This window comes from Trichosurus vulpecula, chromosome 3, assembly GCF_011100635.1.
Source record: "Trichosurus vulpecula isolate mTriVul1 chromosome 3, mTriVul1.pri, whole genome shotgun sequence".
Classification (NCBI taxonomy): domain Eukaryota; kingdom Metazoa; phylum Chordata; class Mammalia; order Diprotodontia; family Phalangeridae; genus Trichosurus; species Trichosurus vulpecula.
The window spans coordinates 414,583,398-414,655,486 of NC_050575.1; the positions used below are offsets into that span (position 1 = coordinate 414,583,398).

At 44.5% G+C, this 72,089-nt stretch overlaps 1 pseudogene; it reads left to right on the forward strand.

Annotated features, from left to right (window-relative positions):
• Window positions 1-42,885: 42,885 nt before the first annotated feature.
• Window positions 42,886-47,698, forward strand: LOC118842789 (annotated as a pseudogene).
• The last annotated feature ends 24,391 nt before the right edge of the window (window positions 47,699-72,089 follow it).

The following is a 72,089-nucleotide window of genomic DNA, read 5'->3' on the forward strand; positions in this document are numbered from 1 at the left end:
AAGGTCTAGACTGATTTGGGCAGCTAGGTGGTACAGTGGATAGAGCAGATAGAATGCCAGGCCTGGAGTCAGGAAGACGTATCTCCCTGAGTTCAAATCTAGCCTCAGACATATACCAGCTATGCAACCCTGGGCAAGTCACTTCACCCTGCTTGTCTCAGTTTCCAAATCTGTAAAAGGAACTGGAGGAGAAAATGGCAAATCACTCTAGTATCTTTGCCAAGAAAGCCCCAAATGAAGTCGTGAAGAGTCAGACATGACTGAAAATGATGGTTCCTCCCAGGTTCCTCCCAGAGACTGGTGACTGAGCACCATTTCATCAATGTAAGGAAAGCAGAGAGAGGACTCTAAGTCTATACTGTTCTGCCATGAATCAGGTTACCAAGGGCCCCACTGCAGCTCAGTCCACAAGTCAGAAAGTTGCCGGTTTCCATCCCTATAGAAGAGAGTCCAGCAGAGGACACTGAACCTGAGAAACAATGCCCCTGGGGAGTAAATATTCTGAGGTGCCTGGAGTCTTCCCTCTGCAGTGGGCTAAGTTTTGGCCAATTCCTGTCCCAGCCTGGGAGAGAAATCTGGGCCTGCTCTGTTCACAGCTGGTGGTGCAGTGCAGAGAGTGCTGGGCTTGGAGTCAGCACCTACCTCACAGGCTTGGGTGAGGATCAAATGAGATAATATTTGCAAAGCATTTAGCACAGTGCCTTGCACACAGCAGGCCTTTAATAAGTGCTTATCCTCTTCCCCTTCCCCTTCTCCTTCTTCAGGAACCTTGGAGTGCTCTGCTGATTAGATGCCAATCCCCTAGCTGCCTGTGGACCTCCTTTTCTATTTTGGGTCATGGTTATTTATGTCCCCCTATGACATCCTCCTTTGATATCTTACCATGCTGTGAAGGGCACCCTGGGCCAATGGAGCAGGGCCCCTCACATATCCAACTAAGCTAGAAGGGTTTGAAGTATGGGCCTAGCAATGGACTTGAGGTCTACCACTCATCACAAATGTCTCAGCCCCAGAAGCCCTGATGAGCTCAGCACCAGGGGGAGCTACTCAGAACCACAGGGTACTGGAGGGATCATCAGGGAGGGGAGGGAGCAGAGTGGGGATGTGGGAGGTCAGTGCCAGAAGGCACAGTGAGCTCAGCACCAGAGGGCATGGAGAGCTCAGCACTAGGGGGAGCTGCTCAGAACCATTAGGCCCTAGAGGGATGGGGGGCAGTACCAGAAGACACGGTGCTAGGGGAAGGATTTTTTTTTTTTCAGGCACAGCAACTCGCAAAACTATCTACAGAAAATGAAAGAAGCTATAAACTGTAGGGGATGGGGGGAGAGACCCAAGCTGAAGGAACTTTTTAGCCTTAGATTTCACTCATAGGACTAGAGGCTGCAAGGGACCTTAGTGGTCATCTCAACCAACCCCTGATTTTTACAGTGGAGTTAACTGAGGCCCAGAGAGATGAAGAGATTTATATAGTGTGTCCCAAAAATCTTAGTGTGGCTTTAGGCTTTGATCACTTCGGAAGTATAAATGCTACAAACTTAGACCTTTTATTTATATTTCTTTTATACTTAGCTTTATATATTTTGAATAATTTATTTTAGAAGCTTTTGTTTGTTTGTTTCAGTCCTTCTGAATGAAGATGGCAAAAAATAATAAAGTCAACTGAAATCTCTGATTAGCTGAACTCAGATCTGCAGCAGGCTCTTAGGGCCTCAGTTTCCTCCTCTGCAATAATAATAACTTACATTTATGTAGCATTTTAAGATTTGCAAAGTACTTTACACATTATTTTAAGATGTATAAAAAGTTCCAGAGATATAATTTCAGGGTAATTAATCATTTTATTAATCATGCTAGCATGTAATTAATATGAGGGGTCAGTGACATTCAAATGAACCCTCATTGAACCCACTCCATGCTTATATCCCCTTGGAAGAGTGAGTGTTCCCAAGGGTGGTAACAGACTCTGATTGGTTAGCAAGTAATGAAAGAGAATGAATATTATAATGAGAGGTGGACCTATTCTAATGAGGGAGTAACGATATGACTATTATCACTCGGTTTTGGTCAAAGAGACGTATCTATACCCACATCGCCAGTCTGACGATAGGGAAATCCGCATGATCCCAGACCTGTCTGAGTAAAACACAATGGGCCAGAGTCCATCCATTCACCTAAACTAAGATTTCTTTACCTTGTGAACAATTCTGAGTTCTCCCTCTCAGTGTCAGCCCTGTACTTCAAAGGCTGCCTGAATAACCTACAGGGGCTAATTTCTGAGTAAGGAAATAGAAAAGGGGAAAAACCTTGGTCTTATTTCAATATTCAGTTATTAATACAAGCAAGAAATAATCATTTCTCTTAATCTCATCTGACCTTCCAAAAAAACCCAACCCTGTGAGGTAGGTATACTTTATTATTCCCATGTTTGAGATGGCTAAACTAAAAGTAAAAGGTTAAATTGCTGCCTTTATTTTTCATCTCCAGCCTCAGATCATTCTAAACTTCAGCACTCTTGATATTATACTTACAGTAATTATCCCACCTTCTTAAATCCATCCTTTGTTACTTGTTCAAGGTTCTGCCACATACAGGTATATATAGCTATTTATGCATGTATGTTTGTGTACATATATGTAATTAAGTATATATACACCTGCACATCTAGATGTGAATGTGTATATATATATGTATATATATATATATATATATATATATATATATATACACACATTTGCATATGTGTGTATGGAAATCTAAATTGTTTGGTGAATTTTCTAGGTATACAGATTAATGTCTTTAGATTCCTAAAGTTTTTCTCTTCACCAGAATTTTTCCTTTCAGACTTTGAATCATCTTGAGAGTTTTCCATCTTCCCTTAGCTGATATCCCCTACAAAATTTCAGCCCCTAGGATCCGATCTCTCTTTGAAATCTGCTCTCCCAAAGCACCATCACACACTGGTCTCCGCCTCAATTTCTCTCCTCTGACACAGTTTCTGAGATCATGTACTCCCTTCCCCACAAGGTTATCAATATTTCCACTGAAGTCCCCAGTTCCTTCCTGTTGATGAGAATTAAAACCAGAGAGGAATTTACCCTCCATTGGTTCCTCCATCTTTTGAAGGATGAAATTGTCATTAAGGAAGTCAAGCAGTTGTTGGCTGCTCTGCTTCTGGGAGACAGAGCTAAAGCCAAAGTCTGGAAAAGTGAATTACCTCATCACAGCAGTATTGGGCCTACATGCCAGGCTTGTGATCTATTTCCTGAGTTATTCACAAATTTTCTTTCTGTCCAGTAGGTCTATATGGATACCCGGGTGGCCAAATCTGTTTGGTTTTTTTCTGCCTCCATTGATCTTCCAAAAATAATAAAAGGTTCTTCCTTCTCTGGTTCTTCCTCATTTCTTTCCAGGCTCCACTCATTTAGATTTCTCCACCATGTCCCAGAAAGTTCCTGGAGAAGTATCCTCTACTGCTACAGCCCCTCCCTCTGATGGGAGAGCTGCTCCCAGAACCTCCATGTAAGGAGGGTGCTCAGGCCAGGGGTCCCTTCCTTTCTCATGAGGCTCCAGGCTACCTTCCTCCAGACTTTATCACACTGCCGCCTCTACCGCTTTTCAGTTCCTCTTTATGTGTTGGCTTCTTCCATTAGAATATAAGCTCCTTGAGGGCAAGGACTGTCTTTCTGCTTCTGTGAGTATTCCTAGCATTTAGCACAATGCCTGGCACATAGTAAGTGCTTAATAAATGTTTGTCATCTGGCTGCTGACTCACTTTGGTTCCAGAGTTTCCTTACATGAATATATCTTTTTAACATATAGTGCCCCACTGATACCTGTCATGTTTCTTTTTGATTAAGGGATGCCCATGTTTTAACCATTGATTTCATCCCACTATAGTTCAGTAATACCTTTTGGGTCAAATTTACCTCCTTTCATTATGATAGCCAATTTCTCTTTTTTCTTACCTCAACATTGGCCTTAAAAAACTATAACTCTGGGTTTTACTCTTTTAAATTAACAAACATGTATTTATTAAGCACCTACTGTGTGCCAGCAACTAAACCAGGTGTTAGAACTACAAAGACAAATGTGACAATAGCCCCATATCTTCCAGGAGCTCAGAGTACAGCCAGGGAGACAACATAATTGGTGATTGGCAAATATTGGTGATTAGTAGGGAGGAAAGGCCCCAGTTTTTCAGTGGATCAGGAAAGGCCTCAGGTAAAAGAGGCTTGAAGGAAATTTCTTGTTGTCCAGTCCTCTCTGACTCTCCATGACCCCATTTGGAGTTTTCTTGGCAGAGATACTGAAGTGGTTTGTCATTTCCTTTTCCAGTTCATTTTACAGATGAGGAAACTGAGGCAAACAGGGTTAAGTGACTTGCTCCCGGTCACACAGCTAGAAAATGTCTGAGGCTGGATTTGAACACAGGAAGATGAGTCTTGCTGACTTCTGGCCTGGAGTTCTATCACTATACCACCTAGTTGCCCCTTGAAGGGAATTGGAAACTCCGAAAGATGGATGTAAGGAGGGAGTGGATTGGGGGTAAGGGAAGAGAAGATAATCAATACAAAGGACATGAAATGGGGAATGGAGTATCTTATCTATAGAAAAGTAGGAAATGCAGTCAGTTTTGTGGAGGGGAATATTACATTAAAAAGCCTGGAAAAGAGAAGGGGCCAGGTTGTGATGAGCTTAAGATTTCACACAGAGGATTTTATATTTGATCCAAGAGGTAGTAGGGAACCATTGGAGTTTATTGAGCAGGAGAATGACGTGGTCAGATCTATGCTTAAAGAAACTGACTTTGCAAGCTGAGTGGAGCATGGATTTTATAAGGAGGGGTCAATAGCTAATTAAGAGGCTATTAATATGGTCAGGGGAGAGGTGGTGAAGTGCTGAGCTAAGGGATAAATGGAAAGAACAGGCTGGATACAAGAGGTGTTATGGAGGTGGAGATAAAAAGATTTGGTGTCTTATTGGATAAATAGGGTAAACGAGAGTGAAGAGTTGATAATGCCAAGAGTACAAACCGGGGAGATGAGAAGGATGGTAGTGTCTTCTACGACAATAGGGATTGCAGAAGAGGGCAAAGTTTGGGGTGTAGAAGAAGCAATAAGTTCCATTATGGAAATGCTGACTTTGAGATGCTTCCAGGACATCCAGTTGGAAATATCCATTAAGCAGTAGATGATAAGAAATTGGATCTGAGAAGAGAGACTAGAGATGGATAGATTGGTTGGTCATCTGCATAGATGTAATAAACTTGTGGGATCTGAGAAGATCACCAAGAGAGAGGAGAGAAGAGAAGACTCCGGGTAGAGCCTTGGAGAATACCCACCTTTGATAAATAACCAGTGGGTAGAAAGATGAAGAAAGGGATCCAGAAGGGGGAGGTGCCAGATGTCATGACAAGTCTCGGAAGGGTTTCTGTTATGTCTTGGATGCAAACCCTGTGAAAACCACTGACCTCTCTATTGTTATTATCTGATTGACAAACATCTCCTTCAGTCACAAAAGTCACATGTCACAGCTCTCTGCTTCTTCCTCTCCCCTTTCTAGATGAGCTCCCACTTACAAACACCCATGAATTCCTTGAAGACCAAGCCACTGCCTGCTCCCCAGAGTATTCATCTCCCCTCACTTCAGAAGGATCCTCAAAAGTACTCTAATATTCATGGTGACATGCTTCCTCCTTCCAACCACCTGGCACAGGTCAGTCATCCCCATCCTTCTTCTTTGGGGATTTCACATGGAAAGACTTCCCAGAGTACTTTATTATCTCCCTGATTACCTGGAGTGTGGAGAGTCACCTTGTGAGATTTCTCTTCTAGGAGCGGAATTGAGGTGTCCTTGGTGCTGCACATACCAATCAGTCGCTTGGCCATGGCAGACATCCCACATTCAAAGTAAATCACTGCGAAATCTTCCCTTCTTTCCATCCTGACAGGTAGAACATACCCTTTTCGTTTCTTTATCTGTCTACTCTCTCTCCCTCTTTGTTTCCTGGACAGGCTGTACAGTCAAAGCTCTATTAAACACATGGTGAAGGCCACTCCTTCTGGGCAGAACAACTCCCTCCTCAGGTGACCAAGGCAGATCACCCAAATATGCACAGACAAGGGCCAGAGTATTTGTGTAATACTGACACACTCATGAACCAGGGGAGGGGTTGGTGGGGATATTGAAAGTGTGTGTGACTGGGAATTCTGGGACTGTTTAAACATGTCATTTTCTTGAGTGTCCCCTCAGCCCAGAGCCTTTAGCAGCCAGCATCCTATGGCCATATGTTTTAACAATCTGGCTAGAAGCTTCTGTGGGGGCGTAAGATGCACCCAGGAGGCTGCCGGCATGCCGGGAAAGCACAGGTTCTTTTTATCTGCTTAAACAAGGAAAGCACGGTGAAGGGGTTGACCAGCTTTCTTTAATCCAGCATTCAGTTAGTTCAGGGAGCATACAGACAAGCATCAACAGACAGACCAAATACAGATTACAGTCAGCTAGTTCAGGGGAACAAACAACCAGCACCCTGAACTTTAGGACATTCATTTAGTTCGGGGGAAAAACAACCAGCACCCCGAACTTCAGAACACAATACAAACAAATTACAAATATCAACAGACAGACCCAATACAATTCATAGTTACCAATGTCTGGGCTCAGCCCAAGAGCAAGGGCTGGCCCAGAGTCATGCTTGCCACTGCTGCCATGCCAACCGGAAAAGGAAAAGGGATCTTCAAGCCGTCTTCTCCCCTCTTGTAGAGTTTTTGACATCATCAAGCGTTGCCTGAATGACCAGGGCCAATTGGTTCTTGAGTTGGCCCCTCCCCCTAGGACCCTGGGAGGTTCACCTAGGTTAACACCCAATAGGGCATGGCTCTGGAGTCAACACCTCCCTCAGCCAGCCCCATGAATCATCACACAGGAAGTTCTCTGCACCCAGGCATGGGTCTCTGGGCTTCTTGCCCCAGAAGAGGTGCAGCAGGCCCAGCACCCAGCAAGGCTCAATGAGATAAACTGAGTCACTCAAAGAAAACAAAGGCCACTCTGGTCACATTCCACCCTTCACAATGTTCTAGGATGCACAATCCAATCATAATTTAAATTAAATTATATATCCTAGAACATTGTGATCCAATTACGAAGGAAACTAAAATATATCATTCACAATAAAGCAAAACATATCATTCAGTGACATTCCCAAATATTGGTTTATGATTCAAATGTGATCCACCCCTAGGTCCCAGCAAGATAATCTCTTCAATCAATTTTCCCCAAAATAATTATTAATAATTCAAATGTCCACCCCTAGATCTTTGTATCCATTACATAGGATCAATAATATCATAACCATAAAACAATATAGCAAGGATAACACAAAATAAGTACACAGAACACTATCATCATTCCCCCCCCCGAATGATTGGGGCTCAAAATCTTGGGGTAAGGGGTGAAGGTCTCATTTTCCATAGCTTCTTCTTGCTGAAATTGGACATAGAGCTGTGCCTGCCCCAAAGAGTCCCATTCCAGAGGTCAGTTCTTTAGGAACTGGCAGGAATTCCAAGAATGCTATGTGCTTAGTCAGTCACCAGAAAGTGCAGGGTACTTAAGCCTAAAGGAAACAGAACTAGCAACAAAGTCAACCAAAACAAAGAACAAAAAGAGTAGGCAAGTATGGGCTATTATCCTTCAAATAAAATCATCTCCAGTTTGGTTGAGATTTCAGTTATGCAAAGATCCAATAAATATCAGAGCCAAACTCAGATGGGAAATATTTCTTTTCAAAAGGAACACAATGAGGAAGCCAAGAGGATCCCACCCTAGATGGAGACTAGGATTGTCCTCCCAGCCTTTCCCCAGATGTACAAGCTTTCATCTGTTAATCCCACGAGGTCACCCTCCCTCCCAGTATGACTTCATCTAGTTTTTGTTTTACCCATACCTTAGCTCCCAACTTTATTCTATCAATGGAGCAAGATCCTTTTGCTCCTGTTTCAAAACTCCATGTACAATATAATCTCAAGACATTGGCCCTTTCAGCACAGTCCTCCAGGACCACAGCTTAAGCCATGGGAGGAAGAAATTATCTTCTGCTCTGGGCCCCTGGGAAACCTCGCCCAGCACTTCCACCCGCCTGTTTTCCTTCAGGCCTTCCTTGCTTCTGAGGCTCCAAAGAACCATAGCCACCTCAAGTACAAAGAGCAGTCCAAAAACAGGGAAACATTCAACCAACCCAGCACCCCAAAATGCCATGCTCTCTTGTTAAAGCCAGATCCTGACCAAGACCATGTGAATAAGCCACCTAGTCTTTGATAGCTGAAGTTTTAATGTTAGAGGGAAACATTAATGGGAAGTCTAGAGAGACCCTTGGGTGAGGGTAGGAGGTGAGGAATAAGCATTTATGTGCCTAGCACTTTACAAATAATATCTCACTTGATCCTCACAACAACCCTGCGAAGTAGGTATTGTTAATATCCCCATTTTTTAAATTTATTTTTTATTTTTAGTTTACAACACTCAATCCCACAAGTTTTAGGGTTTCAAATTTTCTCCCCCTTCCTCTCCTCCCCCTTCCCCCTCAAAACAACATGTAATCAGATATAGATTCTACACATACCTTCGCATTAAACTTATTTGTACAATAGTCAAGTTGTAAAGAATTATAACCAATGGAGTGAAAAGAGAGCAAATAATTTGCCTCAATCTGCATTCAGACTCCATAGTTCTTTCATCATGAGTCCTTTGCAGTTGTATTTGAACCTTGTATTGCTGAGAAGAGCCAAGTCTATCAAGGTCAGTCATCACAGAATCAATATGTCTGTGGTACATTGTGTACCACATTGTGTACAATGTTCTCCTGGTTCTGCTCCACTCGCTCAGCATTATATCATGTAGGTCTTTCCAGAACTCAAGTCTTCTTGACTCCAGGCCCACGGCTCTGTTCACTCTGGAGCCCCCTAGCGGTCTAAAGTGAATAGAAGTCTCCAATGAATGGAAGTCTCTGGAAATTTGGATACTGAAGGAATCAAAGGATTGATAATGGTATAGGGGCAGCTAGGTGGCACCACAGTGCATAGAGCGCTAGACCTGGAGTCAGGAAGACCTGAGTTCAAATTTGGCCCCAGACTAGCTGTGTGACTCTGCACATGCAAGTCACTTAACTCTGTTTGCCTTAGTTTCCTCATCTGTAAAATGAGCTGGTGAACCGCTCCCATATCTTTGCCAAGAAAACCCAAATGGGCTCACAACAGCAACGTGCTAAAGGCTGGGCAGCTACATTTGGCATGCAATTCCTTTTTGGTTCCACATCTTGTGAGAAAACCATTGCCCCAAACAAAACACCTCTAAGGAAAAAGGTTTGAGCCATTTAGTATTGAAAGAACCAGACAGGTCTGCTATACAGGTCTAGTCCTATGGTCCCATTTATTCATTCTCCTCCCTCTAATCACCTCAGAACACCTTGACATTCACACTCAGCTTCCTTCCACTTTAGTGTGCCTTGTCTTATAGATTTCTCTTGCCTATCTTTCCTCACTCCCTCTGTGATAACCACTTTCTTCATTACTCCCAAACCTTCGACTCAGTTCTGTACTCATGGATTATTCATGTACTGCACATTTATAAGAAATAAATAAATGGTAAAGAATAGAATAGAATAGAATAGAATAGAATAGAATAGAATAGAATAGAATAGGACTACTGTATTGCCAAGGTAATATTCACAACAGTTGCTATTACTATGAATATGCTGACTTGATCCTGTATTGCAAAATATAACAGACGCCATATAGAAGACAGAAAAAGCAAAACATTTATTCAGGCACCAGAGAACCAAATCCCAAAACCAGGAAGTCCAATCCATCCAAGCAGCATAGAGGTTAATACACATTATCACAGCAGGGAGCCACTCCATTCCATAGCCTCCCCCCTGTTGGGTCCTTCCCACAAACACCCACAAAACCCAGCTGACTCCTTGCCCTCTCCCTCAGCTGTAACTGTTCTGAGCATTTCCTGCTCCACCCTTCCAGTTCCACTCATTCAGCAAGCTCCTCCCACCACATGTAACTTAGGCTTCCTATGACATAAGCAGGTCACACAGGCCTATTAATAGATGGGGAAGATCTTCAAATTTACATTACTATTATACCTACACATAGTGAGAATGCTGGAGTAACTGTTTGCTATTTTTAAAATGCCACCAACGCAATAGTGCCAAGCACAATTAATATAAAATGAGATATTTTTCCAGGAAATGTTTTAAGCTCATTATGGTTCTGCCTGGCACTAACTCCATGATCTTCTCTCCTCGAGGGAATTAAATATGGCTTCCAAGCAGGTGTATTGTGAGACTCAAACAAGACAATGGATGGAAAGCATTTTGCAAATCTTAGAGTACTGTATAAATGCCAGTCATCATCATAATTGTCACTATCTTTAGCCTCCTGTCTCACCAGGCCTCTGGTCTGTTCTAGCCTTCATTCCCTAAGCCCTCTACTGTGCTCCTGCTGAGCTCAAGCAGTGTTTATAGAGCTGTATAGGAGTGCACAGATAAATGTTTAACAACTGGGCTCTCTGGAGATAAAAAATTAAAAATGTAAACATGCATATTTAGGTTTAATCTTCATTGTTTACACTTTCTTAAGCCCAGGCAATTAATACCAAGTTAAATGACTCTACCAAAAAGCATAAAGCACAATAAAAAATTTTTTAAAAAACAATCTCCAATTATTTCAAACTATAATTTTGAATCAGTAAGTATAAAATTATTAATATATGTCAAGGAACTATAGAGAAGGAAAGATTTGAACTTTAGTCTGGGGGTCACATAGAACCAACAGATCAAAGTGATATGCCCAAATACCTTGGTCTTTTCTAGGCAAGATACATTTACCATAACGCTATCCAGAAGAAACTGGCTAAATATGTCAAGATTCCACACTGATGACATTCTGAGGCCAGAGCTGGGTGAGAAGTCTTTTTCAAGTGATGAACACCTTCACAATTTCAGTCTTAATGGGCACTTTTGAAATAGTAAAATGGACTGCAACAGTTCTAAAAGGAATCCAAGGATGTGTACAATATTAATGAAATATTTGACCCAAGATTAATACTTTGCATCAAAAAGTAGGAAGACTGACAAATAATCTCAGAACACATGATAAGCAGGTTAAAATGTTCAGAAATACTTCTGGCACAAAGATACCACTTTACAGAAGAGTAAAGGTTAAAAAAGTTACATCTCACTGGACTTATTGAATGTAACCAATATTCATTGATTTCCTGATGTAGCAATGAAATGGCTATGATCTTAGAATGCAATCAAAAAACTCTCATGGCTGACATCGACATGAATTCAATCAATATTATGTAAAGAAAGATGTGCTTAAAACTTTCCTGAGTCATGTGGATTTGTTTACAAAAATAGGATTTATGATAGCAATTCACAACCAAATAATGGACAGTAGAAATTATAGCAAGGTCATCCTTCAAGTCCCTAAACTGTTCAGTGAAGATTATTCAAGAAATATTAGTGTGCGTTATTTAAATTATGCAACATATAACAGCACATTCTGAAAATTCAGCACCTACTCAATCTCCAGGCATATGTAATCAAATGGTCAGAATTGTACATCAGAAGCTCACAGACTATAGATCATCATACTACAAATACAAACCTCACTATTTCCTTGAGGATATAATAAATAAATTGTACTAGCACCAGAACCTCATCATAGACAAAATTGTTATTCCTGATGTCCTGGGCATAAGACTGACCCATAGACCTTTGAGAATGATGTGGAGAGAAAGAATATGTCTATATATGTATATATGTATGTATGTGTATGTGTGCATTTAAGTTTCAATATTTAAGTTTATAATATGTTTCTTTTGTTATTGTGTAAGTTTCAATATTTACATTTATAATGTTTCTTTTTCTTTTCTTATTGTGCATTTAAGTTTCAGTAATAAAAAAAATCCAAGTTTAAAAAACATTTTAAAACACATGTGGTATGGTTGTCACCATACAGGAGTCTCCCCCCACCCCCTACTCACTTCCAAGGTACATGCAGTGGAAGGCTGCCAAATATAGACATCTAGTAAAAAAAAAATCCAAAACATGTAGGGAAAGAATGAGTGTACATCATCCCCACTGTCCTGTCTGGTCCTGGACCTCGTTGTCCTCAGAGTGCTTTCAATGACTCTATGGAAGATGAGAGTGCATCCCAACATTTTTATCCAATTACAAAGAAGCAGTCACGTTTGATCCACCCAAGCAACAGTCCAGCTAATATGAAGCATAGAAGAGTAATGATAGAATAATGATTTACCCCAGGGTCCTTTCTATTTAAATCTCATTGAATATAGCATGAAAAGAATGACAGTAACAAAAGCTGATAATTAAAAGCTTGGAAAGTGACCTATATATGTTGTGTCATTTGAGGAGACATTCCCCCAATGAAAACTAGCCAAAGTCAGAGTAGGCATGACCAGCCATTGGCATCTAGCTCCACACAGCCATTCACCTTTGAGATTCAACATGGCATATGAATAACATACTTGGCTTGGATCCATGTCAAGACCTGGGTTCAAATCCTACCTCTGATGATAACCTCGGTTAAATCATGTCTAAATCTATGACCCCCATTTTTAATAATCGCAATCTTTCTCAGTTTCTCCAAGTTTGCCTTGGGGACAGTGCGTTCATCTTCCCCATGACCACCCAAGGTGTCACTAAAGTCATACCAGAAATGTCCCTAGTAATGGCAGTGAAGGGGGGAAATAAAATACCCAAGGGCTCTGGGACTACATCTAAATAGACCTACTCCCCATATACCTACTATGTGGAAGTCACTTTGCTCAGCATTTAAGAGACAAGGTGGGTTCTTTGTTATTTTATTTTGTTTTTAAATGACAGTCTGCCCTCGAATTCATGATTTGCTGGGTGGAAAAGAGAAAAGATATGACCTGTGCATAGAAAAGTAAGATACAAGGTAGAGTGGGGCAAGACAAGAAAAGGATCTTTGATGTGAAAACTTCACAAAGGTGATAAGGAAGAGGATGGAGGAGGTTCGGGTGAATCTGCACCAAGGGAGAGAATGGCCACATTGAGGAAGTCATGGGGCTGTAGAAGTATCAAAGCCAGATCACCTGTAGAGTCACAAAAGAACTTTGGAAAAGTGGTATTCTTCCAAGTTGCTCTAAACCTCTGATAAACAGACTCACTAGGGAAAAAGGCTATATGGAGGGAAGGAAGAATCTGTAATCACCCAATGTAGACTGGAGGCTTTGGAAGTTACTGATTCTTTGAGGAATCAGGAAACATCCCCCATACTTAGAGAACCTGACTTTCACTTTTGAAACAATGTGTGCATTTAACTTAGGGGAAAGTGCTGATACTTGTAGGCTTTTCTACCAGAAAGATCATGGTCTTCAGCACTTTGTTTTGTTTTAAATTGGAGAACAGGCTGGGTGTCTTCAGGGGGAAATATATACTAGAACGCTGCGGGAAACATTCTTCACTGAGTCACTTTCTGGGCTGCCTCTGATGTTTTCTTGATGTCACTCTTTTGCTCCCACTCAAATGTGAAATGACTTCTCAGAATCCATCTCCTGTGCCACTCTGGGATTTCAGCCATTTGATCAACTACACCCCAGAAATGCTAAGGTTTTTTTCAAAGTAAATGTGCTGTGCCATTTAAAAAGGTTCGAGAGATGTAATTTCTGGGTAATTTAATCATTTTGTTAATAATGCCGGCGTGTTTATTAGTAAAAGGATGGTCATTTGGCTGTCTGTCTCTCAGACCAAAGTCAATCATGATGGCAGGCTCACAGCTTATGTGCCCATTGGAAAAGGGGGTGTTCCCCAAGGGTGGCAATCAACTCTGATTGGTTAACAATGAATGAGAATGAATATGGAACTGGACCTGAACCATGATTATGTCATTTTCTTCTTAAGCTACCCCTAGCTTTGGGCAATCTATTCAAAGAATTTATCCCCCACTCAGGCCCTGAGCAGAACACAATGGCTTCCCCACCTGAGTGAGGTCTTAGTCCAGTCTCATTTCTAGTAACATCCTTCAAGAGACTGAACTTATAAATTCAGGACTTTTGAAAAAGAGGGTAACTCTGGATCTCCCAAAATCATTGGTTGTTAGTAATCATTTTTCTCAGTGTAGAGAGAACTCAGAGCAGCAAAAGATTCCTAGGAGTTAGGTGCTATCCCCTGGATTCTATGTGACTATGTAGGCTATATACTCTGGGGGTCCTTATCCCAACTCTTATTTGTATTTATGAGAGGGTTCTCTAGTGTAAATTTTCTATTTGCATCTTCCCCCATCTGAAGGCTCTAGGGGTATACCTGAGACATTATGGAGTTTTTCTAATACTAATCACTTGAGGCCCCTGATATGGTGTATTCTCCTTTATATCAGTTGCCAGTGATTAGCTCCAAGTTTCATTTAACCAAATAACACCAATTAGCTTTCACAAAGGAATGTTTCCTGAGAATATATAGTAAGAATAGAAGTACAAACATTTCTATCGAACACCTGAGGATACAGTCATTTCTCTACAACTCTCTCCACTATACAACCTCAAACTTAAGGCATTTATTAGTCAATAGCCAATAAACATTTATTAAGAGCCTACTGTATGCTAGGCACTGTGCTAATCTGGGGAGGCCAAGAAGTTTACAATCTAGTAGGGGAAAGCAGCACACAAGAGGAAGCTAAAAAGTTCCCCAGGGGAAGCTGCCAGGGCATACCCAGCATTGGGGCATGATGTCCATGGAGTCAAACCCAAGTAGAGCAACTGATGGAAAATGAAAAGGAAAAAAAAGCATAAGCGTCCTTCTGTCCCCAAATAAGCTCACCCCTACAATGGAAGAGTCAATGGAAGAGTTGTTCCTTCTCGGTTGCCTTTGGTCCATTGTTTTTGGTCCATTGTCTCACGCACCCCTTGCCCATCTCCAATCTGTTGTCAAGTCATGTCAATTTCACCTTTGCACCATCTCTCCAATCTTCTCCCTTTTCTCCTCTGACACTGCCATCACCCTGGTACAGGCTGTCATCACCTCATGCCTGGACTATTGTAATAGCCTGCTGGAAGTCTCTCTCTACTCCAACTCATCTTCTGCAATTGTGATTGTGGTTGTGTGGTTTGTCCTTCATTCTCGAAGAGGACCATGACAACAGGGAGATAATGACATGACTTGCAATTGACTGTGATTTCAGTGAGGGAGGACTGTGCAAAGTCACCAGCCTCACTTTCTCCTCCAGAACTATCTGGGTCCAGTGGCCCAATATGATCAGGATATGGCCCAGGATGCAGGGGGAGACCTTGGCCTTTTTATGCAGGCATATACATTCTCCTTATTAAATCATAGATATAGATGGAGAGAAAGATACACAGTATAGATATAAATATAGACAGATCAATGGATAGAGATAGATAAATACAAACAGATAGAAACAGGTCAATCTCAGAGGTTATCTTTTATCGCCTCCACATTGGACAGATCAGTAAATGAAAGTCCTGAGGAGTGAAATGATCTGCCTGAGTTGACCCAGATATAAAGAAACAAGCCAGGACAGGAAGCCAGGATCTCCAGCTCCTTCCACTGGCCCACACTCCCTCTTCCTGATAGAAGCATCAGCTTTTGTGCTTTCTCTCCCACCAAGTCTCAGAGTAGCGAGGGAGAGCCTCCAAGGCTGCTGGTCCCCACTTCCACATCTGCCCTGACAAGGAGTCAAGCCCTCCAGCAGAGGAGAGCTCCCAAGGCAGCCCATTCTCACCCCTCTTTTGCCACTTCTGATAGCTTCCCTGACCCCCAACTAAAAATCTTCCTCTTTCTCAGATATCAGACTCTGTTGGTATGTTTGTCATTTTGCCAAACATCTTCTTTTTCTTTCTTTTTCTGTTCTGTGTTGCAAGGATTGCTCCCTGGGTAGGGTAGGGGAAGGGAGATATACAGATAGTGAGGTAATTTTCAAAGCAAAAGATCTCAATCAAATTAACCATCCAGAATTTTACCGGAATCAAAGCTAAGTTCGCCAGCCTCCAATTTACAGACTCCATTCCCTTCCTTCTTTAAAACTTGGGACAAAATACCACCTTTCTTATTTCCCAAGGTACAATGTTAAGACTTTATCGATGAGGAGATTGAGACATGGAACAGTTAAGTGACTCAATGTAGCTATTAAATGTCTGAAGTTGGAGAAGCAGCTGGGCAGTACAGTGGATAGAACACTGGGCCTGGAGTCAGGAACTCCAGCCTCAGACACTTAGCAGCTGTGACCCCGGGCAAGTCACTCAACTACCATCGGCCTCAGGTTCCTCATCTATAGCATGGGGACTAAAATATCACCTACCTCTCAGGGTTGTTAGGAGGACCAAATGAGATACCAATGGTAAAGTGCTTGGCACAGTGCCTGGCACATAGTAGGTGCTTTATAAATATTCACTATTTTTATTAAAACAGGTCTTCCTGATCCTTGGCCCCGCATTCCAGCTGCCACTGACCACTGTGGATGCTCAGCATTCCCATGTCCCGGCTCAGCTGCCTAGAATCAGGGGTGGCACATTCCTGCTCTTTCTAAAGCAGCCAGAAACAAACGGAGGCTGAAGCACAGACAGAAGCCAGTTGCTTCATTAGATGTCGCCTCTCTGCCTCTCCTCACAGCTCAGCTCCAGAGAGATGATAAATCCTAGTGCTCCCCTTGTAGTGTGGCTGTCTCTGGGGGAAATGAGGCCCTGCCACAAGGTGCTTCCTCCCGCCATGATTGCTCAGCTCTCCCCATGTCTGTAGCCCTCTGTGTACGCAAAAACCTCAGCCAGCCTTCAAGGCTCAGCTCCACATCCTATAGGAAGCCCTCTTGGACTGTCTCAGCCACCAGGGATCTCTTCCCCTTCCAAAGTGAAGCAGTGTTTACCACTGAGTGACCTCATTCTAGGACCTTCCCTACTTCACATGCTCCCCCATTGAGATGGCCAGACACCAGCAGGGACCCTTTGTGCTCTCAATTCATTTTGACACAATTAAATAAATGCACGCCGAGTGCTTCTTCAGTGAGCAAACTGTTCTCAAGGAGCTCTGATCTTCTTCAATATAACAATAATGATGATGATGATGACAACTGATATTTGTATAGTGCCTACTATGTGCAGGGCTCCAATCCTACACTAGGGACATAAAAATAGATCAGACACAGACTTTTCTCTCAAGGTGCTCTGATATCCTATAATGATGATGATGACAGCTAACATTTGTATAGTACCTACTATGTGCAGGGCTTCAATCCCTGTACTAAGGACATAAAAATAGATCAGACACAGACTCTTCTCTCAAGATGCTCTGATATTCTATAATAATAATAATAATAATAGCTAACATTTGCATAGTGCCTACTATGTTCCAGGCACTGTGCTAAGCACTTCACAAACATTATCCTACTTGATCATCATAGTGACTCTGGGAGGGGGTGCTGTTATGATCCCCATTTTACAGATAAGGAAACTGAGGTAGACAGCAGGTAAGGGTTTTACCCAGAGTCACATCAGTGAGTGTCTGGGGCCAAATTTTGACTCTCTTCCACAAAGTCAATGATCCAATCACACTGGCTGTCTTACTGTCCTCGCAGATGACACCCCATCTCCCATCTCTGTCTGTGTGCACCAGCTGTCTCCCATGCCTAACCTCAGCCTCTTAGAACCCCAGGTCTCCTATAGTACAAAGCTCAGGTACTTCTCTCTGTAAGCAGACTTTCCCAGTCCCTCCCAACTGCTAGCACCCTCTCTCTCTCAGGCTTCCATGTATGTATTACATCTATAGTCTGTATATATGTATATGTGTACATGCTGTTTCTCCTGTAAAAATGGAAGCTCCATGAGGGCAGGGATGAAGAGTAGGCTATTAAACATTTAACAGTTGGATCTCTGAAAAAAAATGTGAAGGACATACTTTTAAGTTCAATCTGCATCATCAATATTTTCTTCATCACTTTGTTCACCTAAACAATTAAGAAAACAACAAATCAAGCCTGTTTTGTAGCATTTGCTGCTCTCCGTGGTGTAAATACTCTTAAATGGTTGCAATAAGCTAATCTCAGGGCTGTCACCACCACTTCCCTAGAAGGGAGGGGATTATCTCACCATTGTCTGTGCATCCCCAGCTCTTACCTGCATAGAGTTGGGCATACAGTAAGCACTTAATAAATGCTTATTGATGAAGTGAATCTATTTGGGAGTTAAGATGTTCAAACATTACTCTCTACGAAGAAGAGTTTGTTCAGGACCAAGGAGAGACCCAGGCTCTGAGCACTGAGGAATCACACACCTAAGGGAGAGAGCACTTTCAGTTGATGGGCAGAGAGTAGAGTCTGGTGGGTGGAAAAGTGAGATGATGAATCAAGAAATAAAAATAGCAAACATTGATTGATCATTCTAAAGTTTTCAGTGAGCTTTACTCACAACAACCCCATGACATGGGCGATCCAGCTGTTTTAAGCTATTAAAGCTGCAGATGGACATTCCCATCTTACAGATGAGGAACCTACAGCTTGGACTGTCTGTGGCTGCACAGCTGGTGAGTCCCTGAGGTAGGATTTAAAATTCCCTTTGAAAGGGGGCTTCATGGAGGCTCCTGGGCTTGTAGTAAGTAGATCTGGCTAGGAATCTTGGTTCTGCAATTCACTAGTTGTGTGTCCTTGGGAAGATTCAAAATAGCAGAGTGTTCAAGGGAGTGATCAGGAAGGCTCTTTTCACCCTCTCAATCCCTTGATCCTCTAAGAAGGAAGGCTACTATGTCCTAGACTGGGGCCTGAGAAACACTCTGGGGATCATTCCCCCCTGCCCCAATTGCCCTAATTTTCCCAGCACTCTTTTGTTGTTGTTTGATCAGTCATGTCCAGCTCTTCATGACTCCATTTGAGTTTTCTTGGCAAATATGCTGGAGTGGTTTGCCATTTCCTTCTCTGGCTCATTTTACAGATGAGGAAACTGAGGAAAACATGGTTAACTGACTTGCCCAAGGTCACACACCTAATAAGCATCTGAAGCTGGATTTGAACTCATGTCCTCCTGACTACAAGCCTAGCACTCTATCCTTTGAGCCACCTAGCTGTCCTTCTATATTGATCTTTTTTCCTACCAGCCATAAATGGTATGCCAGCCTTCAGTGAAAGCTAAGAATAGGGTCCAGAGGCAGGAGGTTCATTCCTGGCCCAGGCCATCCCAGAGCCATTAGATAGAACACATAGCACCCACTAGCCCCCAGGGTGCTGATTCTGCCTGGCATTTTACCTAATGCCATCTACAGGGAGCCAAATCACGGGTTGTCATTGATCTGGACCCAGTCACGCCAGGCAGCTTTATTGATTGGTGTTTTCCTTTGTCTCTGCTCTTCATTCTCTCCTAGAAAAAGCAAACTGTCTGCATTTTTCTGAGCTCTCTCCCTCTTCCACCTGATACAGCAGGAGATTTGATCTTAGTGGACCATGTAGTTCAGAAGAGAGGAAAACCACAGCTTGCTCATGTTTTCAAATGGAGCTGCCTAAGCAAAGATCCTTGCCAGCCAGGCTTCAGTGCCAGACATTTCCTGCAGGAGAAAAGAGAAAGATAACAGAGGGAAGAGCCTGGCCAAGAAGGCTGAGGACTTCCCTCCCAGTGTGACCTGGAGCCATCCCTCCCCCTTTCTTTATGATGCTATCAATGAAGGTGGTTGGACCAAATGATGTTCTAGGCCCCTCTCAGCTAAAACATTCTAGGTTTTAGGTTCTAAGAGAATTTTCAACACTGCTGTTCAATTTTCTGAAATCCTTTCACTTTGGGAAGTGAGGTAGAAGAAGGAAAACCTTCAAACTTCACCAGCTCTTGGATAAGATAGTTTGAGATCGAGTTAGAGAACCCTAAGCCTAGAACTAAAACTTGTTGGAGTCCAGGACTCATTAAATACTTTAAACTCTGAGCAGAGACCCAGAAAATGAATGTGAAATTTAGCTCAGGAAAAAAAGAACTGCAACAGGGACTATCTACATGGGTACCAGGTAACATCTTTGACAGACTTCCTGACTGTTGCTGTTTAAATCTTTATAGATTGAGAGACATAGAGAAGGTCAGAGCTGGGTGGGACCATGAAACACAGAACCTTCTAGAATGAAGAAGGTTAGAGCTGGGAGTTTGGGCCCAGTGGTCCATGGCCCAGTTCAGTGGAGGCTGAGAAATCATCCATTGTGGTCTTTTTTATGGTAATAATTGACTGGTTTATTTATTTGTGATTATTGCTAATTACAGAGAAGTCATTTTTGATAGCTTGGAATGATCATGACTAAGAACTCCCCTGTCATTCAGGGCTTGGGGACGGGGACACCTGGGAGGGGCTCTAGGAGTCCTGAGCAGGCATGAATTCTTGAGACTGGTGCGACAAAAACAAGAGACCGCCAGGTCTGAGGGGGAGGGCAGGATGTGGGGAGAGAGGACAAAGGGGATCTGGCATTTCAGAAGACTCATGCCACCTTTTCCAGCATCCTCTGGGCTCCTCCTTGGGCATCCTCAGGGCATATAACTCAGGAGCACTGGAGTAACTAAGAATAGTTTTAGCTCCTTGGAAGGAAGAATTATTTTTCACCTTTGTCTGTGTATCCCCAGTGCCCAGAACAGTCACCAACAAGGAGTAGACAGCACTCGCCTCCATCTCGCCCCATCTGGGTTCTGCCCCCGGGGCCAAGCCCAGTGAGGATACTTTGTAGGGGGGTTTCTGTACCAGTTATTGTCATTTAATCCTCAGGACAATTCTCGGAGAAGAACCAGGCAGCATCAAGTTCATTCTTTAAATTGCAGAATCCCAGGACATCGGAACTGGCCTTAGAGATCTTCACTTCTGGTGGCATTGCTTTACAAATGGGAAAGCTGAGGCCCAGAGAAGTTGTTCTGCCCAAGGCTGCCCTGCTTGCTCATGACAAGCCCAGCTCTAGGTTGCAGCTGCTCAGAACCCTAACCTAACTTTTTTCAACCTCGAGGATTCTTAGCAGCACTTCGCAAAGTGAGGCATAGGCCCTTGTGGGTCCCTGAAATGCTTTCAGGGGGTCTATGAGGTAAAAATTATCTTCATAATAATACTAAGATGTTTCCATTTCCAATGTGATAAATATAGATAGTTCTATCCTACATAAATAATAGCTCTTAGAAGGAGTTCTCAATAAATTTAAAGAACATGAAGGGGTCTTGAGACCAAAAAGCTTGAGCATCATCAAGCTAGAGCAGCCTCCAGCATTTCCTTCCTCCCAGAGAATGTCTTCTTTGCTTTGTTATATAAATGGAAGCTCTGTAGCTCTCCCAAGGTCCCATGCTAGCGAATAGCAGTTTCTCACCTCCATGTGATGCCCAGGATGGCACAGGAGGTGGGGGAGGGAGAAAGGAAGGTGCATCAGAGGTCCTGCTCATACTCAGCACTCTAAAGCATTTACATCTTGGAGAAGTGGTTTGGTCTGGTCTGGCTCCACCACCACAGGACACGGCCATAGCTGCCTGGGCCATGACAAGGTGATTTCAGTCCTGTAGAGGCATCAGGAGGACTGGTCCAAGATTGCATGTCTGGGGCCCTTCATTCTCCCTCACTGCCCAATCCTGACCTGCTGAACTGGACTCCCCTCCTGGGGTTTAACTCTTGGCCTCTGGGAATTTGGACCCTGCCATTTTGGTCTTGAATCCCACCCTGTTCCCCAAGATGGCTCAGCCCACAGAGCTGGTCTGCTTGGCCCCAGGACCCTCCCTCAAGCAGCACTGCATACAACATCCTCCCAAGAGTTCACGAACAAGGATGGATCCATCCATGGGAAGGAAGGTTCATCAGATGTGCCATCCTTGAACTAGTAAATGTTTTATTCATTGTTTGAACCCAGAACCTTAGATTATCACCTTCATCTATTTTCATCCAAAAGTGATTAACCCAACCAACCAAACTGAAAAAAACAAAGTGGATGAGAGATATCTATTGTCTATTCAATGACCATCTCTTAGCATTGATTCTCCAGTGCTATTACAGGGGACAGCAATAAAAGACAAAATGACTACACTTCCTGCCTCAACAAGCTCACATTCTACGGAGGAGATACATGTTCTCATAATAGTACATACAAAATGCAGATAAAACAAATATGAAGCATGAGGGAGAGTGTGGCTTTATGGAGAGTTAGCTGGCCTTGGAACTAGGAAGACCCAGGTTCAAGAACTGTCTCACAAAAACTGCTGGGAAAATTGGAAAATGGTAGGGCAGAAACTCGGCATAGACCAATATCTTACACCATATACCAAAATAAAGCCAAAATGGGTTCATGATTTAGGAATAAAGGCTGATACTATAAGCAATTTGGGAGAGCAAGGAATAGTTTACCTATCAGATTTATGGAAAAGAAAAGAATTCATGACCCAACAAGAGACAGAGAGCATCACAAAATGCAAAATGGGTAATTTTGATTATGTTAAATTGAAATGTTTTTGAAAAAAAAGCCAATGCAACAAAGATTAAGAGGGAAGCAGAAAACTGGGAGAAAATCTTTACAACTAGTGTCGCTGATAAAGTCCTCGTTTCTAAAATATACAGGGAACTGAGCCAAATATATAGGAATACAAGTCATTCCCCAATTGAGAAATGATCAAAGGATATGAACAGGCAGTTTTCAGAGGAAGAAATTAAAGATATCTATGGGCATATGAAAAAATGCTCGAAATCACTACTGATTAGAGAAATGCAAATCAAAACAACTCTTAGATACCACATCTCTCCTCTCAGATTGTCTAAAATAACAAAACAGGAAAATGATAAATGCTGGAGAGGATGTGGGAAAATTGGAACATTGTTACATTGCTGGTGGAGTTGTGAACTGATCCAGCCATTCTGGAGAACAATTTGGAACTATGTCCAAAGGGCTATAAAACATTCATACCCTTTGACCCAGCAATATCACTTCTAGGGTTGTATCCCAAAGAGATCACACAAGTGGGAAAGGGACCCCTATGTACAAATATATATAGATAGATAGATAGATAGATAGATAGATAGATAGATATAGGGGCTCTTTTTGTAGTAGCAAAGAATTGGAAATCAAGGGGATGCCCATCAATTGGGGAATGGCTGAACAAGTTGTGGCTTATGAAGGTAATGGAATACTAGTGTGCTATAAGAAATGCGGATGATACGGACTTCATAAGAACCTGGAAAAACCTACACAACATAATGCTGAGTGAGCAGAGCAGAGCCAGGAGAACACTGTACACAACCACAGATATATGGATTCTGTGAAGACCAACCCTGACAGACTTCACTCTTCTCAGCAACACAAGGTGCAAGGACAACTCCAAAGGACTCACGATGGAGAATGCTATCTACATCCAAAGAAAGAACTATGAAGTTTGAATGCAGATTGAGGTACACTTCATGCTAGCCTTCCCCCCCCCCCGCCGTCCCCTTTTTTTCTCTCTTTTGTTTTTGTGTTTGGGTTTTTTTTTTTTGGTTCTGTTTCTTCTTTCTCATGATTCATTCCATTGGTCATGATTGTTCTCCACAACTTGACTAGTGTGTAAATTAATTCAATGTGGAGCTATACGTGGAAGTTACATGGAATTCCATGCCATCTTGGGGAGGGAGGCGGGGAGGGAGGGAAGAAAATCTGGAGCTCAAAATTATGTAGAACCAAGTGTTGTAAACTAAAAACAAAAAAATAAATAAGTAATTTGAAAAAAAGAAATTTTACTTTAAAATTAAAAAAAAAAAAACTGCCTCTGGCCCTTTCTGGCTGTGTCTTCCTGGGCAAATGATTTCACTTTTCAGTGATTTAATCAATGCTCTTAGACTATACGTTTCTGATAAAGTGCCAAACTATGCTAATAAAAGGAAATTCTTCACCTGGGAGTTCTTCATGCTCGTGATATCATAGCTACAATATCTACCCCTAAAGAGAAATAATTTGAGCAAGGGGAAAGAACTAACAACTTGGTGAGAGAGCAGGGAGGAAAAGTAGTCAGTTAAGCCCTGGGTGTACAAAGAAAGGCCAAAACTAAACCAATAGTTCAGTCTCTTCTCTCAAGGAGCTCAAATTTCTCAGGGCTTCACTTTCTCCATCTAAAAAATAAAGGGACTTGCTTAGCTGACTCCCCTTTGAGCTCTGCACACACTCCTGAGATGCTAAGAGTGGAGGACTTACCAGGGCAGCCTGGGGAACCAGGCGTCAGGACATATGGAAAGTGGGCACTGTGCCATGCCCCGTGGGAGATAGTTTGAAGAAAGAGGTGAATCCCTAGTATTATAAAAAAAGACCTCAGACTCAATTCTGAAGTTGGTGTTTCAAGTGTTTTATTCAAGAGGCTGAAAGATTTCTTTCGGTTCTCGAGAAGCGGGCACAACTCCTCAGAAAGGAAGAGTGCTCCAGTACAGAAGCAGAGATTAAGCTTTTATGGTATTAGCACCACCCCCTCTAGATCAGGTTAGAAGCAACTCCTCCCCTCTGGATCAGGATTGGTTCTGATCCTCCCTGGTTACATCATTCCCTATATGTCCATGTTAGCTATTAAACAGTTGCTAAATTGTCGCTGACCGAGGCTTCTGAGCCTCCCTTTCCATACATGGCTCAGTAGTCAAGTTCTTTTTTAAGGTCCTTTTCTTATCTCAGTAAGCCTTGGGCTGTCACAAGGTCTGGGGGCCTCTATATGGAAACTCGTTTCACAAGTGGGGCCCTATGGCTCCATCTGTGTGGAAACTTATTTCTCAAGATTGTCACAGACCCTATGGCAGCAACCTTAAGGTTGTCAAGTCCTCTGTGTGGAAAATTTTGCAAAAGGGGCCCTATGGCTTCATCTGTGTGGAAACTGAACTTTATATTTTATAACATATCTCACACCTAGTGGGCCGGGATGAGTCAAACCTCACCCATAGTCACACAAAGTTACAGGACCAGCTTTCATCAGGGAACCAGTCTTGTGGCCCAAGGGACTTGCTCCCTAGGCATAGGACCTTGCCCAAGTCACTTCCCCTCAGTTTACGCCTCTGTCTAAGGAGGTTGTTGGGAGTACATACATGGTCTCTGAGCTCCCCTCCCACTCTGCCATTTGAGGGTCTCCATCTCTAAACTATCTGCCATGGATCATGGAAGGTTTGCTACCCTGAGCTCCCTGCCAGCCCAGCATCAGCTTTCTGGGGCTCTCATGAATAAGTTGTACAGATTTCTGGCTTTGCCAAGATCAGTTCAGGTCAAAGGCAGGAGAGAAAACCCAGGCTGAGACTTGTTGGAGCCTAGTCTCAGGGTGGAATTTCAGAGGCCTGACAGCTTCCTACACAGTTAAGTTTCAAGTTCACTCTGCCTCCAACTACAAAAGGCTAGTCAGAGGACCCTAGGATTCCGACCTGGGAGGAACCTCAGGAGTTACAAGGTCCGAGCCAGGAGGGACCTGGTAATTCAGAACACCAAGCAGCAAAGCTGGAAGGGTCTTAGAACAGAGACTGGAGAACAACAAAGCTGGACCGTAGAATGTCTGATTTGAGAAGGAACTTAAAACATAGAATACCAGATGTCAGAGCTAGAGAGAGCCTAGAACAACGCAGCTGAGGTTTCCTATACAACAGGGACTATGGGCAGGCAGCTGGGCTCCCTGTATGCCTGAGAACTGCATTTGGGGGGATTGTCATGTTAAACTTCCCAAAAGCAGCTTGGAGCATATCACAAAGATAAGAAATTGGCCCTGAATGGTGGGAATCTGTATCTTTGCAAAGGAATTTAAACCCCAGGCCCTGGTGAGACTTGGGTCTGGCTGGAGGGTAACTGATTCCAAGGGATAGATAAGATGGTGCCTGCATGTGCTTAGAGACATCTGGCTTTAAAGTTCTGCAGACCCTGGAAGGAGGCATCATACTGAGATGGCCTGGGGGCCTGCTGAGCCTGCCCACTCCCTCAGAGTAATAAATGCTTACATCCTTAAGTATCCAAGGAACTATTTCCCACAAATCTAGGAGAAGATAAGAGATAACAGAAAAGACTGTGTCAGAGTTGGGTCTCAGTTTCCCTATCACTCAAAAGGGGATAGTAAATTCCACCCTGGGCAGCTGGGTGGTGCTGGGAATAGAGTGTGGACCCTGGAGTCAGGAAGACGCATCTCCCAGATTTCAAATGTGGCCTCAGATGCTTACTAGCTGTGTGACCTTGGGCAAGTCACTTCATCCTGTTTGCCTCAATTTCCTTATCTGTAAAATATATTATAATAAACTTTATAGGGGTGAAGCATTTCCTTCTGTGTTCCTACTCATTTAATCCTCGTGAAAACCTGGTGATACATGCAGGATAGATTTTGTTGTTCAGTTATTTCTGTTGTGTCTGACTCTCTGTGATCCCATTTGGGGTTTTCTTGGCAAAGATCCTGGAGTGGTTTGCCATTTCCAGCTCATTTTCTCCCTCACATCATCTTTCTTCATTCTTTCCTTCCTTCCTCCTCCCTTCTTTTTTCTATTTCTCTCTCTCTCCCTCCTTCCCTCCTTCCTTCCCTTATTTTCTCCTCTCTCCCTCTCTTTCTCCTTCTTTTCTCCCATCCTTCTCTCTTCTATCTCTCCATTCCTCCTTCTTTCCTCCCTCTTCTTTTCCTTCTCTCTTCTGTCTTTTCCTCTCTCTTTCCTCTGTTCCTCCCCTCATTCTCTCCCCTCTCCCTCCCTCCTTCCTTCCCCTTCATTATCTTTCTTCTCCCTCCTTCCTTTCTCCCTCCTTTCCTTCTCTTTTCTGTTTCTCTCTCCCTCCCTTCCTTCCTCTCTTCCATGAACATTAGGCACCTCCTGTGTTCAAAGCTGGTGCCGAGGGGAGATAGAACTTAGCCAGACAGGCAAATATCATCGGTGATATTATATGATAAGTATGTGAGAGAAGCCAAGCACTCCCCCGTGACACCTGCTCCTCTATGGGAGCCACTTTCATGAGCCCAGACCCAGGGCTGACCCAAGCTGCTGTAGACATGATCCTCCACAATTCATCTTGTTCTTGGCTGTGCTGCTCCCCATTTCTGAGTCTCAGTCTGCTCATCTGGGGTTATTGGATGAGATGACCTTAAAGGATGAGAGAAGCATAGAATTTGGAGCTGGAAGAGATCTTAGAGGTCATCAGCCTGGTGCCTTCATTTGTCAGCTGAGAAGACTAAAGCCCCAAGAGGAGTGACTTGTCCAAGGTCTCTCAGCCAGGTGGTCAGTGACTACCAGGACTTGATCCCCGGTCCTCTGACTCTCTTTCCACTGCACCAGTTCTAAATCTATCATCCCAGATCTCAAGGGCCATGAATCCCATGCACACCGCCATGATCTGGGCTCAGATGGCAACACTTTCACACTTTCCTCCGATCAAGCAAAGGTAAAATGAGTTGATCCTTCTGGGTCAGCTTCCCTCCCCAAGTAAGAGGAACCTGTTCACTTCCCAGAGCTCAGGCCAGTTTCCCCAGATTTACATTCATTTCCCCCTCCAATGAGAAGGGTGTGAAGTCTGATGCCAAGGCAGGTGCCATAGGGTGTTTCATAAACAGTCAATGAACCATGAAATCGTGAGGCCACCTGCTTCTTCTTTGGATTGCTCCCACCCAGAGGAGCAGCCAATTTGGGGAATACATTTCAGATATTAGGCCCGACTGCATGTCCCGATGGGGAATAGCTGCTGATACTCCCCAGGACCCAATAAGAGGCAGCTGCCATCCAACCTAAGGGGAAACAGAGGGGAGGCCAAGGTACCTGAGCTGAACAGTGATCAAGCCCTCTGGTGTGTCTTCAATGGTAAGGAATCCAAACAGGATCCCAAGATCAGGGGATTTATACAGAAAGGGACTTCAGGGCTTCTCCGGCCACAAAATCTAAGTCCAAAGGAACCTAGGGGACCATTGCATTCCACCCTTACTCAACAATAGGTCCCTCCACAGGGTACCCCACAATGAGTTGCCCAGCCTTCAATGAGGGGAAACACACTGGGGGAGGCACTTAGGCAGGTGGAGGCAGAGTGGCCAAGAGGGCCTGGCTTGGAGCCAGGAAGATCCGAGTTCTAATCCTACCCCAAACGCCAACTACCTGTGTGACCCTGGAAAGTTACCTAACCTCTATTTGTTTCAGTTTCCTCATCTGTAAAATGGAGATATTGATAGTCCGTACGTCCAGGGTTGTTGTGAGGATCAAATGAATGACTTACCTAAAGTGCTTTGCAAACCCTAAAGCACGGTATAAAAGCTAGTTCACGTTAGGGTGGTCTCCGAGGAAGTCTGGGTGACTCTTAGATGTACACCACAGGTAGGAAGTTTTCCTGAAGTTAAGCTCCCATTCGTCCCTTTGTAACCAGCACTCAGCTCTTGGCTCTGCCTCTTACTGCCTGTGTGATCTCTTCTCCTGACCTCAGTATCTTCACCTGTATTATGAAGGGCTCAATGTGGAAGCTGACCTCAGATGTCCAACTCTAGCTCTCAAATCCCAGGAGTCCGGAGGCCTTTGGGAACATGACCATGCATGAAGGCAGCTCTCAGTCCCCCTTCAGACTTCCCTCTTTAGGGCTAAATGACCCCCAGGGAACCTTGTCTGTTCTCATCCCACCTGCTCCCCTCCAGAACCTCTGCAGCTCAGCAGCGTCCTTTCCAAAGCCTCGAACTGGACACAAGATGTCATGCATACTTAGACGAGGGCAGAGGGCAGTGAGGTCATCGCTTCTCTGGATGTGAAGTCTCCTGAAGCAGGCTTAGGCCAGGAGTGTCACGCTGGTGACTGAGAAGCCTACCATTCTCTGAAACAGCTAGGTCACAGCCACATCCATCTTAATTAGTGTCTTTCTTTGAAGACCAAGCATAGGGCCCATTACATAGCTTTTTGGTGGTTTTTCAAATATACATTATTGATAGCTTTTGGTTTTGCATGACCCATATTGACCAATGTTTCTATCCCATCAACCATTAGCATTGTCCCATCTACCCTAAGGCAAGCTCCTCTCCCCCACCCCACCCCCAAAAATTGATTTCCAGAGTTCCTTTTGCTGTCCTTAGCATTTTTCCCCAGGCTCAACATTATCTGGGCTTTGGTAATCCTGTCACTGACCTCCTAAGACCAAGCAGGACTTTTGAATTCACCCTTCTTTATCCATCCTGGCTTCTGGTTTGTACAAATGTCTTTTTGAAAATTAGTCTTCAATAAATCTGTTAGGCATCTGCCCTAGTAGACACCTGCCTCCCTTTCCTCCTCCTCCTCCTCCTCCTCCTCCTCCTCCTCCTCCTCCTCTTCCTCCTCCTCCTCCTCCTTCTTCTCCTCCTTCTCCTCCTTCTCCTCCTCCAAATGGTTTCTCTTTCTCTTCAGAATTTCATTCTTGAGAACTTCCCACCCATCCTGGGTTGATTGACCCTCTAGAATCTTAGCCCATGGAAGATTACATATGATTGTCCTCAAATCTCTGAAATCTGCTTTCCGCCAGTGTGCCGGTTCATGTCTTTGGAGCCTGTGACCGTGGAGACTGAGGTCAGCAGATCTCTTGAGCTCAGGGGTTCTGAGCTGCACTGGGCCATGCCAATCAGCTGTCTGTTCTCAGGGACCACACAGGCTTACTTAAGGAACAGCAAGCTGGCCCAGGTCAGAATCAGAGTGAGTCAAAACCTATTAGTGGGCCATGGATGGCCCCTGCAATAAGAGCCCAGGTAAGAAGGGGAGACCTAGTCTATAAAAAAATGTTTTCCCCAAAAACTATCAGATTGTGTTTGTCTTTTTTTATCACGAATTCTAAGTTACTTCTCCCTAATTTGTTGTTGCTCGGTCTTTTTTTCAGTCATGTCCAACTCTCCACGAGCCCATTGGAGGTTAACTCGGCAAAGACACTGGAGTGGTTTGCCATTTCCTTCAGCTCATTTTACAGACAAGGAACTGAGGCAAATAGGGTCAAGTGACTTGCCCAAGGTCATACAACTAGCAAGTGTCTAAGGCTGGATTTGAACTCAGATCTTCCTGACTCCAGGCCCAGCACTCTATACACTGCGCCACCCAGCTGTCTCCCTTCTCCCCAAAGACTGCATTATTTCCGCCCTTATAGACCAACTTCTCCCAACTACAGAGAATCAGATCTGGAATCAAGTCCTCTTTGTTGATTTCTGCTTTTGAAGGATGAGATAATAATTATCATTATTATTACTAATATCTAACATTTGCATAACACTTACTCTATGCCAGGCCCTGTACTAAGTACTGTGCAATTATTTATCTCCTCTTGCATTCATAATAACCCTAAATAGTAGGTGCCATTGTTATACCCATTTTCACAAGCAAACTCAGGCAAACAGAGGTTAAATGACTTGCCCAGGGTAACACAGCTAGTAAGTGTCTGAGGCTGGATTTGAACTCAGGTCTTTATTAATTACATTATTATTAAGGGAACTGATCAGCTACTTCACTTTTGGCAGAGAAGTAGAAGGGAGGAAGAGATAGGGAAGGGAGAGAGAGAGAGGGAGAGGGAGACAGCGAAGGAGAACTAGAAAAAGAGAGACAGGTGAGACAGAGAGAGAAACGTGGCCCCCAAATCCAATCGTCAGCAAAAGGCATAGCTCTGAGCAGGAATTCCTTTATTAGGGAGCCTGGTGGTCCCTAGTAATAGGATCCAAGACCTTCCTCCTGGTCAAGGACCCCTTTGTTCACTTCTTAGGGGGCATTTATACATCTTGAGAAGTTACCGAAAATAGAACGAGGTGGTACAATGGCATGATTGGTCAGTTCCAGAAGGGAGAAAAGCACATGATTTTGGGGGGAAGAGTGGAACTCCTATATTTGGCCAAGGAATATGTCCCTCAAACATCAATATTTAGCGGGTGACTAAGCAACAGGACTCTGGGACTTTCTAGGAGTAGTTATGAGCATTAGCTGAGAAAGAACAGAAAAGCCTAGGGAATTTGGGGCGTTCTGAGCATTGCTCTCAGAGGAGTGGGGGGGGTGATTCAGCAAATTTCTGTCTCTAACATAATTTAATACAAGTTCTCACAGCAGGTCTAATTAATGCATAACGGCATAAATCCATCCTATAAGTAAAAAAGTCATAATACCATCAATACATAGTGAGTGAATGGATTACAATCTATATACCTCTGGTTCTACGGTATAAACTTATTTTAACCTGATCCTAGCCTACTAATACAATCGCTGATACCCATTAAATCTAAGTGAACTGAGTAAATACTGATTAAATTGAGTAACTGTATCAAAGCGATCATCACAGTCCCCCTCCTTCAAAGACCTGGGGCTTTTATGGATCCCTAAGGATGCCTGGAGGGCAGTCCTCTGGAGGAGAAGCAGAATACCAGGGAACAACGAGGAAGAAAAGGCACAACTTGAGCGTGCTGATGGGGTTTGGCTAAATCCTATGGGAGACATGTCGATCGAAAACGACGCTCTGCACCCTGTGCTGGATCCTGAACAGCAAGAGTCAGGCATCTTCTGAAGAAGCAGGCTGGATCGTCTGTACAGACAGGGCGAGCAGGATCACAGTTTACACCAGCACCACGCATGTTGTGCCTTGCACAAAAACGATTTGAGGTGTCGGTTTTTACATTAGATGCCTGAGACGGTCCTTGCAGACATTTAGTATCATTGCAGCGATGGGATGCGACCTTCCTGCAGACGGCGCAGAAGCGCTCGGGCTGGGAGTCCCGGTTATAAGACTTCCCAATGGGTGGATTCTTTGGATATTCCTTTGGGAAAAGGGGATTCCATCAGCTGGTAAAGGTAAAGGTGGAAGCAGATCGAGTGACAGGACAACGCCGGCCAGGCATTGCTTGAGGATATGAGGGGAAGGTGGGCACAGCAGTGCAAACGGGAGGGTGGCAGGTGGCTCTACAGTTACTTATGGAGGTGGAGATCCAGACAGCCGAGGGACAGGCTCCGAAGGAACAGCACTGGGATCACTTCTCTACAATTTGTTGTTCATTTTTCAGTGGCGTCCAACTCTTCGTTATCCCATTTGAAGTTTAATTGGCAAAGATACTGGAGAGGCTTGCCATTTCTTTCTCCAGCTCATTTTACAAATGAGGGAACCGAGAGAAACAGGGATAAGTGACTTGCCCAGGGTCACCCAGCTAGGAATTGTCTGAAGCAAGATTTGAACCTGGGAAAATGAGTCTTCATTGACTCCAGTCCCGGTGCTCTGTGCTCTATGGCGCCACCTAGCTGCCATCTAGAGATAATCAATTACTAGGACATAGCTATGGGAAGTTATAATTACAAGCAGAAAGGGTCTGTGAGGATAATTTTGATGACTACTCAATTTGATCAGCATTTACCCAGTTAATTCTGTTTTACTAAATATTAATGATTGCTTTAGTGAGGTGGGATACAATTAAGTTTGAGTTAGTTAATGCTGTCACCATGGGAGTCATGTAGGCTAGAATTAATTGACTCATTATTCGTTGATGATTATATTAATTATATTTGGTTTAGGGGATAGATTTATACTTTGTTAGGATTATATTAACTTGTGTTAGAGATAGAGGTAGAGATCTGTTGTATCAATACCATACCCACTCCCTATGAATGGATGATGAGAACCGTGCTCCAAAAACCAGTGTCCCTATGTTTCTCTGTTCTTTTTCACCTAATGTTCGTAACTTCCTGTGCAAAGCCCCAGAGTTCTGTTGACTAAACATTGGTGTTTGATGAACATCTCCTTTAATAAATCATGAGATTTTCCCTGCTTCTAGAACTGAGCAACCCTGAACTTATAACACCCATTAGTGACCTCTGAATAGCAATAAAACTCCACAGACTGTGAGCAAAGGGATCCTTGGGAGGAAGGTCTTTGAACCAATTGATTAGGGACCCCCAGTCCCCCTGATAAATTGGTATACGCTCAGATCTCTGCTTCAGTTGCCTTTTGTTGAAGATTGGGTTTATTTTTTGGCCACATTGTTGGTGATTCTTGTGGAATTCATGGGATGGAGCCCAGCCTTCTTTGGTCACCCTCCCCAAAGGACCCAAAAGGCAGCACTCCCCAGATCGGTCTTCTTATTTCTGGCTTCCACAAGAAAGACTGCCCTGGGAGGCTGGACCCCCTCAATCTCCACATCAGAATTCTGCAGGATACAGGTGAGCCTCTCCAAAACTGCAGTTGGTGAATCTGCCTTTATTTCTAAGCTAACTTCATTTTGAAACTTGGACAGACTTTGAGAGATAGTGGAGCATAGAAGGGCCTGGAGTGCTATGGTCAGTGAGGTCACAAAGACTTGGACAAGCCTGAACAGCAACAACAATAAACATATGCTTTTATGACAGGTTATACCAAAGTGCTAACCGCTTAATTGGGCTAGATCCCCACCCCTGCCTTAGCCCCTTAGATGCCAGCATTGTTAACGGGCGCTTTTGTCAATCAGTCCCTGTCTGAGATCAGTCAATACTCTTCTAAGCACTGACCTGGGTGGTGTGAAAGAAAAGCAGGTGAATTAAAAGCTGTTGCCCAACCTGATTATGCCAACATAGTCCCTGTTCAGGAACAGGCCCTTTTCACGCTCTACGATGTCAGCGAGAAATAAGGGAGTGCTTGTGTTGTTAATAAAGAGGTCATCTAACTCAGGACTACTTAAAGAAAAAGAGAGGCCATGAAGATCAAAGGTTCCATAGCAGCTTCATCGAACCACAATAATAGACTTTCAGGGCCACCGACATAGAACCTAGAGACGTAAACTGGTGAAAAAGATCTAATTTAAAGACTGAGATCAGACCTCTAACTTCTCAACTCTCAGTAAAATCCATCACCTTCATTTCTGATCAGTGCAATAAAGTGGTTTAAAGGGTATACATAAAAAAAACTTAAAGGGAATAACATTTATTGCAGGATGGAAATGTGAGTTTTTTAGACCACCTTCAGTCTCCAAAGGGATAGAAGTAAGGACAGTTGGGATTTGTTTACCTTTTGTTGCTTACTGCTTTTAAACAATCGACCTGAGAACACTGAGCAAACCCTGTTATTAATCCAACACTGGGGACTCCCAGAGTGAAGGGGTATCTCAAAGTGAACCCAGAGAGAGGAAAAACTTGTTTTAAAACCATGAAGCAACTGAAAGGCAATAAAAATGTAATGTTTCCTGTGAACACTATGATAAGTCAGGGTCCGAGAGGATGAGGACAGAATTGAGTAAGAACATAGATGGCAGGTTAAGTTAAAAAAAATAAATGGACTTAACCTAACCTTCGAGTCATTGCAAAAGAAATAGACAAAAGGTTACACCTGCAGTCTCCGTCAGAGAGATTTTCCAGTAGTACAATTCCTGTTAGTTCTAATTAATATTTCTGTTCATGTTTTTAATTAAAGCAGATACTTTAAATCAAGAAATTATTATGCTACAAATCAAAGGATCTTTGTAATGCAAGCCATTGCTGGCCATTGACAATGAGGCAAATTTTATTATTGATTGTAAAGAATAATAATACACTTTACTATTAAAGGGATGGTGAAATTGATCTAGCAGATCTAAGTCTGCTAGTAGATGTCAATTTAATTTACATGTAATTGGCCCAGTGTGATGTTCACAATTACATCCTAACAGCTGTAGCATCACTATCGCTTTTCAACATGAGTCAATTTTGAAAAGTTAAAGTAGAAGCTGATTGAGAATGTGGGCCCTGAGCCTTGAAATCCTGGCAGATGATGGCCCTTGGGATTGTTAAAATAATAGCAGCGATACACTTACATTTGATTTGGTTGGATCCAAAAATTATCTCGTCTTTTGATGAGAAACAAGTTTGTCTCTCCTGACTGATTAATTAGATTCAATAGTAACCTGCAGCATTGAAAAATAACACAAACTTTATAAAGGGAGGAGGTGATTTGAAACTAAGCTTTCTCATGGTCAAAGCAAAGATGATTATAAGCCTGTATCCCCACCCAAGTGAAAATTGCCTCCATGCAGCAGACTACACATTGAACTTTTATAAAAGCTACTTTCATTTTGGTGAAATCTGATACACTCTGCAATGAAAATCTAAGAGGGACCTTAGCCTTTGAGAACCCAATAACATACAGTATTGCAATGCATTGGTGTTGTATCATAAACAGTCGCAGTAAAGTGTGAATGAAAATTCCCTAGAATGAAGACTGTTAAGACTAGAGGAATTAAGCGAGGAGATGAAAGGAAGGTTTTGATTTCACTGCAATAAAAAGGATTTGGAAAATTTTTAGAGAAACATCTCTTTGCAAATACTGCCCATCTCCCTTCCCCAATCAATATAAGATCCCAAAGGGCATTTCTTATGACTTTGAAGCATTGGGTGGAAGTTTGGCAAATACATATGATCTGGTGGATTGATAGAGAAAGGACTATTTCTTTAGTTTGTTTTAAATAGTTATGCTGAAGGCCTTTAAGAATTAACAAGTTAGCAAAATAAAAGGAAATTATTTGACTTTTTGGTGATTTAAAGAAATAAACAGCTGTGGGGAGCTCAGGATGCCCCCATATTTTTTTAACATGAGTCAACTGAAAACTGTAGTTCCTTGGAAAAAATGAAATTTCAGTATTGCAATTAGTAATTATAAATCAAGAATTCATTTGGGTGAATTTTTTTTCTGAAACTAAAAGATAGTAATTATAAACTGGTCTCATTTACAGCAAGATGAAATCTTTATACCTATTGGGAGAAGCACGTGATGATAAAGTGTTTCACACAATGCATGGCTTATGCAGAAAAGAACCACTGGGATATTCAGACCTTATGGGGATTCAGTTGGACAAAATAGTTTGCCACTCTTTAAAAGGTGCTTGATAATTTGGGCATGGAAAGTTAACAAATTGGCTGATCCATTCCACAGATTACAGCTGAAAAATCAAGCACATTCTGAAGTACAACAGAACACTTGGTTTTGAGGCTCTTTAAATTAAGCTTCACAAACCAGCCCTGAAATGTAGTGAGCTCTGTATAAACCACTAGGATATGACCAACAGGAAAACAAGAGGCATGAGCAGAGAAATGATTTCTATGCACCTGACCAGTAACACAAGTCATACTAAAATCTTTTCTTATATTTTGAAATCTGAGAAACCATTGTATCAGAAATTCTGTTAAAAAGGAAACACTCCATTTACCTGGATGCCACTGTGGGAACTCTTAAAACCCGTATATGTGACCAAAATACTTGACAACTTCCTTTTTTTGAGGGGGGAAGGCAAGGCAATTGGGGTTAAGTGACTTGCCCAAGGTCACACAGCTAGTAAGTATGTCAAGTGTCTAAATATTTAATGGATTAATTGTGTCTTAAATTAGAAAATCCTAATAATGACTCATTGTGGGAAGAAAAGAGAAGAGAAATCTTCTTGCAAGATTCTTGGCTATGAGAGTCCTTAGCACTTCCTCAGGCTGAGTCATAAGATCTGAGCATCCCTTATTCTGATAGCAGATTGTAAATCTCTTCAGGGCTGCAGTTTATGGAAGTAGGACTTCTCCCAGCCAAAGAAGAGAGATTTAGCAGTGAAATTTTAAGTAATAAGTGAGTTTCATTGAAGATCATTTGGAAAATCACCTGTTCATAATTAATATGTAGTAACTGAGCCAACCATTCACTGTATGGGTGACCTGGTACAGAAGTGATTCTATTTTGGAGTCTCACTGTTAATTCCTAGGCACCCTATATTACCTGACCCCCCCTGCAATTGCTGGAAGTCATTGGCTCAGGGTTCCACAGGTAGGCAAGAAGAGAGGGGGGTGCTTAAACTCAGTTGACTTTCATTGACTCCTAGTACTTGACCAAACTAAACTCGGATTCAAGGCAGCATAATCCCGCTAAGTCAAGGGGTCCACAATTGCCCCTGGCAGCTCTGTGTGGATCTGACCTGCTTCTCAGGATGGTTGCTACTGGTCGGTGTGAGGCACTGGAGACGAGTTGCCAGGTTCTCATTAATATTACACCACGAGGGCAGCAACGGGAAGAGGTAAAAGCATATGGCTGGAGGGCTGGCAGCCACATGGACAAGTTCTTGGTCAGGTTTTGTAGAAATTCAATCCAATTTAAGTAACACTTATGTGATAGTACTTAAGTGGATGCTGGGGATCCAACAACAAATATGAAACAACTTATATTGTGCTGGGTTGGTGGGGGAGGAATACAATTCACATGAGTAAATACAAAGTAATTTGGTGGTATCATTGATCACTGGGGGAATCAGGTATTATGGAACTAACATAGGTGCTCTATACCCTGAGTGAGAGCAAACACCTCTTTGACGGAGTTATAGAATCCATCAATCAATCCAAAGTGTAATCTACTTGCGAACAATTCCTCGGTACTTCCATTGAATCAAGTATTCCAAAGTAAAAACTAAGAATGAAGAAGTCTTGAAGAATTGGAAATTGAGAGAATGCCTATCAATCTTAAAATGGCTGAACAAGTTTTTGAATATGATCCCAATGGAAACTATTAAGCTATAAAAATGATGAGCAGAATATTTTCAGAAAAACTTGGGAAAACTTACATGAACTGATGCAAAGTGAAGTGAGCAGAACCAGGGGAACATTGTACACAGCTACAGTAACAGCAATATTGTATGATAATAAACTGGGAATGACTTAGCTATTCTCAGCAATGCAATGATCTGAGACATTTCCAAGGGTATGAAGTGGTATCTCAGAGTTTTAATTTTCATTTCTTTAGTAAGAAGTGATTTAATGAATTAAAATTATCTGAGATATCACCTTATATCTATCAGATTGGCTAACATGACAGAAAAGGGAAATGACAAATGTTGGAGGGAATGTGGAAAAATTGGGACACTAATGCATTGTTGGTAGAGTGGTGAACTGATCAAACCATTCTGGAGAGCAATTTGGAACTATGGCCAAAGGACAATCAAATTGTGTAATACTACCACTAGGTCTGGATCCCAAAGAGATCAAAGAAAAGGGAAAAGGACCTGTTTATACAAAAATATATATATAGTAGCTCTTTTGTGGTGACAAAGAATTGGAAATCGAGGGGATGCTCATCAATTGGGGAATGGCTTAACAAGCTGCAGTATATGATTGTAATGGAGTATTATTATGCTAATAAGAAATGATGAGCAGGATAGTTTTAGAAAAATTTGAGAAGACTTATATGAACTGATGCAAGATGAAGTGATCAGAACCAGGAGAATATTGTACACAGTAACAGCAGTATTTTAAGAGTAATCAACTGTGAAAGATTTAGCTATTGTAACCAAGACAAAGATCCAAGACAATCCCAAAGGACCCTGATTTAAAATTAAAAAAAAAAATGCTATCTACCTTCAGAGAAAGAACTGATGAACTCTGCATACAAATGGACGCAGAATTTTTTAAACTTTATTTTTATAGCTTTGTTTGTGTTTTCTCTTGTAATATGGCTAATGTAGAAATATGTTTTGCATGACTTCATATGTATAATTGATGGCAAATTGCTTGCCTTCTCAATGAAAAGGGATGGGAAAGAGGGAGAGAATTTATAACTTGAATTTAAAAAAAAAAAGATTGTTAAAAAAATTTTACATGTAATTGAGAAATATTTAACAAAATAGTAATGATGATGATCGTGACAAATAATGAAGAGGAGGAAGTGCTTCTGGGACTAAAGTGCACTAATTCCCTTTCCTCCCTTTTTGAGTCGCTATAAGGAAAGTGCTCCCTAAACCCAAAAACTCTGGAGATGCATGACTCTCTTTTATTCCTATCACCATGTCTCAGACTCAGAAATGGACCCACATTTTACAGCAGAGAAGGAATGAGTTTGGAAGTCCCCTAAGATCCAATAACCGGGAAGCTCAGACAGATGTTTTACAGTCCTATAAAAGGAAAAAAAAGAAAAGGTGGTCCCTTCCCTCCCAGGAACATAATACCCATCAACATGTCCGCCTCTTACACGCCATAACTTGGGTAAATGTCACTGAATCAAACTCTGCAATAACACAGAGACGCTCCGGAAGCCAGACCTCACTGCCTGCCTTTGGTAGCAGAAAACAGACCTGCAAAGCTAACCGATTCTGAGATGAATGTTCCAGACCTGTCTCTGGAGCAAGCAAACATGCATTGCAGCTGGGTCCCAAGGACAGAGCTGTGCCCAGAGGAGCCATCATTCTGTGTGGGTTGGGGGTGGTCCTTTCTGATGGGGAGACCACTGAACTGACTTCAAAGACTATTCCCTTCCTTGGATTCTGGTTTCACTTCACAAAATTCAAAGTCATCAAATATTTATTGAGCCCTTCTGAATGCAGGAGGGGTCCTGCACAGAAGCCTCACTGAAGCCCAGAAATTTATCCATTGGAAGTACCTGCTCTGTGGCCTCTCTCTCCTCTAAGAGCCTGCCATGGTGGAAATTTAACCAATTAGGAATGAGGCCATTTCTCTGAGATCTCTTCTCTATTCCATTTACTTACTCTTCACTTTTCAGAATCTGGGGAGTTAATACTCTGTAAGTTCCAAACCATGAAAGTTGTACTTTTTCAATTCTTAACAACTTTTCTTAGGGCAGTGAGATGAGGCAATGGATAGAGCCCAGCCTAGAGTCAGGAAGAAGAGTTCAAATCAGGCTTCAGGCACTTTTTAGCTGTGTGACCCTGGGCAAGTCACTTACTGCTGCTTGCTTCGGTTTCCTCATCTGTAAAATGAACTGGAGAAGGAAATGGCAAACCACTCCAATATCTTTATCAAGAAAATCTCAAATGGGGTCACAAAGATGCAGGCATTGATGAAACTACTGAACAACAACAAACAAATTTATTTTTATGATGGTAACATATAATTCTAAACATTAATTGCTGACATTCCTTCTTACTTGGCCACAGTTAAAAGAAAGATCTTTTTTCAAGAAGTTTTCTCTTTACTCTTGGCCTTCAGGGGAAAAAACCAATAACTCTAGCTTGACCTGCAACATCTATATCTCCAAATACTCCATTCTAGGCACACAGGGATGAAAACACGGAACTCCCAAGAAAACATTATCCTATTTCCCAATTCCCCAACACAAGCTGGGGCCTTCCCCCCAAAAATGTTCAAGGCTTTGAATAAGGTTTACTGCTTCCCTCTAGGAAGAGTTAGGGTCTCCATGGGGAAAGCTCAAGTTGCACTCCTAATCGTTCTCCCCTCATGAGGAAGGTATATCACAAGCTATAGATCCCATATATATGTATATGTGTATACTATATATATATATATATATATATATATATATACACATATATACACACACATATATTTACCCAACAAGCATCAGTTCCACAATGAACACACATATTAAATAGAAAATGAGCCCATTTGTCCAAGTCAGTGGCAAAACAGAGCTCATCTGCATAGGAGAGTGAGTCCCAGATAACACACACCGAAGGACTTTTTCCATTGGGAGCAAGGGGACTCAGCTCAAGCAAGAGAGAGTATCCTGGATCTTACCCAAGAGAAGTTTCCTGAAGACTCCAGTGTAGCAGACTGGGAGACAGGGAAATCACTGAGGTGCTGGCTTCTTTACGTCAGCTCCTTCCTGAAATCTTTCTCTCCCTTCGGAGACCTAAAGAGAATCTGGAATTGTGTATCTTTTCTCTCAAAGCCAGAAGACCAGGATCTCTCTTCTCCCAAGCTCTCACCAGCTCTGTCTCTCACTCAGGCAGGGAACCTTGAGTAATTAATCTCTACAAATGCAGAGTTTTATACAAATAGCCTTAGACCCCTGGGACAGCAAGGTTGCACAGTGGATAGAGCGTCCCCGGCCTGGAATCAGGAAGACCTAAGTTCAAATCAGGCCTCACATCCTTCCTTGCTGTGTGACCCTGGGCAAGCCATTTAACCCTGTTTGCCTCAACTTCCTCATCTGTAAAATGAGCTGGAGAAGGATATGGCAAACCACTGTAGTATCTCTGCCAAGAAAACCTCAAATGGGGTCACGAAGAGTTGGACATCACCAAACCACAGCAAAATCACCCCTGGAATTCACCCATTGGAAATACTCCACTGCCTCTCTCTGATCGGATGGCTCCTCCAAATCCACATCCCCACATACCTCCATGCACCCCTATAAGATAGAGATCAGCTGCTGATATGTGAGTTTCCAACACTGATAGGGAAGTACAGGATATGGCTTCTCATTTAAACTAAATCCTTCCTTAATTAGGCCTCCTATATCCATATCCTTTTAAGGGTTAGAAAGCAGGCTTTTCACAACAACCCCTTTTCTCAGGAGAGAACAAAAGCTCACAGAGCTTAAGTGACTTCCCACAATGTTACACAGCTAATCTGTCTTTGAGTTGGAATTTGAACCCAAGGACCCTGACTCTTTCCATACCATCACTGGCCCTCAATTTAACTCTTCCTCCCTCCACCAGCTTAACCCCATTGCAAACCCTGACCCCGTCCAGCATAATTTTCATCAGGGGCCATCCCTATCCAAGAGCCTATGCGCATCCCACCCTCCTCCTGTTTCAACAATCCAGCTAGCAGCTTCTGTGGGGGTGTAAGATCCACCCACAGCCAGCACCCAAAAAGCTGCCAACAGCACAGGTTCTTTTGATCTGCTTAACTAAGGAAAGCAAGGTGAAAGGGTTGACAAGCTTACTTTAATTCAGCATACAAATATCATTCACTTAGTTCAGGGGAAAAATCCAGCACCCTGAACTTCAGAGCAAATTACAGACAAATTACAAACATCAACAGACAGACCAAATGCAGATTCATAGTTACCTACACCTAGGTTCAGCCCAGGAGCTCAGAACAAGGGCTGGCCCAGAGTCACACATGCCACCACGGCTATGGGTGAGAGCTCCAAAGAAGAGACAGCCAACCCCTGATTTTATATCTTTTTCAGGGTCAGGGGTGAGTCACACATGCGGCTCACCCACATGACCTAGAATCCTCACAAAGAAGCGACTTAAACCCACGTGGTCTAAAAACCTCTGCTGTCCCAGACATGTAAACTAGGCCCTCCGTGGAGTTAGCCCCACCTTGGGCCCCACCTTAGTTACCAATCCACACCCACATAGGTTTCACACTTAATAGGGGTTTGGGCCTGGGGCTTAGCACCTAGTAAGACTCAATGAAATACACTGAATTACTCAAAGCAAACAAAAGCCAAACTCTTCAAGGGCACTTGTTGAACTAAGTGCCAAGGAGACCATTTTGCTTACCAACACACCTCCCCACCACTTCTGCACCCATTGAGGATAAAATCAAATTCCTCAGGCTGTTTAAAATCAGGACTACATACCTCCTCCCACCACACACCCAAACTCTCCTATTTCTTTTCATGAGAGACGACATGGATAGAGTGCAAGATTTAGGGCGAGAAGACTCATCTGTGTTCAGTTCACACTTGAGATAGACACTTGCTGTGTGATTTTGGACAAATTACCTTTCGTTGCCTCAGTTTCCTCACCTGTAAAATGAGAATGATAATAGCACCTCCCACCCAGAGCTATTGTCAAGATAAAATGAGAGGATTCTCTTAAGAACTCGGAAGCCTTAACTCACTATATAAATTCAAGCTGTTATCATTAATATTATTTTTATTACTATTTCCCAAGAACATGTCAAAATTATACAAAATGTGTTCAAGACTATAATGGGATAGATGAGCACATTTTACAACCCTATGATCATTAACATCAAGCAAAGTACAAGACAAAAGGTTGTGGCTCACCAAAGATGTCTCCATTGCCACGGAGATCCAACAACCCAGAGTCCAAGGCAGAAATGGATCACCTGTAGATGGTAGGATTCCCCAGATGTTCCTCTACATCCATGGCATTGTGCTGGTTGTGGCTCACCAAAGATGTCTCCATTGCCACGGAGATCCAACAACCCAGAGTCCAAGGCAGAAATGGATCACCTGTAGATGGTAGGATTCCCCAGATGTTCCTCTACATCCATGGCATTGTGCTGGTTGTGGCTCACCAAAGATGTCTCCATTGCCACGGAGATCCAACAACCCAGAGTCCAAGGCAGAAATGGATGGATCGCCTGTAGATGGTAGGATTCCCCAGATGTTCCTCTACATCCATGGCATTGTGCTGGTTGTGGCTCACCAAAGATGTCTCCATTGCCACGGAGATCCAACAACCCAGAGTCCAAGGCAGAAATGGATCACCTGTAGATGGTAGGATTCCCCAGATGTTCCTCTATGTCTATGGCATTGTGCTGGTTGTGGCACACTAGAAAATATTTCTGAGCCTCTTAAACGAGATCTGTAAATGCCCTCAAAGTGTGCCCAAGCTGTCCAATCAGGAAAAATGAAACATGGGGCATGTGCGGTATCCATGGAGGACTAGCACATCTTGGGTGAGGACTGCTTTGGGGTCCATCTGATTCACCCAACTCTCACCTGTGGCTCCAAGAAGCTGTGGCATGCACAGTGGCCATACTCAAATAAACTGTTTTGGCAAACAGGCTAACCCAGGCTGAGCGTGTCTCAAACCCATCAGTGAATGAGGAGGAAGTCTACCTCACCACGTAAAGACTTCCCCCCTGGCAGAATGGGCTGATGAGAACAATTTGTACCAACAGCCGTGAAGGCAGCTGAAGCAGGCCTGTGGAGTGCTTAAGAGCTTGGTCAGACATCAAAGACGCCAAAGTCATCCACTTTATCCCATCCTGGGACATCACCAATCATCCTGATTTTTGTCCTGCCACTGGACTTCCATGGCTCAGGAAGAGAGTGAGGCTGATGACTTTGTGAAGCTCTGCCTCACTTAAAGCCAATTCACAGAGAAGTCAAGATATCGCCCCATGATGTCATTGGTCGTCTTTGAAAATGAAGGACAAACAACAACCAGCTTGGTGGATTACATGGAGAGTTACTATCCTGGAGGAAGAATATCTGGCTAGACATCCAGAAGTTCACAGGAGAAAAAATCCAAGAAAGGATCCAGTGATAAAGCCCATGGCCTCAAATGTCCACACACAAATGCCCAACATCTTTGCAATAAGGCCGAGGAGCTAAAGGTCCAAAGACAAAGACTTGGCATTATTTTATATTCAAAACACATGCCAGCTTGAGAAAATTTCAAAACCGGTGAGGAAATTATTGTGGGCAGCTTTCAGGGTAAAGATCAATGAATGGCGGGAAAACAGAAGTGATTTCATCCCTGGAGCACACTATAGACCGGCTGTGCTGAAGGCAGCTTCATGAGGCTCCCGTTAAATCCTGATTAAATAGACAGACGCTCCAAATCAGACTGGATTTGTTGTTTTGGTTGTCTAGACTTAAGAAAGTGGTGGAGACAGATAATACAGATTAAACCTAAAATTCTTTCTGAGCACATTTTTGGAAGAGTAGTTTGTTAACTGTTTACCAGCTTTTTACCTCTGACTGTTGTCCACCTGAAGAGAAAAGGTGAGTGGAGTTTAGAACTTCCCCACCCTCCCAGGCCCCCAGGCTCACAGCCTCGGTCAGGGTCATCCTGGATGCCTCACTATCTCTCACCCCCATATCGAACCAGCCATCAAGTCTTATCATTTCTACATTCACAGCATCTCTCAGATTTCCCGCCCCCCTCTCCTGTGCCCCTGCCCTCACGCTGGTGCAGACCCTCATCACCTCATACCTGGACCATGGCAGTAGCTGCTGGGGCTCTTCCTACCTCAGGTCTCTCCCCGCTCCAGTTCATCCTCCACTCAGCTACCAGAGGGACTTTCCTAAAGCTCGGGTCTGATCAAGGAACCCTGCTGTTTAATAAACTCCAGTGGCTCCCTATGAATTCCATTATCAAATAGACAATTCTGCCTGTCATTTAAAATCCTTTGTGTGCTGGCCCCTTCCTGCTCATCCAGTCTTCTCACCCTTGACTCCCTTCAGGTATGCAGCTCCTCTGACCTTTTTGCTGTTCCCAGTGGTACATGGCACTCATCTCTCCACTCCATGCCTTTGCATTGGCTGTCCCCTGCACCTGGAATGCCATCCTTTCTCATCTTCACTTCCTGGCTTCCCTGACAACCTCCTCAACTCAAATCTCCCTTTCTGTTGGAGGCCAATCCTGCCCCGACCCCAGCTACTGCAGCCTCCGATATTACCGTCCACTTCCACTGTATCTGCTTCTTACGGACATAGTCACATACTGGCTCCCCCATCCTCCTTAGAATGAGCACTCTCTGAAGAGAGGGACTCTGGTTATGTCTTACTTGGTGCTTAGCACGATGTCTGCTACATAATAAACACTTGCTGCCTCACCTCCTGACTAGTGGTGATAGACTTTAGTTAGCCAGACATCTGCTGGCGCTCTCTCTGTAGACCTCTCTCTTCTCTCTCCTTTCCTTCCTCTCTCTGTGTCTCCGTCTATCTGTCTGTCTCTCTCTCTGTCTCTCTGTCTCTGTGTCTGTCTCTCTCTCTCTGTCTCTGTGTCTGTCTCTCTCTCTCTGTCTCTGTATCTGTCTGTCTCTCTCTCCTTTCTCTTCCTCTCTCCACGTCTGTCTGTTTCTCTGTGTCTTTCTCTCTCTGTCTCTGTGTCTGTCTCTCTGTCTCTGTCTCTCTGTGTCTCTGTCTGTCTCTCTCTCTTCTCTCTTCCTCTTTCCACATCTGTGTGTCTGTTTCTCTGTGTCTGTCTCTGTGTCTGTCTCTCTGTCTCTGTGTCTGTCTCTCTCTCTCTCTGTCTCTGTATCTGTCTGTCTCTCTGTCTCTGTGTCTGTCTCTCTCTCTCTCTGTCTCTGTATCTGTCTGTCTCTCTGTCTCTGTATCTGTCTGTCTGTCTGCCTCTCCTCTCTCTTCCTCTTTCCATGTCTGTCTGTCTGTTTCTCTGTGTCTTTCTCTCTCTCTGTCTCTGTCAGTCTGTCTCCCTCCCTCTCCCTCCTCTCCTCTCTTCTCTTCTCTCTCTCTCTCTCTCTCTCTCTCTCTCTCTCTCTCTCTCTCTCTCTCTCTCTCTCTCTCTCCTTTCTCTTCTTCTCTCTGTGTCTTTCTGTCTGTCTGTTTCTTTGTGTCTCTGTGCCTGTCTGTCTCTCTCCCAAAGAGTAGAATGGTCAACAATTTCTTGTTTTGTCTGAATCATAATTTCATCCTTCAAAACACAGAAGCACGAATAAGGAGAATTCTCCTGCGTATCTGGGTCACACTGAAGGGGAGGAATGTTTCTGGAGTGGAAATGATGGGATCCTCAGGAACAAGTGGCCCCTTAGAGCATCTGATCCAGAAGGTGTGGAAAGGCAAGTCTAATCTGAACTGGATCCTGGATGGGGAGGAGTCTGTGGACTAAAGTTCGATGGGGAAAGTCAGGCCAGGGTGGTGGGGGGACACTTTCAAAAATGGAAAAATGGAATTCTGAAGACACAAAGGGAAGAATCAGGATGATTGGGAGAAATCTATCCCTTTATTTTCCCACTGGGTAGATAGGCCAGCTCCACTTTAGGGTCATCCTTAATATCATACAGAGATTTGGTGAAAGGCTGGCATGAAGCTGTCCAGGCTTTGGATAGGAAGGCCTTGGAACTATTCTCCAGAATTGAAGAGACTTCTTCCAATATCTGCTTCTAGGTGGGCTGTGTGTACCTGCTAACTGGGAATTCAGAGGCAGCCCTGCAGGCATTGAATCAAACAGTGACTAAGGACTCTTGTCTGTCTGTTGGATTCTTCCTGACAGGAGCAGTTCACTTTAAACTACAAAGGCTCCCAAAAGCTCTTTCTGATTATGCCTAGGCCTTGGTCAACCTGAGAAACAATACCTTCATTGACTATAAGCAACTGGGTCTTCGGTACAAATTACAAGCTTGGGAGATGTTATACAACACGGCAGCTGTGCAGTGCCAGCTAGGATTTTGGGAAGAAGCCACTAAAAGCTTAGACAAGGCCATCTCCAAGAGAGCAGAGGGGAGTTCAGCTGCTCTAGAGGCTGCCCTGGACCAGATGCGGAAATGAATCTTTCTGGACCTTCTACAATTTCCCAAGGGTAAGATCTTTCGTCCCCAGAAGAAGGATATAGAGCAGCTAAATTCCATGGATTCCCTGGGGAAGCCCAAGGTCATTTCATCTGTTACTTCTAATGACAAGTACATCGGTTTTGAGCTTCTCAGGCCACAGAGAATCCACCGGCCAGTCTCCCCAGTGGAGCCTATCAATCCCCTGAAAGTAGACAAACTGGAAGGTTGCAATGGAATCTCATGTTCACCCACAAAGGGACCTCCTAAAAGGCCCCATTTAAACCAAGCTAGGGGACCAGTTTCTCCACTACAAGGACTCCCTCCTCCTGAAGGGATCAGCCTGAGCTCCACAGTATATCCTGAAACATCAGTCCCATTAGCTCAGGTATCCAGCAGCCCAGACATACCTGTCAACCTCGGTGTGCATTGTACTTTCACCGTGACCCTGGAGGTTAAAAGGGGAGCATCTATGCCTGTCCTCAGAGCCCTGATGAGAGACAAGCTCCTGAAGCAATTAGAAGGTGCACAGCTCAGTTACAGCCACCAGGACAGTGGGAGGTCCATTACAATTTCTGGGGAAGAGGCATGTAAAAAGGTATGGCAGGAAGCAACAGAAGACAGAGACTCCAGTGCCAGGGTACAGAATGCTGTGGAGGCCAACCTGTGCTGTATAGTTATTCTGCAGAGGGACCTGAAGACCTAGAGTTCCAGAAAGGGGATACCCTGGACATTCTCTCCAAGGTGAATGATGAGTGGCCGGGGGGCCATTGCTCGGGTCACATTGGCATTTTCCCCAAGTGTTTTGCTCAGTTGGCCAGTGTGGCCAAAGAAGAAACTCCAGTGGAGCCACCCATGCTTTACAGCTTCTGAAATACTCCCCAGGAGAACCAGGACCAGAGAGTACATAAGGACCAGGCTCTCTGCCATCACTGGAGTTCTCATTCCCACAGCCAGAGCATTCCCCAGGAATCCCATCTACGTGAAGATCCCCCCACCAAAAGACTCCCACTTACTTTATTTTTTTAAATTTCTGCACTTTAAGTTTCAATAACTCAAAACTGCACCAAGACTCTTGGGACACTCTGCATACTCAACCACACCAACATTAACAACCTGTTATGTGACACAGTGAAAAGAATGTACAATGGCACAGTGAAAAGATTGGCAGGAGATTTCCTAGCACATATTTTAGGATCTTTTTGGTCATAAACAATCAGCCTGATTTTTCTCTAACATCCTATGAGAAGGAAAAGTAGTGATTGGACCTGTGGTTTCACTGGCATAGGGGACTCTTAGGTGAGAAAACTCCCTCTCCCCATGAAGATATTGTCTGTAATTTATGATCTTAGAAAGTTCCCTGGAACACTGAGGGTTTGAGTGACTTGGCTAGTTTGTCCCACCTACTTTGAAAGACCCAGGCCTCTAGCTCCTGGAGGGAATCACTTCCTACAACATCAACTTCCTGAGTAATAGGATCATAGGATTTGGAACTGGGAAAAGGGACCTCAGAAATCATTGACTCCAACCTCCTCATTTTAGAGGCAGAAAACAAGGCTCAGAGAAGAAGTGACTTGTCCATGGTCACAAGGCTAAGAAATAGCAGAACAGGGATCTGAACCTGGGTCCTCTTCTTCTAAGTCCAGTGCTTTTTTCCACTGATCCCAATAATCATGGAGGTAGAAAGAAGTTAGAGGACAGCCAGGTCCTTCCTGACTACCAGCCTTAGAACCCAGAATTCCAGACGCTTGGCCCATTGCTCTAGGTGTGTTCTTGTCCTACCTCTTCATTTGTCAGATGAGGCCCAGAGAAGAAGAGACTTGATCAAGGTCAAATAAGTTAATTGCAGATCCCAGACTATACCTCTTCATCTTCCAGAAGGAGAAAATACTTTATGAAAGATATTATTACAACTGTTGTCTATCATCTAGAAAGAAAATCTAGCCCAATACCCAATTCAGGTCTAGAGTTAACGAAGTAGCAACACTTTTGGGGTATTTTTGTAAAAAGTGAGGGTGGGGGGGAAACAAAGCAGATACCCATTGACTCAGGGAATGGCTAGACAAATTGTGGCAAATGAATTTAGTGGAATATTAAAAAAAATCTGTCTAAATATATCCCTAAGCTCCCAGCTCTAAAACACGGGTGTCAACACAGCGTGGCCATTCACATGTGATTTAGAATCTTAAGATCTGAGTTCCAGTCCCAGGTCTGATACTTCCAAACTGTATGACTGTTGAGAAGTCACTCCACCCGGATGGGCCTCAGTTTCCACATCTGTTAAAGCTAATTAATAATTGATGCACAGAGTCCCTTGAGATGTGAAGCTTTCAGGCATTGTAGCAACATAAATGATTGTTATCATTTGGACAGTTTTGCCAACTCATTTAGGTCAAGATCATTTCTGTGGCTAGAGCAGCAGCTGCTACCTTTAGTCGGACACCAGACTCTCATCTGGGGTGAGAACATCCAGTGCCCTTCCCCTTCCCTCAGACAGATCCAAACAGAGCCCATCACTATCACAGTGGGCTCTAGAAAGCCATTCCTCCTAAATGACCACTTCAGGCCTCGCCCACCATCTGCAGCAGCCTCAGTCAGCAACCCACATCGACAAGCTTGGAGCGAGAAGGTCTGAGTCCAGATGGACTACCCAGCTGGAGGAGGGGAAGGAGAGGGCAACCAGCATGAGAATCTCTAAAGTAGGGAAGTCATGGCCCGCCATGGCTGATGGTTTGCTCTGTCTGAGAGTTCAGAAGGAACAAGCAGCATTTCAAAGAAAAGGTGCGGGGCAGAAAAAGACCTGAAGGATGATTGACTCCAAGCACTCATTCTGTAGAGGAGGACACAGAGAAAGAAAGAGCCATGGCCCTGAGATCCATGAGTCCTCAACTCTGCTCAGAAGCCAATGGGCAGTGTGACCTAGGTCAAGCACTCTTTTCTCCCCGTCTAGAAAATGGGACTGTTAATATTTTAGCAGCCAAGTGTTTTCAGGAAAAAATATAATAAAGGTGATTGTAAGGGATTTGGCAAGCAAGAAAGCTTGGTGATGAGGTGATGTCCTCTAGTCCAGCCTACGGTATGGGTCAGACCAGAAGCCACTGTGCCCTTTCAAGCCCTGAGGTACCAGGATTCGTTTGGTGATTCTGTAAGTCTGCAGAGTTGGGGAGGAAAACTCCTCTCAGTCAGCCCTGGTCCACTCAAAAAGGTTGTGCAACCTTAGGTAAGTCACTTCACTCTGGTCATTTTCTGGGCAGCAAGATGGTGCAGTTGATAGAGTGCCAGGGCTAGGGTGAAGAAGACCTGAGTTCAAATCTGGCCTCAGAAGCTTACCAGCTGTGTGATCCTGGGCAAGTCACTTAACCCTATTTGCCTCAGTTTCCTCATCTGTAAAATTAGCTGGAGAAGGAAATGGCAAATTACTGCAGTATCTTTGCCAAGAAAATCCCAAATGGGGTTGCAAAGAGTTGGACACAGCTGAAAACAACTGAACAATAAAGTTAGGGATACTCTGAGGCAGAGGTGAAGAAGGAATACATTGCAGGCACAGGGCATCCCTCATAGCAAGGCAAAGAGGATAAGATACGAGACATCAGACACAGAAAATAGCTAGCTAGCCAGTTTGAATGAAATAGTATAGCCACGTGAGAGACTGCAGACATAAACGGGTGACATAGCTCAGACGTATGTTTCCATTTTGATCATTTTTCAGCTTTCCAAAGGTTTGAAGTAGGGACCTTGGTCCTCCCCAATCTATAAGCTGTCATTAGCCTGTTCTTTATATTAGTCTCCAGATGCACCATCATCATGAGTGAATTACATTAGGCCATCATGGGGCAGGCATTTCTGCTGATGAGGGACTGGCACATTTATAATCCTCCCTGGGCAGTGCAGGAAAACGTCCCCCTGCATCCTAAGGCCCACATCAATCAGGCTGAATGGCTCTGGCCCCCACAGACAAATTACATTTTCATTTTTGACTTACCAGGAAATAGTACTCTCTCCTCGCAGTCAAACAAGAAATATAGGAGCACCCAAGGTCCCAAGCAATCGCTTAGCCAGCCGTGGTCTTTGCAAAGCAACATGGGCCTGAATACTTCAGCCCTTGGAGGCTGCGTGGACCAATGGGGAGAACGCTGACTCTGAAGTCCAAGCTCTGCCTCAGAGAGTTCCTGTTCCTATGACTTTGGACAGGTCACTTACCCACATGGTCCTCAGTTTCCTCCCCCATAAAAAAGGCAGCAGCCCCATCTGGCCTCTGAGATTCCTTCCAGGTCTAGGGTTAATAATCCATATTAGCAGCCTTATGCCTTAGAGCAAGGGTGGGGACCCTGCGGCCTTAAGGCCACATATGGCCTTCTAGGTCCTTGGGTGTGGCCTTTTGACTGAGTCCAAGTTTTATAGAACAAATCCTTTTATGAAGGGGGTTTGTTCTGTGAAGTTTGGATTCAGTCAAAGGGTCACACTTGAGGACCTAGAGGGCCTCGTGTGGCCTCAAGACCCCAGGTTCCCCAGCCCTGCACTAAAGCCATAAGCTCCCAGAATGTCAGAGCTGGAAGTGACCTCAGAGAGCCTCCAACATCCTTCAGGTGAGACCTTGAGTTTTATAACACTCAGAGATGGCAGACCTGACCAAAGCCGCCAGCTAACAAACCTTGGGTTTATTGTAAAGTTCAATAGGGTTATTGCTAAACACATCAGAAGTATGTGGATGATCTGCTTTCTGAATCATAGCAAGAGATCATAAGCCTGGTTTGAAAAGAACCCTCTCCTCTCCCCAGTGACATCCTGGAACCCCAGACTTTCATCACATGACTAAGCCCTTCCCTCCCTAAGTGATTGTGGCTTTCAGGTGCGAGCTCCCTCAGCCCATGGCCTCCTGACCTCACAGACACGCAGCTTCAGCACTTCCTGTCTACCCCTTTCCACTTGTTAGTCAGTCAACAAGCATTTATTAAGCACCTAATGCATGCCAGGCACTGTGCTACGTGCTGGGAATACAAAGAAAGGAGAATGCTGTCCCTGCTCTCAAGGAGCTGACAGTCTAATATGGACAAAACATGCAAATAGCTGTGTACAAACAAGATTCTACAGAAAGAATTGGAGGTAATCTCATTACCCTTATCACTGACGGGGTGGGGGGGGGAGGAGTATAGAAACACCTTGCAAAAGGTGGTACTTTAGCTTTGATCTGAAGGAAGCCAGGAAAGCCAGAGGCAGAGGTGAGGAGGGAAAGAATCCCAGTCATAGGGACAGTCAGTGAAAAATGTCCTGATCTGGAAAAGAGTGTTTTGTGCAAGGAGGCCAGTGTCACTGCTACCCTTCACTGAGATTGATTGTATTCCAGACCTGAAGTCAAGAACAGCGGTTGGAACCCCAGATCGACTCATCTTTAAACTCTATGCCATCACCCCTAACCTGTAACAACCTTCCCCAGCTAGTACCAAGGCACTCCTGTCCCTCTGGTGTCTAGAGCACTAGGAACCTCTGCAGACATTACTATGTATCTCTAAATGTATCTATGTAATAAGACTGGGTATTATGGCTCCCCGTGTAAGCACCTTATCTAATGTTTCCACATCTCCCAGAAAGTAGTGTCCCTGAGGGGATGTATTGTTAAGAGCCTGGGATGCACAGGGAGACACAGATCGCATTCATCTACCAGAAATGTTGTGTGCACTGAGAAAGGAGGAGGTACTTAAAACACTCTGCATCAACACAGAAAAATAGCCTGGAATGGTGGGTAGAGATGAGGAAGACTAGGGAGATGAGAAGACCTGGGGGGATGAGAAGACCCGGATGAGAGTCCCACCTTGGACAGGACTTGACAGCATGAACATGGATGTGTCCATGTCCATAACCTCTCACTTTTTCTAATTTACAGATGAGTCACCAAACTGCATCTGGGAAAGGGATGTCTATACTGGGAGTACTGATATACTGATGAAATTGAAAGACTGACAAAGTCGACATTGGGATGCTAGGATCATTAAAGACACTGCCCACTTTTGTCTGAAGTGTGGGAGTCTCGAGTGCGTAGGAGTGGGAATAGGGCCAAAGAGAGCCGTCACTTCAGGCTAGCAAGGAAGGTAACTCATGCTCCAGCAGCGAGCTGGCTCATACAAATGGAGAAATTGCTCCATCGGGGTTTCTGTTTTCATTACATCCAGCTGCCATGAACCTGCACAGCCCATCAAAGACGTTAGGCCAACCTCGCCTCCTACACACACACACACACACACACACACACACACACACACACACACACCCATCCCTGCAGCCAGAAGGTTTCATCCCTTGGTGTTAGGCCATTAGCACCCTCCCAAACTGGAGTGCTGGAGATGGGTCTCTGGATCTGACCAGGGCTAGTTACCGTGGCACAGGGGGGATGATCGCTTGGGTCTGGACATTAGGCCTCTCCTATGTAGCCCCAGATAGAATGAGCAGGTATCCAACTCAATCCAATTCAACAGCTTCTTAAGTAAGTATCTACAAGCTCACCCTGGGGATGACGCTGGGCACCACCGAGGCCCGGTGATTCCACCTCCGCAACATTTCCCCAACACCCCCTTCCGTCCTCTGACGCTGTGACCCCTCTAGTGCAGACCTTCATCACCTCCCACCTGGACTACTGCAATCACCTGCCAGGGGCTGGGGATGGGCCTGCTGGTCTCAGGCCTCTCCCCACTCCTGTCCATCCTCCATCCAGCTGCTAAAGTGATTTTTCTAAAGCATAGCTCTGACCATCTCAGCCCCTATTCGATAAACTCCAGCAGCTCCCTATCACCTCTAGGGTAAAATATAAAATCCCATTTGACATTCGAAGCCCTCATAACCTGCCTCCTTCTTACCTTCCTAGTCTAACACCTTACACCCCTCCCCCAATGCACTCTTCAGTCCAGTGACCTTGGACTCCTGGCTCTTCCTCCAACAAGACCCTCCCTTTCTCTGCTCCAGTCATTTTCTCTGCTTGTTCCCAGGTCTGGAATGGTCTCCTCCCAGTGCTCTAACTACTGTCCTCCCTGGCTCCCTGAAGGATCCAGCAAAAATCCCTCCTCCTACAGGAAGCCTTCCCTCGGGTCATCTCCCTTGTCCTGTAGGTGACTTGTTTGTCCATATGGGTTTGCTTGTTGTCTCCCCCGTTGGACTGGGAGCTCCCTGAAGGCAGGACCTGTTCCTTTGTACCCCCAGATCTTAGTGCAATGCCCGGCACATATAATTAATGTTCCTTGACCAATTGCCTGTAAAATGGATAAAGGGATAGGATTGAATCGAGGATTTCATTCACAGCTCCTCAGGAAACCAAAGGAAGGAAAGCTGCCCCTCCATCTAGGCACTTTAAGCTTGAAGCACTGCCTGGATCTCTGAGTTGTGACTGGTCCAAGGTCCCATATCCAGCAGGTGTCAGAGACAGGATTTGAACCCAAGTCAATCGGTCAATAAACATTTATTAAGTGCCTGCTATATGCCAGGTGGGGCAGCTAGGTTCCACAGTGAATAGAGAGCCAGTCCTGAAGTAAGGAAGGTTCATCTTCCTGAGTTCAAATCTGTCCTCAGACACTTACTAGCTATATGACCCTGGGCAAGTCACTTAACTCAGTTTCCTGGTCTGTAAAATGAGCTGGAGAAGGAAATGGCAAACCCTTCCAGTATCTCCACCAAGAAAACCCCAGATGGGGTCACAGAGAGTCAGACACGACTAAATGATTCAACAGTAACAACAACATGTTCCAGGTACTGTACGAGGCACCAGAGAGAAAAAAAATGCAAGAGACAGTCTCTGCCCTGAAGGAGCTTACCATCTAATAGGGGAGAAAACATGCAAGTATATACAAAGCTAGCTCCATGTGGGAAATAACCAACAGAGGGAAGGCCCTGGAATGAAGAGGGGCTGGGAAGGCTTCCTGTAGAAGGGAGGATTGTAGCTGGCACCTGAAGAAAACCAGGGAGGCCAGGAGTCAGAGCGGAGGAGGGAGAGTGCTCCAGGGCTGGGGGACAGCCAGAGAGAGCCCAAGCCCAGAGATGGAGCCAGGGTCACGGGGCCTCAGAGGATGTGTTGGGGAGGAAGGTGTGAAGAGTCTGAGAAGGGAGGAGGAGGCAGGTTAGGAGGGGTGTGAAGGCCAAACAGCATTTTGTAACTGAGCTTGGAGGCCACAGGAAGCCACTGGCATTTATTGAGTAGAGGGATGACATGATAGGACCTGTGCTTTGGAAGAATAGCTTTGGCTGAGTGGATGATGAACTGGAGTGGGGGGAGATCTGAGGCAGGCAGCCCCCCAGCAGGGATTTCCCTAGTCCAGGGGTAAGGTGGTGAGGATCTGCACTAGGGTGGGGGGGCAGCATCAAAGGAGAGAAAGGGAAGTATTTGAGAAATGTCGCAAAGATGAAATCAACAGGTCTGGGAGCCATACTGAATTTGCGGGGTGAAAGAGAGTGAGGGGCCCAGGTTGACTCCTGGCTTATGACTGGGAGGAGGGTGTTGCCCTCCACAGTAATAGGAAAGGCAGGAGCAGGGAGGGCTTACAGGGAAAGAGCATGAGCTCTATTTTGAACAGACTGAGTTTAAGATATCTACTGGACGTCCATTTTGAGATGTCTGAAGGCAGTGGAAGATGAAAGATTGGACGTCAGCAGAGAGACTGGGACAGGAGAGGGAGATTTGAAAGTCATCAGCATAGACGTGGTCATTAAATCCAAGTCCAAGTCCAAGGTGATGAGATCACCGAGTGAAATAGTGTAGAGGGAGAAGAGAAAGGGGTCCAGGACAGAGCCCTGAGTGACACCTACCATTAGAGGGTGTGGTCTGGAGGAGGATCCAGCAAAGGAGGCAGAGGAGGATTGGTCAGAGAGGGAGGAGGAGAACCAGCAGAGAGGTGTCCTGAAAACCTAGAGAGAAGAGAGGATCCAGGAGGAGAGGGTGACCAGCAGGGTGAGGCTGCAGAGAGGAAGGTCAAGAAGTGTGAGGATGGAGAAAAGGTCACTGGATCTTCCTGGCTTCAGGGCTAGTCCTATCCCCTAAGCCATAATGCCTCTAAAAATAGAGATAATACTATATGTAATATCGATGCCATCTCCCCCGTAACATTGTGTGGCTCGAACAAGGTTGGTCACATACATGCATGCAGCATTCTAAGATTGACGCACCCTGTGAATATCAATGGGGCCACCAGGGGGCACCAGAGTGCTGGGCCTGGATTCAGGAGGACCTGAGCTCAAATTCAGCCTCAGATACTTGTCAGCTGAGTGACCCTGGGCAAGTCACTTAACTCTGTCTCAGTTTCCTCATCTGTAATATGAGCTGGAGAAGGAAATAGCCAACCACTCTAGGACCTTTGCCAAGAAAACCCCACATTTTCAGGTTTTCAGTGATGTCCCATGCTTCTTAATGCCATTTGGAGTGAATAGCTTGCTGTTTCTCCTCCAGCTCATTTTTAAATATGTAGAATTGAGGCAAACAGGGTAAGTGACTCGCCCAGGGTCACACAGCCAGTAAGTGCCTGATGCTGGATTGGAGCTCAGGTCTTCCTGACTCCAGGCCTGGAGCTCTACCACTGCACTGCCTCAATACCCCACCTAGACCTCCTTGCCAACCACCAAACCCCCAGGATGTACCCTCCACACTGCCCCCACCTCATTCTGGAACATGATAAAACCGATACCCTCGTACATGGAAAGCTGTGGCAATTACCACCAAACAACTGCCTCATTATCCCTGGGACTTTCCATATCTAAACCAGTCTCCCTGGCTAAGTGCAGCCTGCCTTTCCCAGGCTCTCAGAGGTCAGGGAAGGTCTTCACTACTGTCGTTACGTCCCAAGGCTCAGCACAGGGCTTGGCACGTAGGAAAGGCCAACGTCATGCTTTATTACCATTCTCTAGGCTACGTGCCTTTCCCTCCCCTGGACTGTGAGCTCTATTAGAGAAGAGACTACGATGGCTCCTTCTTCCAGAGCAGCATGCCCACCTCTGGTGCCGCCTCTTCCATGAAGTCTTTCCTCATTTCCATGTTATTTCCCCCATGAGAATGGAAGCCCCTTGAGGGCAGGGACCATTTTTGCAGCCCAGGGACTTTGTGCAATGCTAAGCCTAAAGTTCCCATATAACAAATGTGTGCTGGAGTCCTTTGGACTGAAGTGGTTTTCTGCTCCTCATTATCCTTGAGCATCTTTCCCAGATTCCTCTTCTCAGCCATCTCCCTCCCATGTATTGCAGTTATTTGGGTGCTGGTCATAGCCTCAGCTGAAGCTGTGTGCTCCCTGAGGGGAGGGATGGTATTGAGGTTTATCTTTGTTCCCTACTGTCTACCCAGCACCTTGTACGTAGCAAGCACTTAATAACTCTCTATTGAATGGAATTTGCCTGTAACCAGAACTCAGCAAGCATTTGTTGGTTGATTGGTAATCCCAAGAAAGGGAAGAAGAAAAAAACAAACAAACTTGGAGCCTATTGGTCCATAGGTCAGGGCCAGTTAGACAACCATTTATTAGGGGCTTGCTGTGTGCTCACCAAGAGACTAATCCCAATCTGATCCCTGTAAATGTTGACAGGTGGATTAATATATTTCTTAAAATGTTTTAACATTTTTATTTAAAGTTTTCAGTTCCAAATTCTATCCCTCCTTCCCTCTCTCCTCTCCCCTCCCTGCAATGGTAAGCAATCAGATACAGGTTATACATGTGCAATTATGTAAAACACTTCCAAACTTGTCATTTTGTGCAAGAAAATTCAAATAAAAGGGAAAAAACGAAAGAAAAAAGGGAAAAAATAGCACACTTCAGTCTTTATTCAACCAACATCAGTCCTTTCTCTGGGGGCAGATAGTCTGCTTCATTGTTAGTCCTTTGGATCATCTTGGACCGTTATGTGGCTGAGAATAGCTAAGTTATTCACAGTTCTTCATCAAAGGATATGTCTATTACTGTGTACAACATTCTCCTGGTTCTGCTCATTTCACTCAGCATCAGTTCATGTAAGTCTTTCCAGGTTTTTCTGAAATCCGCCTGCTCGTCATTTCTTATAGCACAATAGTGTTCCATTAAAAACATATACCACAGCTTGCTCAGCCCTTCCCCAATTGATGGGCATCCCCTCAATTACCAATTCTTTGCCACCACAAAAAGAGCTGCTATAAATATTTTTTGCACAAATAGGTCCTTTTCCCTTTTTTATGATCTCTTTGGGATACAGACCTAGCAGTGGTATCTCTGGATCAAAGGGTATGCACAGTTTGGTTGCCCTTTGGGCATGGTTCCCAATTGCTCTGGTCCAGAATGACCAGATCAGTTCACAGCTAGGTGGATTACTATTCTCCTAAGATTCCAGTTCTACAGTTCACTTGTTCCCCACCAGCCCTTGGCAGGACACATAGCTCATTAACATGGAAAGTGCATCCTCTTTGTTAATTAAGACTTTCTTTTGCTTCTTTCTCTAGGGACTTTGAGAATAGAGAAGGGGAGAAAGCAACTGTTCTTTTAGGGATTTGCCATAGACAAAGGAGAGGCAGAAGCAGCAGAGCTGGCCTCCAGGGAAGGCCTCAGTCTACTGGTGCTGCTCCCTAATAATAGATAGACAGACACAGGGCCCCAGCCCAGAGGCCACCTCCTCCATGATTCCTTCCCTGATCCCAGGTATCCCTCCCCCTTGAAGTGACTTTCTAGGAGATTTGTATATGATTTGGTTTTACATGTCCTCACGTATGTTCTGTCTCCCCATAGATTTTCAGTCCTTTGAGGTCAGAGACTAGTTTATTTTCCTTTTTGTATGGTCAGTGTCTAGCCCAGAGCCTGGTAAGTAGTGGGCACTCTTCAAACTGAATGCGGCCAACCCACAGTGGAAGGGAAGGGTTTTGGAGCAGCCGCAGCTGTCTGCATCAGGGGATCATCTTCTGCAGGCTACACGGGAGAGACTCAGGGAGGTTCCTGACCCCTGCAGCCTCTATTGCCCAAACACCCCCCACACACATCTTCCCTCACTCTTAGGCAATCATTCACACATCTGCCAAATCATGGAGGCAGTCTGAGAAATGCCAATGGGGGGCATCAGCCCTCTCCCTCCCCTAAAGTGAGGTCATGCCTTACACACCCAGCTTGAATGCCCCTTGAAGCATGCCTTTATTAGTAGAGATTCATTAAACACTTCTGGAAGCTCTTTGAACACCTCTGGGTCACTGGGGGGTCAATTAATTAATTGCTCCCAAGGATCAGCCAACAAACTAGACTCCTGTGATTGCCTTCCATGAGACCTGCATACCAAGTCCTTCATTGTTTGTCCTTTACTCTCAAAGAGGACCATAACACCAGGAAGGTGATGTCATGAAATGCAAGCAAATTGGCAAAAAAAAAGGCCAAGATCTCCCACTGCTATCCAGGGCCACCTCCAGTCATCCTGATGCATATCTGGCCACTGGACCCAGATGGATCTGGAGGAGAAAATGAGACTGGTTACTTAGCACCACCCCACATCACTGAAATCCAATTCACTAAGGCCTTCATTAAAAACTATTGAAAAGCAATTCGATTTGTTCACACATTCAGGAAAAGACTCTGAGTCTGTTGTATGTGGCATGGTTCAGTAGTATTTCTACTTCATGGAACCATAAAGCTGCGGATACTTAAAGAGTCCATCTTGGACATCAGAGCCCAGCTCTGCTGCCAGCGGGGAAAATAAATCGCTAGAAAGTGTCAATTTACTCAAAGGGTCCCCACTCACTGACTCCCAGGGGATACCTGAGGGCTTCTATGGACAGGGATATCGTGCTTATAACAAAGAATCATTGACCAAACCTTTGAGTATTTGCAGTGCCCAAGAGTTCCCAGGACAAGCATCACAGTCTAATGCATGAGACTTCCACAAGGGACACCCATATCACAAGATTAAAACAGATGGAGACACCCTCACCTCAGAAATGAGCTTCCCCAGGGCCAAATTGCTCTGACACAAGGGAATCTCTACTGCCTTTTTGCCCTCCTCTCTGGAGACAATCTGAATTCCAGCTATCCTATAAAGAATAAGATGACGTTTGAGACACCCCAGCCCCAGAAATCTGGCATCTCCCTTCTAGCTGCCATACATAAATATTACTGGAGTGAGACAAATGTTTTCTTTAAAATTGGTGTCTTTGGTTCTCTCAAAACTATGATCAGTGGCTGCTGCCTGCTCGCTCCCTCAGTCCTTCATTAGAAGGACTCCCCCATTTACCTCTTCTCGCCTCCCTTTCAAACTCAGGCACAGAGAAAAGTCATTGGACCCCCTAAAAAGTTAGTGACCCCTACTCAAACATCCAAAAGAGAACATTCACATTGTCTTCAGACTGTTCTCAGAGTGCAGCTAAACATATCATCGATGATCCACATCGCTCATTAATCACATTTGTCTCTTATCGATTATCTTCATCTATCATCTATCACCAAGGAAAACTAGGTGAAATTTCTAACATGACATAACACCAACCACCCTAAGGTTACTCCTCCAACTCTCCCCAAATTGATGAAGCAGGTCACAAGAGGGCAGCTGACTACTCCTCGTCCAGGTTCTAAGGGTAATAGGCAGTCACTGAGATTTCTAGTACTTTTGCTTATGAGCCCCAACTGATGTGGTCCCCATTAGTTGTCAGCCAGACTTAAGTTTTAGAAAGTGGATTTATTTTGCTGCTACTGGGAGGACAACTGTTAGAGAAACATGCCCCAAACCAGGCTTGCACTCTCCCTCTACACAAAGTCATTGGGTAAAATAAGTTCAAATGTAGACAGCAATTGTGACCAAAATTCATAACCCTAGGTGCTCTCTTTGTGATGTCCTCATAAAGTTCTCCTTAGGTGGAAAATGCTCTGCTGGGCTCTGATGGTTGGTTGGTGTCCTTGTAGAGTTCTGAAACTGCCTTTCCTTGGTGTGTCCAGTTTGTCCCTGGGGTATCTCCGAGTTGCTGATTTAGATGCTGTTACCAGCTACTGTGGTTCCAGGGACACTGCTACTGATGCCCGTGATGACTCCAGAGCTTGTGAGCTTTCCAAGTTCACAAAGTCATTCCTTAGTCAATAGTGAGCAAGGAGAAGAGAGATGAAGAAAGGGAGGAAAAGAGGAAGGGGAGACAGAGGGGGAAGGAGAGAAAGGAAAGGAAAGAGAGAGACAGAAAGACAGATAAAGAGGGAAGGAGGGAGAAGAGAGAGAAACTTTCTCTCCCCACCCCAGGTTAATTTCTTCTCAGGAATGCTTTGTTTCTGGATTTGACCATCACTCAGCTGACCTGCTGTTTGAATGGCCAAACACTTGAGTTGGCTTGCCACTTTGTCCATAGCCACACAGGGTCTGATTGATTCTTTTAAACCAAACACAAGACATTTCCTGTGTGATATCATTTGCTTTTGTCCAATGACCCCAAACCCTTATGATCCTTTCAAATTGATGAAGACTTATTTATAAATAGTTTATTTTTGATTGTCTGGCCCTTTCAAGATTAATCTGAGGTGGGAGCAGAGCCCAGGCCTCTTTAGACTCCAGATCCAGGAATCCACCCCCTATACTGCGCTACCTTGATAAGTAAATGACTAGCAGGGCTCTGAGCTTCAGTCTCCTCCCCAAAAATGGAGTACTTGGAGAGAGAGCAATGGGCCAGTTTGCAGGTCAGTGGCGATGGGCTTACCAGCTTGTGTGAGTGAGGCTGGGTCCACTGGAGTGATAGTGACTGGAACATAGAAGCAGGGATGGATGAGAGAGATGTTACAAGGTCAGGATCCAAAGGAACTGGTGACTTCCCAGATGTGAGTTAAGGCTTATTCATGTATTTAATCCAATTAGTTACCAGTTCAAACTCTTTGCATGCTGGGCTGATGTCTGCCTGGGGGTAGCCCTAACACCAAGCAACAAGAAGCCCTTCCAAAGATGTCAAAGATGGGAACTTCCTTTTCAACTTTGATCAGGTTGGATTATTCAGCAGCAGCAGGGATCTTAGAGCCCATGGAAGTCAACCCTGTCCCTTTACATATGAGGAAGGAGGCCAAAGGTGCTTGTCTCAGCTCACAGAGGTAGTGAATATCAGAATCTTGATTCCCAGTCCCAGCCCCAATGCTCTTGCCAAATGTCTTTAATTCCTGCCTCTGACCAACCCTTGATCACAGGCGCCATAAACCTACCAAGAGCATAGAAATGCTTGGACGAGCTATGAGTGACTTTAGTCAGAGCCCCAGTAATATTGTCAGCCCCCCAGAATGGAGGCCACATTCCACCCCAGACTCAGAAGCCTCAGTCCTCTCATCTACAGCTCCCACATTCCCAGGGCATCTTTCTGCCTAGCAGTCCCAGAAGTCCATTACAGAAGGCTGACCTCCTGATGGCAGGAGTTCTCAGAAACATGGGTCCTTCCTCTTTCCTTCTGATGCCTGGACATCCACCTTTCATCCTTATAACATCACAGACTCTGAGGCTCCCTGAAGAGGGAGGAACTTCCCTCATCCCCCGTGCCTAGGAGACCCTTCACACTCCTTGCTGCCACATATCAGGGCTGAGCTTGGAGCCTGCCAGAACCCACTGATCTCCATTTAGCCTTTGCTCTAGGAGGCCTGCCCTTCTTTACTCAATTTATGCTATTAGCCTATTAATAAATAGCTAACTTACATAGCACTTGAAAGTTTGTGAGGCATGATCATCAAAACAATCCTGTGAGGTGGGTGCTATTACTGTCCCCATTTTACAGCTAAAGAAACTGAGGTTGATAGAGGTTAAGTGATTTGTCCAGGGTCGCACAGCTCACAAGTCGTGGAAGAAGATTTTCAGCTCAGGTCTTCCTGACTCTGATTTAGTACTCTACCCACTATACAACCTAGCCACCTCTATGAGAATGTCAGAAGTTAGAAATAATTTCTACTTCAAAGATGGCAGTTTGCTCAGCCTGATACTCTCCCTCTAGAGACTGGGCCAATAACATAGTAGACAGTCTTTGAGCATTACTGTGGACAAACATTTAATCCCCCTTAGATGACCTTGGGCACATTTGAGTGGGCTAGTCCTCAGATAGACAATAAACTCAGAGTCCAGGCTTAAGCCTGCACTAAATCCTCCCCAGGTTGGTGAGGCTTCTCAGATCTTGTGGTCTGGCAGAAACTTAGAGAGCCCAGGCTCACCCCCACCATCAGTCGATCCAAAAATCAAGATGACTCGATGAGCATTTACAAAGTGCCAGGTCCTGACTAAGCTCTGAGCCACAAAGGAGAACATAGACAAATCATGTCCTTAAAGAGCTAAGGGGAGAGTGAGCCTGGAAGGAAGTCTGGGTAGAGATAGACAGGAGATATGAGACATAAGAAGGGAAGCCCTCAGGTTAGGGAGGACTGCAGAACCAGACTACAGAGGCTGAGATGCACTAACAGGCAAAGTTCTGCTCAGACCTTAATTGGCTCTATCTTCCAAAACCTGGCCAGAAATGGGGCTCTCTGGGAGCAAAGACAACAGCCTTCCTCAGCCCTCCAAGGACTGGTGCTTTTCTTTCATCACCTCCTCTACATGAAAGAAGAGAAAAGACTTGGTCAGCTAAGGGACACAGCAGGTAGGACTCTGGGTTCAAATCCAGCCACCCAGCACTGTGAGGCTCTGAGCAAGTCACTTAATTGCTATCTGACTTAGTTTCCTCACTTATAAGATGAACGAATTAACAGCACCCACCTTGAAGGGTTGTTGTAAGGATAAGATGAGATATTTGTAAAGCACTTTGTGCAGTGCCTGGCACATAGTAGGTACTTAATAAATGTTTATTCCTTCCCCTTCCCCTTTACAGCAGAAACTGGAGAGCCCAGGAGGCCAGGTCAGATTCATGCTTATTAGACCAATGGCCGTAACCTGGAGCACAGGTAATATTCACCATAAGCTATGGCAAAGTCTTGAAAAGTGAGTCACCACCCCCTGGACCAGGAAAACAAGGCCAAAGAAAAAACTAGACCATCTTCCTTAGCCAGTGATTTTCATATTATATCATACAGGTCACTGCCATTCTAGACAAGAGATGCTAGAAGAAGCCACTCGTCCCTGCAGCTTTGAGTAAAGTTAATTGCAAGGCTTTGCAAAATCATGCTTCAGCATGAGCCTAGACCCCAGGATTCCCACTTCTGGGGGAAAGTGTAGCATAGTAGCAGGTCCCTGAGTTGTGCTTTGGAGGAAGCCTGGAAATCTGTGAGGAGAGTGGAGAGAAAAGTGCATTAACTCATGCAAAGTCATGGAGGCAGGAGACAGAGCAGTGTGGAGACCAGCAAGCAGCCAGGTTAGATTCCTGTCCTTGAGACAGGGACTGTTTGACTGTTTACTTCCATTTTGCCCCCTATTTTCAGCACTTAGCATGATGCTGGACACACAATAGGATCGTGCCCTTAATAAGTGGTGGTTGATGATAGATCGATCAACCGATCGATCAATTATGTTGGCTGCTGTGACTCCAAGGCCTGACCTCTTCAGAAAGAGACCTGAGGTCCCCTCCTAGGTGAGAGATCTCAGGACCTCTGACAGCTCCCAAGTTTGCCCATCCAGGAACTGACTGTTCATCCCCCAATTCTCTTTAATTCCTGCCGGCCCACTTAATGCTGTTCCTCACCTCCCATTGTCTCCGTTTAACAAATGGCATCATAAATTATGCATCGACATCAATTGTACTTATTTGCAATTAGAATCTTGCTGGGCTCTGCTGATGAATGATTAATGCCGGGGTAACCTTGATGGAGGGGACACCCTGCATATCTGAGAAAGTCTCCCTTTGTGATCTCCATTTGGGATTGGAAAGCAAGGCCCATCAATCTCTCAGAAGGGCCGGCCAGCTCAACGCTGCTGCAATTTCACCAGCCAGAACCTAGAGAAGACAGACTTTGACAATCCTGTGACCAGAAAGACCCCATACATGGGTGAGACAAACACTGATCAGCTACATGACCTTGGGAAAATCATTTCCATTGGAAACCTTCACCCCTCGCAGTTTGGGGTTTTTTTGGGTTGTTGTTGTTGTTTTGTTTTTGTTTTTTTGCTTATTTTTTTTCAATTAGCAGGCATTTCTTTTCTTCCACTTCCCTCCTCACCGAAAAAAAAAGAACGAAACTCTTGTGATACGTGTGCAGTCCTCTGCTGTCTGTCGATCACTTGTTGGACAGGAAGAGGGGAGCACTCTCCCTTGTTGGTCCTCTGCAATGATGGCTGACCATTCCCTTGGTCAGTCCTTAAATCTCTCAGAGCTGTTCATTTGTATAGAATGTTCTGGTTCTGCTAACTTTGCTTGGCGTCAGATCATACAAGACTTCTCAGGTTTCTGCAAACCCATCTCTTTCTTTATTTCTCAAAGTACAATTTTCCATCACATTCAGAGAACTGTCACTTATTCAGTCTCTCCTTTAAAAATGCCCTTGGAGAAGAGGCAGGGTAGAGGCCCTCCAAGGTCCCTTCCAGCTAGACAGATAGCCAGGGTGGGTGATGGGGCCTTTGTAAGCAGCACCAATATTTAGAGGCCACTGATCTGGCTAGCAGTCCCTCAGCAAAGGAGCCCCTAGGCGGGCAAAGGAAGTGGTTAGAAGGATGAGCTGACATATGGTGACTTGGGCCCTCAGGGCCTCAGAGGTATCCCAGGATCTCTGTCTCAACTTCCTTTCCCACAACTGAATGTTGATTGGGGGAAGTATTGGTTCAATTTTGTGCTGCTTGTCCTGGGGCCAATTTGCTAGCTGGGGCCTTGCTCCCCTGACACCAGGACAACAGGAAGTGCCCATGATCTGAGGTGGCAGAAGCAGCAGCTGGGATAGGACCCATGGGTCAACAGGGAGGAATGGAGAGATTCTCTAAGTCTACCATGGTCCCTCTTTAAGGAGGAGCCTGAGTTTGGACAAAGTGCCCACTCCTCCTATCGCCGGCATCTTGCTCCCTGATTCAGGGTCTGTTCAGAGAATCACAGACCCTAAGTACCAGCATGGGCCTCAGAGGCATCTAGACCAACTCAGATTTGAATCAATTAATCAACAAGCACTTATTAAGGACCTCCTCTATACCAGGCACTGTGCTAAGCCTTGAGGATTTTAAGACAGAACTACAATGGTCCCTGTCTTCCAAGGGCTTATGTTCTAATGGAGAAGAAAAGTGAATATAGAATCCCCTGCCCAACACCCTCCCAAAGTGTCCGCCTGGTCCCTATCTAGAGACCTCAAGTGAGTTCTCTCACCTACCTCTCCCAGGACATGGCCTCAAGCCTCTTTCCCCATCCTAGATGCCTTCTCTGGGCTCTCTCCACCTTGGCAATGTCTCTGGGCATTGGCAGCTCTGACCAGCACCTGGCTGCCCTAGTTGGTTCAGGCCGTTAGATCTTGGTGTCTCCCATTCCTGATTTTCACCCCCTTCCCCTCTCCCACACCCCAGGGGTTTCCCCAGTTCTTGGTCCATTCTAAATCTAGTCCAGGCAGCCCCTAATGAACAACAAGGCTGGGAGGGGTCTCATGACCCCCACTACTGGACTCTTTCTACTTCAGCCTCTCTTCTCGAAGACTCAATAAGAGTTTAGAAACAAAATCTGCAAAACTCTCCTCAATGGTCATGGCATCTACGAACCCACAAGAACTGACCAAAACTCTGAAGCTCTGGGTTCTAATTCTCCCTCTGGACTTGCTCAGTTTCCTCATCTATAAAATGGGGTAGGGGGATGACCTCTGTCATCCATCCCAGCTCTAATTTCTGTGACTCTATGGTTGTATTCTCATAAATGTGCCTGTTAATCAAAGGACTGCAGCATTCCTTGAAAGAATCCTGGCCCTCCATCAAGCAGATTCCTTCCTGCCCCAGGCCCACCCTTTGGAGGATAGTAGAAAGAGAAGGAAGAGGGCTGTGCGGGAGATAAAAGAGCGGGCATCTCCCAGATATCTCCATTGGGTTCCCTCTGCTCCAGGAAAATCAGAATCATACCAAGAGAGGGAACACCATTGGGGGCAGTTATGGAGCTAGCAGCAAGTTCCTGCCTGTCTTTGGCCCCCAGTTCCCAACTCTGTAAAGGGAGAGGGTGGGGTTAGCTGCCATCTGCAAGGTCTCGTGGTGATCCAATTTCTGTGACTCTCGGATCCCATGGGTTTCCAGAGCCACCTTCCCCATGTGGCCCCCATGGAAGAATGTAGAGGAAAAGTAAAGATGGGGAGACAGGAAAGTGATCTGTCCATATGGCATCCTCTTATCCAGAGGAATCAGGCTCAGGTTCCACATGCATCGAAGCCAAACCTGTGAGTGGGGCAAAGGCCGTCTTAGCTAAGACATCCCTGGAGAGGTGGCCTGGCCCCACCTGCTTCATCCTAAAACACTTGAAACCAGTGTGGGTTGCAACAAGAGAGCCTAGAAACCACAGATGATGAGTGAGAATGGAAATGAGGGTAAGGGATACAGCAGAAGGGGCTTGTTTGGAAAAAATAAACCCATTCCTGGGGATATGGTCATTGGTCGCAGCTGCTGTGACAGGTAGTAAGCTCCCTATCAAAATGTGAATGACAACTTGTTGGGGATTCCATCGATCCCTTCAGGCAGGAGTTGGATAAGATGCCCTCACAGGGCCCATACAGCTCAGATACTGTGTAATTCTATAGAGTCTATAATATGAGCATCGCTCCTTTTGTAGAACTGATACATTCCAGAAAAGCTGGAAATAAATAAGTCTGTAAAGATAGTGTGGTCATGGTTCTGTGGAAAGAGAATCAGTGCCCTGGCTACCATGAGGGACCTGGGCAACCCCGGGGCATCAGACAGGCATCCAGCAACACTCTGGAGTGCAGCCTGATCTAAATTAAAATATAATTAGGAAACATTTAACAAAATAAACAGAAATATAATAAAACATAGATAATGGTCATTTGTGGTTTTCTAAGTCGATATGCTCCCCACGGAGACCTTTCTGTACAGTTTAGCACATTGGTTCTATTTGAGTTTGACTCCAGTGAACAGCTGGACTCTGAGGATCCTCCTCACTCCAAATCTTATTTTCTCATAGGCCAGTATTATTGAATTAAATCTATGTTCCTTGGAATAAATCTCCAGTACCAGGAACAAATAGATTCAATTAGCATTTATTATGCACCTATTATGTGTCAAGAAATGTACTAGGCATTAAGGGAAGAGAGAGAGAGGAAACAGTGAGGTGTGAGGACAGAGACAGAGAGGGAGACAGAGAGGGACAGATAGAAAGAAAGAGAGAGTGAGAGAGAGAGAGAGAGAGAGAGAGAGAGAGAGAGAGAGGCGGAGAGAGAGAGAGACAGACAGAGAGACAAAGAGAGACAGAGACAGAGAGAGAGAGAGGTGAGAGAAGAGAGAGTAAGGTGTGAGGAGAGAGAGAGAGAGAGAGAGAGAGAGAGAGAGAGAGAGAGAGAAATAGCAATTCCTGCCCTCAAGGAGCTCACATTTTATTGGGAGAAAAAAAATCTATACACAGATAAGAAAATGGTAAATAGATGCAAAGTCAATACAAAGTTTTGGGTTTTTATTAAATTTTAATTAAATTTAATAACAATAAATTTAAATTTATTGTCATGGTTTTGTGTTTTTTTCATCTTTGATGGAAGAATCCCTACCAACTGAGAAATGAAAGCCTCTTTATTCACAACTGCCTCTTCCCATAGTCACAGTCCAGCTCTGTTGGACTTTTCCTTTTCCCTCACAACATCCCATCTCCCATCTCACTCACTGCCTTAGCAGTGGCCATCCCCATGGACACAATGCACCATTTCTTCCTTCTCCTTCACAGAATGTCTTCTTGTTGCCAACTTAGTTCAAATGCCATGTTCTACATGAAGCCCTGCCAGGTTCTCCCAGCTGTCAGAGCCCTATCTCTCATTAAGCAGCCTTATAGCTTTCTGCCTGTATGTATATATGCATATAAAGGCTATAGGGTACAGTCAGTCATCAAACATTTGTTAAACCTCTACTATGTGCTACATACTGTGCTAAGCACTGGGGATACAAAGAAAGGTCAAAAACCAACCCTCATTCTCTGCCCTCAAGGAGTTTATAGTCAAATGGAGCAGAAGACGTGCAAAAAATTATGCAGAATCAAGCCATATACTGGCTAAGTTGAAGATAATCAACAGAGGGAAGACCACTAGATGGTGCTATACGGCACAGTGCTTAGCTTGGAGTCAGGAAGATCTGAATTCAAATCCAACCTCAGAAACTTCCTAGCTGTGTGACCTTGGGCAAGTCACTTAAACTGTTTGCTGCTATAGAAAAAAATGGCAAACCACTCCAGTATCTTTGCCAAGAAAACAAAGAGTCAGACACAAGTGAAACACCTGAATGACAAAGGGAAGGCCCTGGAGTTAAGAGGGGGTGGGAAAAAGCTTCCTGTAGAAGGTGGGATTTTAGATAAGACTTGAAGGAAGTCAGGGAATCCAGGAGGCAGAGATGAGGAGAGGAGACATCCGAGGTACGGGGACCAGAGATGAGAGATGGAGGTTCCTATTCATGGAACAGCCAGGAGACCTGTGCCTTTGGATCCAAGAGTATTTGTTGGGAAGTAAGGCATAAGACTGGAAAAGGAGGAGGGGGCAGGTTAGGAAGGGCTTCAAAGGCCAAACAGAGCATTTTGTATTTGATCCTGGAAGCCACAAGGAGCCCTGGAGTTTATTGAATAGAGAAGGTGACATGATCCATCCTGAGCTTCAGGAAAATCTGTTTGGTGGCTGAGTGGAGGATGAACTAGAGGGGGAGGGACTTGGGGCAGGCAGACCCCCAGCAGCTACTGCAATAGTCCAGGCATGAGGGGGTGAAGGTCTGCATCAGGGTAGGGGCTGAACAAGAGGAAAGAAGGAGGAATATCCAAGAGATGCTGCAGAGGGGAAATCAAGCAGAGATGCAGCAGAGATGAAATCAACAAGGGATGCTGCAGAGGAGAAATCAACCAGAGATGCAGCAGAGGTGAAATCAACCAGAGATGCTGCAGAGGTAAAATCAGCAAGAGCTGCTGCAGGGGGCAAAATTGACAGGCCTTGGTGCCATATTGGATCTGGGGGGTGAGAGAGAGTGAAGAGCCTAGGATGATTCATTCCTAGGTTGGGAGCCAGAGGGACTGGGAGGATGGTGGTGCTTTTATTGGAAAGGGAGAGGCAGAGCCAAGATGTCAGAGCACTAGGAAGCATTGAGGCCACCTCCATCCTGTAAAACTCCAAACAAGTCTAGAAAATGTGCAGCCTGAGACCTAATAAGGAAAGCCAAGAGAAAATCACAGAGACTCATTTTTTCAGTCAACATGGGAAGACAGACAGAGAGGTCTGTGAAGACTGGGGGCAGCTTCTGGACATGGCTGATATGGATCAGTGGTCAATTGTTTTCTTTGGCTATAGATGCTCATAACAGGTTTTTGTTTTTCTTTCATTTTTAATGGGGGTGGGGGATTTATGGGGAAGGAGAGGAGGATCTTGCTGATTGAAAATTATTAAATATGATTTTTACAAAACCAGTTATAAGGAAATTCAAAAGAGGAGAGGGCTTGAGGTGGAAAGACTGTGAGTGCTGCTTTGGACATTAGGCTCAACATGCCCCATTCCTTCAACCGTTACTTATATGACATAAAATCTAGGTCCTTCCTCATCCTCATTGCCTGCCCTTTTTCTCCAGCTTGTCAATGTCCTTCCTAATGTTTTGAGTGAAATTTAACAAAAGGGTAAACTGAGTCATTTCTCTGTGCAAGATATTATTTATTCATGGGGTCATGTGACCTGATAATAAAGGATGGTTTTAATGTCCCTGCCTCTGGCCAAAAGACCCTGAATTGAGGGTGCAATATATTTTTATATGCATACAACAAAGAACAGAACAGAAATTATGTAATTGGCCAGCATTACAGAGATGAGAGATGATGATTGATTAAATCAAAGAAAGCAGGCATAGCCCTCAGAAAGGGTAACCATCACCTCCCTCCATCTCTAGGAAATGTTTTTGTGAATTTTATGGGTCCTAGCTGCATCCTGAGGTTACTGATAAGGGCAGACTTACTGGCCACTGGGAAATGAAAGAAGACCACCTTAATTGTTACAGATGGGACAAGGTCAGGTCGTCCTAGCTTCTTAAGGATGCTCTACCAACCTTGCAGGAAATGGTGAGATATGTTTTCTGGGAGTAGTGAGAATAGTCTTTCTTAACTGGCAGTCACTGTGGGAAAACTTAACTTTTGGTTTCTAACTTCAGAGAGGGGGAGGCTGAACTTTGACACACATATGCTTCTCTCAGAGATGGAAAAGAGGAATATGGTAACAGAATAAAATGAAATATAAAACACAAGATCAAGAATTAATCCCCTCAGTAATCTGCAGTCCCAGAACTGAGTCTAGTCCTCCTGATGGAGAAGAAGAAGTGAAAACTACCCCCACATTGAGTCTGGACACTGGGCATCTCCTAAGGCAGCCTCAAATCACATTGGCTTTTTCAGTGGCTAGACCACACCATAAATAACCCATAAACAAATGGAACAGGAAATATTGTGAACCCAGCACTGTGGACCTTCCATAGTGTGGGAAAATCCACTTCCTTTGCAGAGCCAGACACCTACCACTGGAGGCTGAGGAGGGTTTGTTTTAAAGCCAGACCCGGGATTTTGCCAGCTAAGGGAACACCCAGGTGAGGAAACTCCCTCCCTGAAAACACAGGTCAATGCATGCTCTTTAGTCTTATGGAGCTGCCCATCCCAGGTGTGGAGGGTCATAGTGATAGTAATGTCAACAGCTAATATTCATAAAGTATTTCAGGGCTTACAAAGTGATTGACATGTCTCATCTCATCATACATGCAAGTTATCAGAGAAATGTGTGAGGGAGGTTCTATTATTACTCCCCATTTTAGAGACGAGAAAACTGAGGCTGTGACTCACCCAGGGTCACACAGCTGTTTTATGTCAGAAGCAAGACTAGAACTTGGGTCTTCCTAACTCCAGGTCTGGGTCTCTACCTACCACTTCATGCCACCTCTCAAACAGAGCTCCAACAGGTGAGAATCAGAGCGGAACACGTCTGACATTTGGGGTGCTGCAAGCAAAGGCACAGTGTCCAGTTTGGTGAGAGACGAAGAGAGGGAGAGAAGACTAGGACGTTTCCTGAGCACCTGCTTTATACCTTTGGGTAACGGTCACCCTAGAGAAGGCACGCAAGTACCAGAGACAGCGCCTCCTCCCAACCAGCTAGAGGCTGTCTGGGAGAGACACTGCCTCTAAGAGATAATCAGCATCACAAAGACAGTCTTTGGTAAGAACCCCAAGAGGGACAGATGGCAAGCCCAGAGGCTGCTAGGCGGCGCTGTA